The 72,089-nt window shown below is 32.9% G+C and overlaps 5 protein-coding genes across 9 annotated transcripts; 4 read left to right on the top strand and 1 right to left on the bottom strand.

Annotated features, from left to right (window-relative positions):
* Positions 1–1,246: 1,246 nt before the first annotated feature.
* LOC115695775 (diacylglycerol kinase 1) lies at positions 1,247–6,353 on the top strand. Of its 5 annotated transcripts, none has more exons than XM_030622851.2 (13): positions 1,247–1,627; positions 2,192–2,410; positions 2,566–2,688; positions 2,805–2,933; positions 3,186–3,271; positions 3,899–4,022; positions 4,167–4,215; positions 4,522–4,604; positions 4,776–4,843; positions 4,933–5,007; positions 5,337–5,424; positions 5,538–5,654; positions 5,765–6,353. In XM_030622851.2, the coding sequence occupies exons 1-13, from the start codon at positions 1,610–1,612 to the stop codon at positions 6,089–6,091; spliced, it is 1,506 nt and encodes a 501-aa protein (XP_030478711.1). In that variant the 5' UTR covers positions 1,247–1,609; the 3' UTR covers positions 6,092–6,353. The 5 variants fall into 5 exon arrangements, with proteins under 5 accessions (XP_030478711.1, XP_030478713.1, XP_030478710.1 ...); XM_030622853.2 differs by having other exon boundaries at positions 1,248–1,627; positions 2,200–2,410; XM_030622850.2 differs by lacking the exon at positions 1,247–1,627 and adding an exon at positions 1,686–1,889 and having other exon boundaries at positions 2,200–2,410.
* A 21,836-nt stretch (positions 6,354–28,189) lies between these two features.
* LOC115694818 (uncharacterized) lies at positions 28,190–28,952 on the top strand. Its single transcript, XM_030621910.2, has one exon. The coding sequence runs from the start codon at positions 28,375–28,377 to the stop codon at positions 28,651–28,653; it is 279 nt and encodes a 92-aa protein (XP_030477770.1). The 5' UTR covers positions 28,190–28,374; the 3' UTR covers positions 28,654–28,952.
* A 17,466-nt stretch (positions 28,953–46,418) lies between these two features.
* LOC115694961 (uncharacterized) lies at positions 46,419–47,177 on the bottom strand. Its single transcript, XM_030622064.2, has one exon. The coding sequence runs from the start codon at positions 47,050–47,052 to the stop codon at positions 46,792–46,794; it is 261 nt and encodes an 86-aa protein (XP_030477924.1). The 5' UTR covers positions 47,053–47,177; the 3' UTR covers positions 46,419–46,791.
* Positions 47,178–51,850: 4,673 nt separating this feature from the next.
* Positions 51,851–52,411, top strand: LOC115724546 (uncharacterized). Its single transcript, XM_030653847.2, has one exon. It carries the CDS (start codon positions 51,996–51,998, stop codon positions 52,260–52,262), a length of 267 nt encoding a protein of 88 aa, XP_030509707.1. The 5' UTR covers positions 51,851–51,995; the 3' UTR covers positions 52,263–52,411.
* A 17,569-nt stretch (positions 52,412–69,980) lies between these two features.
* LOC115724515 (uncharacterized) lies at positions 69,981–70,502 on the top strand. The gene has a single exon (XM_030653810.2). The coding sequence runs from the start codon at positions 70,064–70,066 to the stop codon at positions 70,418–70,420; it is 357 nt and encodes a 118-aa protein (XP_030509670.1). The 5' UTR covers positions 69,981–70,063; the 3' UTR covers positions 70,421–70,502.
* The last annotated feature ends 1,587 nt before the right edge of the window (positions 70,503–72,089 follow it).

Here is a 72,089-nt window from a genome sequence, read left to right as displayed (position 1 = left end):
AGTGGCAATAGGATTTATATAAAAAAAACTATTTTAAAGTATAAAAATAAAAAAATTCCAATATATATTTAGAAATGATTGATATTACATTGACTTTTATATATGAATTTCAAAATATATAAATACATACATATAAAAACAACTAGATAGATGTTATGTTAATTTTATTTTAGTTTTTAGTTTTTTCAATATCATAATATTAAAATTAATAATATTCAATGTAGTAAAATTTAAAAGCATAATAGTGATTTAAATAAAACAAAAATTATTATTATACATAGTAATTAAAAAAAAATTATTCGTCAAATTTATCTTCGCAATTAATGAAAATGCTCATCTAGGTTAAATTATCAAAACATTCAAATTTAATTTAAAATAATATTTAAAATTTAACTAATTCTAAATATCAAAATTTGAAAATAATTTTAATAAAAAAAATAAATAATATGAACAAATTTATTATTAATTGCAACACTTTAGGTCGATTAATTATATTTAGATTTAAGTAACTACATGGATGCTGACCCTTTACGTGGCAATATCTAATAATATATTATTTATTTATTTATTTTTTTTAAAAAAGTCATCCAATAATTTCTCATAAACTAAGAATTCTATTATATAGCCACATTTTATATAGAATAGATATGGATAATTATTATTTTTTTTAAAAAAAATTCACATATATTCTATTAATATTTATTATATCAGTTCAAACAATATATATCATTTAAAGTTTTCAATAAAATAAAATATGTATCATTAAAAAAAATAATATTCTTCCCCTTCTTCATACCTTAATTTATTATTTTTTTAAACAATTTAATTTTAATTTGATTTGTTCAAATAATATGTATTTTAAAAATTAACCATATAAATTATATATTTATAACAAATAAATTAATTAAAAATTATCATTTATTTAGTTCAAAATAATTAAAAAATTAAGACTCTACAATCATTTTTGTGTGTATTCAGAGAGTTTTTTTAATAGAATAATTACTTGCATATTAAGAGAAAACATTAAATGAAAATACTAAAATTTAAAATTTGATACAATTTAATTATTATCAAATAAAATACAACCCCAAGTTTGTTTCTTAGTTTTATATAATGCCATAAAGATATATTTATTTTTAGTTTTTGCATCCAAATTGTTTTCTCTCCCTTTTTAGTTATTTTTGTAAATTTTAGAATTTTATTTTTGAATGATTTAAAGATATTTCTTTGTATTTAAATTTACTATAACTTTGATGTTTAAAAAAGTAATTTAGTGTTAGTTGAATTTGACGAAAAGAATGCAGGTGTTGTAGTGGTTATGCTATGAGTATGACACCTCTCCAAGCCTCTGCTCAATTAACACAAAAACTAATTTGGTGTGTAGTCGCTTTTTTTTCTTAACTGGTGTTTAGTTGAATTTGAGGTTAGTGAGTTTTACCTAAAAAATCAAATAAAATGAAAGAGTGTATATATATGCGTAGTTATATATTTGAATGTAGTTTCGTAGCTTTGACGCGTTCGAATCCGAGTCGGAGAGATCAACGAAGAATCGCTTCCCTCCCAAACAGTAGTAGCTTCCACTTTTGAATCTCTCTCTTTGGAAGCATCTATGAAGTTTCTCTTTCAGGTAAAGCATCTTTTTTTTTTTTCTCAACGCGTCTCTCTCTTTATTACTGTTTCATTGCTAAGAAAATTATTCAAGAAAAGTAAACGCAACCGCTCTCTCCCTTCCTTCTTTCTTTATAATCCCATTCCTCTCAAAATACCAAGATGACCTTTTTGACCAGAATTTCGGTCAATTCAACCACTCTTTTAAGAGATTTTTCAATAGGTTCTCATTCCGTATCTGCAGAACTTCGGTGTTCACTTCATAATTTTATTTCCAAGAGGTTGTAATCTCTCTCACATATTATACGTGCAATTCAAGAAATAGTGAAATACGTACCCTTTTCACTTTGGATAGTTATACTCTAAGAAGTCATTTTCTTGTGTTTGTGAATTTTTTTTTTCGGATTCGGATAAAAGGTTCTTACTTTTTTCATAAGAAAAATCAAAAGTAGTGTTTTATCCTTTGGGAACACTTTGTTGAGTCACTGATTAGAGAATATGTTCTGAAATTTGATTTGTACATAATTCCATTCGACAGAATACAATAATTTTCTAACTGTTTTTCACCATTTCTATTTTCAAGTGCTGCAGTTGGGAGGTGGTCATGACTCATTTAAGAGCTGATAATAATGTGCTTAAGGACTATTATATTCCAGATTACATTCTTGTGCCGGGATCGGTCATTGGAGATTCTAGACATGTTCCTTGTTGCCCAGTCGTTGTGTTCATAAATACCAAAAGTGGTGGTCAGCTAGGAGGGGAACTCCTTCGTACATATCAAAAACTTCTTAACAAAAATCAGGTACTTTTTTATTATTATTATTATTGATTTCGATTCTGATTCTATATATGTATAACTATTGGCGCTTTAGAATCTTGAAAATCTGTCTTTTGGATTTCCCATGATTCGTTTCTAAATAATTGTCTCTTCTTTTTAAATTTCTCGCTATCTTTCAGGTTTTTGACTTGGGAGAAAAGGCACCTGATAAGGTGTTACACCAGCTATATGTTACTTTGGATGAACTCAAGGGTAGTGGAGATAATTTTGCAGCTGAAATTGAGAAGAGATTAAAGATAATTGTGAGTTTACGTGTTAGGTTGGCACAGACACACGGCTGATTACAAAGATATGATACATTAAGAACTTAATTTTAATCTCGATTTCTTTCTCTTCTTACATAAATTTTTTTCAACAGGTTGCAGGTGGAGATGGTACAGCCAGTTGGCTCCTTGGAGTGGTTTCTGATCTTAAACTTCCTCATCCACCTCCAATTGCTACAGTTCCACTAGGAACTGGAAATAACCTTCCCTTTTCGTTTGGTTGGGTAAGTTTCTAATATTAGAACAGTCAACATGTTTTCTCTTCATTGAACAACAATAACTATATGGATGAATTCTCTCAACAGTTTTACCATGCTGCTCGTTTTATTTGAGTGCAGTGTTTATCAATACAAACTGCCTTGTTTTCTCAGCATTAATATTCTATCTGGGTCTTGCCAGTATTTAAAATCTGTTTAATCTCATTCACTCAATGCTGAATTATTTTTCATGTTATTTGTTTGTCAAATTTTTTACAGGGAAAGAAAAATCCTGGAACAAGCCAAGAATCCGTGGAATCTTTCTTGCAGAAAGTAAAGACAGCGAGGGAAATGAAAATTGACAGGTAATATAATCATGATTTTAACTTAACATTACTCTTGCCCAAACCCTCTTAAACATGTGTAACGGCTTTTTGTATCACTGATCATTAACGAGTCATTAAAAATTGAGCTAAAAGGTCTAATGCACATTGCATCACCAGTGAACACAATAAATTTACAATTTGGACATTTTAGTGATATAATGACTGAGATATGATCTATGTGAACTGTATTCAGCGTTTTCTATTTATTGGTGGGTTAAACTGCTGAATTTGATATGAAACTAAGGATCTGAAAGAGTGTGTTTGGATGTTAAACTAACATCATGGAAAAGTATTTTGGAAATATTTTGAGATGGAATTGCTCCTTATTTGAAGCTGTTAGGTGGGGATTAATGTTATGTTAGTATTCATTTGGCTAATTGTAACTGTAAATCTAAGCTAGCCTCATATATATATATATATATATAAATATTAGCGGGTGAAAAAATTGTTTTGTAACTGAAGAAGCTGTAAGGTGCTGTACGGTTTCCTTTTGTCTTCTTAACTTTAAATAGGAAGCTAACTGTGGTAAATGAAAGGATATCTTGTTATAGTATTTTGGGTTAAATTTTCTCTTGTTTACTTAGTTTCATCTCTTTGCTATTTTAGCTGGCACATTATCATGAGAATGAAGGCTCCAAAGGAAGGAAGTTGTGATCCTATAGCACCTCTTGAACTACCCCACTCTTTGCATGCTTTTAATCGAGTCTCCAAAACAGATGAAATGAATATGGTATGTGGGATTGACTTATTGTTTCATTTTACTGTTTCCTTGTCCTTAGTGTATAAAATAAACCCTTTGCAATTTCCCTTTTGTTTGTGTTATTGAATGTAAAATTGTATGCTTATTGCCAATTGCTCTGTTTTCTGTTCTCAGGAAGGCTACCACACTTACCGTGGAGGATTCTGGAACTATTTCAGTATGGGTAAGAATGAATTATTGACATAAAGTACTTATGTGATGCATTGGACAGTTTACTGAGGAATTAATATTAGTCAGACAATTGAAGTGTAGTAGTAGTGAACTACTAATCTCTACTTTATTTAGAAGCATACATTTCCTTTTGCTATGTGTAATAGATAATAATATTCTAGTAACTGAAATTACAGAAATGATATTGTTGTTTCTAATCCACAATCCCTATATTATACAATTAATTAACAGTACAGAGAAAACGTCACTTCTGCTTTATTTACATAGCTCCCTAACAATTACATGTTGTTCTGTACAGGAATGGATGCTCAAGTATCTTATGCATTTCACTCCGAAAGAAAGTTGCATCCAGAAAAGTTTAAAAATCAATTAATTAATCAGGTACAGCATTATTTCATGTAAACAAATACTGTGGCAAGAAGAATGTGTTGATCAATTTAACAAATTTTTATAAATTACATCACCAGAATTATTTGATTATTATCTATTGGATTTCCTGCAAATAAATTGGAAGGATGCGCTACTGATATTTGTTTTCGTGGACTTGATCAGAGTACTTACTTGAAGCTTGGTTGCACCCAAGGATGGTTTTGTGCTTCGTTGATTCATCCCGCTTCAAGGTTACATCCTTAAACTTGGTCATAGTTCTTAGAATTTAATATCTTTCATCTTGGTAGTCTGTATTGTGACAGCATCTATCTCGTTACAGGAATATAGCACAGCTCACAAAGGTCATGATCATGAAAAAACCAGGTCAATGGGAAGAACTCAGCATACCTAGCTGGTGAGACAGAATCTGTTACCTCCACAAACAAATGATTGTGAAAATGCGCGCACACACATAATATATATGAATCTATTCTCTGTTATGCTATATTAAATGATTGGTTTAATACAGTAATCTATGCCGGTGGTTGATTAAGATAGATCTACAGTTTGATAGGCTCTTTCATTGCTTAAAATTAGTTTTGTAACTATGTCTCATATTTTAATTTATTAATTCCATGCCTCATTGCACAGAGATCTAGAGTCGCATTTTTACTTCTTCCGCATGGATATAATTGAACATTATTTTTTTTTTTAATTATTAATGCTTTTGACTTTGATTTACAGTATCAGGTCTGTTGTTTGCCTCAACTTGCCCAGTTTCTCTGGTGGACTCAATCCATGGGGAAAACCGAAGGGAAACAATCTGCATGATGTTAGTTTTCGCTTCTCAATATTTCCTTGGTATTTTGGTTTTAGTGGCTTGTTTCCAAACTTTAATTTGTCTCACCTACACATGCTAAATGCTGACCAATTAATTTCTTGTAGAGAGACTTGACACCTCCATACGTAGACGATGGCCTTCTTGAGATAGTTGGTTTTAGAAATGCTTGGCATGGCCTGGTTTTGCTAGCTCCTAATGGACATGGCACTCGTCTTGCACAGGTACAATATAATTCTAATACTAATACACATTACAACATCATCTCATTATGATTTTCATATCTATAACCATTATAATTCTAAAAACTCTTAATTTTGATATTGCAATGTAGGCAAGTGGAGTCCGTTTCGAGTTTCATAAGGCAGCAGCCAGCCATACATTCATGAGAATAGACGGCGAGCCATGGAAACAACCTCTTCCAGTTGACGATGACAAAGTTGTTGTGGAAATCTCTCACTTTGGTCAAGTGAGTATGCTTGCAGCAGCATCCTGTCGATCCAAAAGTGTCCATGATCCATCATCAGCATTATATTGTATGAATGATGAAGATGATAGTAATGAAGAAGAAAATACAGAAGGTTCAGAAGAGCGAAGGAAATTCGGTGCAGCAGACACCTTTAAATTACCGGACGATGTTGACATTGCTCAACTCAGTTAAGTTGATGCGGTACACATTCCCGCGGTTCTCAGTTTGCTTTATAGAAATCTTCATTTTCCATCCACTGATTAGGCTTTGAAATTTAAATTCTTACTCATACAACTTCATGATACATTGTATAGTAGCAAATGTAGTGATATAACTTCATGATTCCTTTTTTCACTTTAGCTTATTTAGTATATTTAGCAGATGGCGTGTAAATATAAATATATCTGATTGTATTTAATGGATGTTTCTTATTCATTAGTTCATTTATAATTAACACGTTTGCATATGAAATGGCCTTACGTATATTGCGGTTTGAAAATTGCAAGTGACACTCTCTGTCGAGTTTTTGAGAAACTATAAATATTTGAAGATTCAAGAAAAATCAATAGTGTATTTAGACAATGAGTTTTAGTGATTGCAGTATTAATTAATCTTATACCATGAATCATTAGTTTTGAGCTCTTACCGTCTTAGCCTTTAGACCATCTTTAATGCAATGTTAAATTTTACACAAAAAGAAAAAAAAAAAAATTGTACTATATTTAGTTCACTATTTATAAGAGGAAATTACACATGATATGGGATTTTAATTTTTTTTTTGAAAAATATGGCACTTTTATGTTTGCCCATTTTTTATGGTATTTTTTAATTTTTAAATTGTTTTATTGTATTTCTTATGCCATATGTGTAAACTTAATTTTAAAACCCATATTTAATGTCTAGATGCATTATTAAAAAAGTAAATTATGGCATAAATACTTAAGTTTTATGTTAGGTAGCAGATAAGTACTTAAGTCATATTTTTGGCAGTAAAAATACATTTTGTTACTAGCGTGGAATTTTTGTTATTTACTTTTTATTTTTTATCTAATAATTACAATTCTACAAGAAAAGACCTTTTATCCCGGTTTTTAAGACTTTTTATTCGCTAAAATAAAAATCGGGATGTATGCCAGTGGGATAAAAGATATTTAAAAAACCGGGATAAAAGGGGTATTTTTTATTTCGGGTTTTTCATAAAAATGGGGATAAAAAATACCTTTTCGTCCCGGTTTTAATGAAAAATCGGGATAAAAAATATCCCTTGTATCTCTATTTTTAGAGAAAAGTGTGATAAAAGGGTACTTTTTATCCCACTTTTAATGAAAAAACTGGGATAAAATGTACCAATTTTATCCCACTTTTGATAAAAAAAAATGGGATAAAATGTCACATTAATTTTGATCCCATTTTGCGAATGTATAAGTCTTTTATTTTTTTTTTCTTTTAATTTTATTACATTTCATTTCATTCATTTTTTTTCAATAATAATAAATATAATTTTTATTTTTGTAATTATATAGAGTATGTATAAAAAAAACTTAATTAAAAATGAATGATTACAATCATTTTTAATAACAACAATAATAATTTGTAAGTTCGATTCTAAATAACACATTACATATTATGCATAAATCTCTAAAATACTACACAGTGTCTAAAAAATACAATAAAAGACTACTAATTAATTTTTATATATCAAGGGAAGCAATTGACTTAACCACTGTTGTCGAAGCGGTAAGAGATGATCGTCCTCAAATTATTGGGATAGGCCGCCAAACTGTCAAATTAAAAAAAAAAAATAAAACTAATACGTTATCAGCACGAGCCTCTAACCAAGGTATGATAATATTTTTGTATATGTGTTCTTGAATTGCTTCAAAGTCATGAGCTAACTATATATATATATATGTATATATATACTCATCTCACTAAAACACATTTGAGTTAGCCATTTTTTTTATTCTTTTATTTATTTTGTAATAAATCAATATTTATACAATATATGTCTATGCTTAGATATATCTATATAGATGCCTATATATTATATATGTGTGTTGATTTGTTTATTATCCTATTCTATATTTTAGTTTTTTTTACTGTCTATGTGTTATATTTTGTTGTATTTTTCAAACTTTATGTATATGTCTAATAATCTACACTTTATATTGATATATTTTTTTTTTCATGGCAAACCTTGCAAAATTTGACTTTGTGGCACTTGATATTTCTGGAAGAAACTATTTATCATGGATTCTTCATGTTGAAATCTATTTAGATGCTATGGGTCTTGGAGACACCATCAAAGATCAAAATACTGAAACTAAATAAAATAAGGCCAAGGTTATGATTTTCCTTCGCCATCATCTCCATGAGGGGTTAAAATCTGAATATTTAACAGTAAAAGATCCTATTGGGCTTTGGAAAAATTTGAGAGAAAAACATGACCATAAGAAAACTGTCATATTGCCAAAGGCTAAGAATGATTGGTTGCACCTGAGGTTGCAAGATTTTAAATTAGTAAGTGATTATAACTCTGCAATGTTTAATATCATTTCTAAATTAATGTTGTGTGGAGAAAATAGAAGCAAATTTTGCCTATCAAGATTATGGTTTTCTCAAAGAGTCTTGGATATTACGCACTTGAATGTTGCAGATTATTTTTAATGAAGATCCCATTAGTGATAACATGAATATCGATAATGGAGATGTCAATGTTCACAATTAATCACTTTTCTTGGTTATGTTTTTTTTAATATTATTTATTTACTTTAAGGTGTTTATTTTATTTGGTATGTTTATGTAATGAACTTTTATTATTTAAGTATTTATATTTTGAGCTTATTATGTTTTTTTTGTTGGTTAATGAGGTAATGGACATTTGTCATCGTATACATGATTCTACATATAATGGTGAAGATATGTGTTTGGTGGATAGCGCATCCACTCATACAATACTTAGAAGTGTTAAATATTTTTCAAACTTATCAAGAATGAAGGCAAATGTTAATACAATATCATGCACTACAAATTTAATTGAAGGTTCTGGAAGAGCCATTATATTGATGCCTAGAGGAACAAAAATTATTATAGATGATGCCTTATTATCTACCAAATCAAAAAGGAATCTGTTGAGTTTCAAAGATATACATCGTAATGGATATCATATTGAGACAATAGATGAAAATAATTTTGAGTATCTTTGCATTACGTCTATTGTTTTAAGAAAAAAGTGCATATTAGAAAAATTACCTAGTTTGTCTTCAGGTTTGTACGTTACACGTATAAGTACAATAGAAACTCATGTTATTATGAGCGAGAAGTTCACAAACCAGAAAAATTCATTTGTTATTAATTTGGCATAAACGGTTAGGCCATATCGGTTCAATCATGATGCGTAGAATAATAGAGAACTCACATGGTCATCCATTGAAGAACTAGAAGATTCTATTACCCAGTGAGTTCTCATGTGCTGCTTGTTCTCAAGGAAAGTTAATCATTAAGCCCTCACCGGTAAAGGTTGGAATTGAATCCCCTGGATTTCTTGAACGAACTCAGGGCGACAGATGTGGCCCTATTTGCCCACCATGTGGACCATTCAAATATTTTATGGTATTCATAGATGCATCAACTAGATGGTCACATGTTTGCTTATTATCTACTCTTAATGTAGCATTTGCAAGATTGCTTGCTCAAATAATCTGATTACGAGCACAATTCCCAGACTATGCAATCAAGACAATCAGCCTTGATAATGCTGGTGAATTTACTGTTGGGTTTTATGCCCTAAATAAAACTCATTTCAATATAATCAGATTTACTTATTAATATTGATCAAAAATAACATTTGATGTTGCATGGTTCACATGATTTATTTCATGATTATATGTACATAATGTATAAATTCATCTGAAACCCTTTTCACATACTTGATCCTGTTTATTGTGTCGTCAACACATTGGAAAGTAAACATGACTATGTGAATAAAGTTTCCTAGATTTATCAGACATAGGGTTTTACTGATATGATAATCTACAACAGAGTTTACTTGCATTTGGAGAAATGCTATGTTCTTTCCAGAGCATTGGTTAAAGTAAAGCTCAGGTTGGATGCATGGAGTATGCATCGGAAGGGACCGATATTGAACTTTGACTTAGATTTATTAAACGTACCGTAATATCTATTCAAGTCAATATCGCCTAGTTGATCCTAGATCAAATGATCTTAATCCTGTTATGATTAGGCTCAATCTTGAAAGGCTATTCGTGTTCTTTGATTTGTTAGTTAAGCCTACTTTTAGGTCAGGGTGATACGTACATTTTGGGAACACGGTAGTGCAATTGAGTGGGAGCGCTAGCATAAACATGGAATCTATAGCTTCTATCTGGCGAATAGTAAGCAAAGGATGATCTCCTTCGAGCTTGACCAAACGAACATAAATGGTGGAGTACTCATTTCACATAAGCTGAAATATCATTTATACGGGGTCAAGTGTTTTAAGGATAAAATACATTGTAGGGTGTAACGGTAATTTAATCCCTTTACAGTGTAGATCATTCATATAGAGGATCAGTGATCACATTAGGATTATAACAATGGATAACTAATGATGTGTCTATATGGTGGAACATATAGAGCATTCTATATACTGAGAGTGAAATTCTAAGTTCTATGCGTGGATTCAACGAAGAATTAATAAGTTAGTGAATTTTAGTGCTAAATTCTTGATCTACTTATTGGAAGCTCGGTTATATAGACCCATGGTCCCCGCACTAGTTGAGATAATATTGCTTGTAAGACTCATGTAATTGGTTTTGATTAATCAATTATAATTCTCAAATTAGACTATGTCTATTTGTGAATTTTTCACTAAGTAAGGGCGAAATTGTAAAGAAAGAGTTTTTAGGGGCATATTTGTTAATTATGATACTCTGTATGGTTCAATTAATAAATATGATAAATGACAATATTATTTAATAATTATTTATAGTTATTAAATTGTTAGAATTGACATTTAAATGGTTGAATTAGAAAATTGGCATTTTTGAGAAAATCAGATCCAGAAAAGATAAAACTGCAAAATTACAAAAAGTGAGGCCCAAATCCACTAAGCATGGCCAGCCACTTTTGTAGGCAATTTAAACTGATATTTTCATTATTTTAATGCCAAATAATTCAAACCTAACCCTAGTGGAATGCTATAAATAGATAGTGAAGGCTTCAGGAAAATTACACACTTTTTCCTGACACTTTCTGAATCAGAAAAACCTGAGCCTTCTCTCTCCCTATCTTTGGCTGACCCTTCTCTTTCTCTTTCCCTCTTCAATTTCAAAAATCTTAGTGTGAGAGTAGTGCCCACACACATCAAGTGATACCTCAATCATAGTGAGGAAGATCGTGAAGAAAGACATTCAGCAAAAGGAGTTTCAGCATCAAAGATTCAGAGAAAGAGATCCAGGTTCAGATATTGATAATGCTCTGCTACAGAAAGGAATCAAGGGCTAGATATCTGAACGGAAGGAGTCATTATGTTCCGCTGCACCCAATGTAAGGTTTCCTAAACTTTATATGTGTTTATTTCATCGTTTTAGAAAGTTCATATTTAGGGTGTTAATAAACATACTTGTTAGTAGATCTAAGATCCTGGTAAACTAAATTCCAACATTTACATCACAGGCTTTTAAAGATTATTGTATGTCAATAGGGATAAATATAGAATATCCTGTTGCTCATGTACATATTTAAAATGGTCTAGCGGAATCATTTATTAAGCGCCTCCAGCTAATCACAAGACCATTACTTATGAGAACAAAACTCCCAATTATAGCTTGGGGAATGCTATTTTATATGCTGCAGCACTTGTACGCATTAGGCCAACATCATATCACAAATTCTCTCCATTACAATTGGCTTTTGGTCAGGAGCCAAATAATTCCCATCTATGAGTCTTTGGTTGTATAGTATATGTTTCGATATCTCCACCACAACGAACAAAGATGGGTCCTCAAAGGAGGCTGGGAATATATGTTGGGTATGAATCTCCATCTATTATTAAATATCTCGAACCCACAACTTACGATATATTTACAGCACGTTTTGCTGATTCTCATTTTGATGAGACAAGTTTCCTAGCTTTAGGGGGAGGGGAAAAGAAATAGGTGGAAAAAGAAATTATATGGAATGCACAATCATTATCTCAATTTGATCCTTGTACAAATCAATGTGAACTTGAAGTTCAAAGAATAATTTATTTGCAAAATATTACAAATTAATTACCAAATGCATTCACTGACCCAAAGAAAATTACAAAATCACATATTCCAGCTGAAAATGCTCCGATTCGAATTGAAGTCCCAGAAGGACAATTAACTAATGATTCTAAAGCACGTTTGAAACGTGGTAGACCAGTCAGTTCCAAAGATAAAAATCCTCGAAAAAGAAAGGGAGCAAATAATCAAGATGAGCCTAATGAAGAGGTTGAAAATTTCGAGGAAGATGTTGACATAAACAAATCTTTTGAAGAGATTCAGGTGCCTGAAAATATTAGAAATAATGAGATCTGAATAAATTATGTCAATACAGGAAAAGAATGGAACCGACTCGAAGTAATTTTCGTTAATATTTTTTCTTATAATGTAGCACTTGAAATTGTAAATGAAAACGAGAATCTTTAACCTAAATCTATCAAATAATGTCAAAATGGAAAAGATTGGCTAAAATGGAAAGAAACAATTGAAGCAGAATTGAATTCACTTGCTAAACGCAAAGTATTTGGACCTATAGTCCAAACACCTGAAGGTGTGAAACCCGTTGGATACAAATGGCTATGTTTACGTAAAAGAAATGAGAAAAATAAAGTTGTTAGATACAAAGCAAGACTTGTGGCACAAGGTTTTTCTCAAAGGCCAGGTATTGATTATGAGGAGACATATTCTCCTGTAGTGGATGCAATAATATTAAGATATTTGGTTAGCCTGGCTGTCAGTGAAAAACTTGATATACGATTAATGGATGTAGTCACAGCTTATTTATATGGATCACTAAATAGTGATATTTACATGAAGATCCCTGAAGGATTTAAGATGTCTGATGCATATAATTCAAGCAATCGAGAAATGTGCTCAATTAAATTACAAAGATCATTGTATGGATTAAAACAATCAGGACGCATGTGGTACAATCGACTTAGTGAATATTTATTGAAAGAAGGATATAAAAATGATCCTATTCGCCCATGTGTTTTTATAAAAAGTTCATGTCATGAGTTTGTTATCATTGCTGTTTATGTTGATGATTTGAATATTATTGGATTTCGTGAAAAACTTTCAGAAGCTGTGGAATATCTAAAGAAAGAGTTTGAAATGAAAGATTTAAGAAAAACAAAATTTTGTCTTAGTCTACAAATTGAGCATTTAAAATGTGAAATTTTTATTCATCAGAAAAGATTTTGAGACGATTTTATATGGATAAATCACACCCATTGAGTAGCCCAATGGTAGTTAGATCACTTAATGTGGAAAAAGATCATTTTTGACCTAGAGAAGAACATGAAGAGCTCCTTGGTCCAGAAGTACCATATCTTAGTGCAATAGGAACATTGATGTATCTTGCTAATTGTACAAGACCTGATATAGCTTTCTCTGTCAATTTGTTAGCAAGATTTAGTTCTGCTCCAACATATAGACATTGGAAAGGGATTAAGCACATACTCCGCTATCTTCAAGGTACCATTGATAAATGATTGTTCTATTCTAATAATTGTGGGTGACCACTTATTGGCTACGTAGATGCAGGATATTTATCTGATCCACATAAAGCTAGATCTCAAACTGGCTATTTGTTCACTTGCGGTGACACTGCTATATCCTGGTGATCAACAAAGAGAACTCTGGTGGCTACTTCCTCAAATCATGCTGAGATACTTGCAATTCATGAGGCAAGTCAAGAATATGTTTGGTTAAGATCAATGACACAAAATATTCGAGGAACATGTGGATTAACATCTAATCAAGAAGTACCAACAATTCTCTATGAAGATAATGCTGCTTGCATCGCTCAACTTAAAGGAGGGTACATTAAAGGAGATAGAAATAAACATATTTCATCAAAATTCTTCTTTACACACAATCTTCAAGAAAATGGTGATATCGATGTTCAACAAATTTGATCAAGTGATAATCTTGCAGACTTATTCACAAAGTCATTACCAACATCAACTTTTGAGAAGATGGTTCACAAGATTAGAATGCGTCGATTAAAGGATCTTTATGAATGCCAAAATGAGGGGGAGTAATTTCATACTGCACTCTTTTTTCCTTGATCGAGTTTTGTCACACTGGATTTTCTCGGCGAGGTTTTTAATGAGGCAGCTATTATGGACATCCAAGGGGGAGTGTTATAAATATTAATAATTATGTGAATGTCCAAATTTTTTATTTATTACCATTAATTGTAATCAACATTCCCTTTTTCTTAGTAAAATAATTTTTTACAAGTAGAGTATTGTCTGCCCTTTATGTTGCTCTGTGGCACTTAGTATTTTCTATAAGCAGTTAGTGTCAGTTTTCCTCCTACTTTGAGTATAACCTCCCCTGCGCCTCCCTGTTTTCTCTCAGACCACCACTCCTCTCCCCCCCCCCCCCAATTCTCTGGTTTGTTCCCTATTTCAGTATACTTTTTATCATCTTTCTTGCCTTTCTCCATGGATTCTTTCCACCCAGACTTCTCTCGTGCTCTATCTGTCAGAGAAAGAAAATTTTTTAATCTATCAAATATTGCAATACCCCCTCAACGACCAGTATCTCACTGTGTCCTTTGTAGAGTCTTCTCTAAAAGAGGCTTCAATCCAAAACAGCTGACCAATCTAATCTCTACACAATGGAAATGTAGATTTGAAGTTTCTGTATCCTCTTATGAATAAGATTCCTTCATGATTACGTTTGGATGCGAAGGATATTTAAGAAGGGTTCTTTCTAAGGAACCTTGGCATTTACATAATCAACATTTGATTTTATGCCCACCAAGTACTCTGCAGAATGTCCCTTTCAATTCTTACACCATCACCCCCTTTTGGATGCAAGTCTATCGTCTACCCTTTTTAAGCAAATCGGAATCCTTGGCTAAGGTGATAGGTAATTTGATTGGTTCCTTCCTAGAGGTTTATGATGATTCTCTTAATCAAGGATGGGGACCTTTTCTTTGAATTCAGGTAGGTATTGATGTTTCGAAGCCATTGTTGCATGGATAAACTGTCACTTTTTCGTGGATGGAAGATGAATTATGGCTGGAGTATCGTTATGAAAGGCTTCCTAATTTTTGTTATGAATGTGGAATCATTGGACATGTTTTTGATAAATGCCCTTCTTTCTTGGAAAAGATTGATGAAGGAAGAGATCGGATCTCCCTTATGGTCCCTGGTTGGAAGGATCTCCTCTTCCTAAGTCAAGTTATGACAGGTATAGACAAGATTTCTCCAAGTCTGGACCCTGGCCTTTTATCACGCAACTTGCTCGTAATACTATTGCTTTAATCATTGCTCATCCTAGGCCCTTTCCTGCTTTACCATCCCACACTTCTAGCCGCGAGAAGGGAAAATCCATTGCAAAAGATCCAATTGACTATCCTTCCAATCATAGTCATGATCAAACACTTAGTATTTTCAAACACTCCCAGGATATTGCCACTACATCTACCCCCTCCAATGATGACAAGCATTGTACCAAAGACATTGTATCTTTTTCAAGCACCACGCATGTCCCTGAAGTGATATTACAACCTACTGCTGCTACAAGTTCAATGACCAACTCCCACATTCCACATTCAAACAGTTCGACATCGGCATCAATTAACTCCTCCATTAGACTTTCGGTGGCCACTCCTCCAGCATATACACATATTCACTCATCTACTGTAAATTCCGCATCTCCTTCTCGGAATTATTCAATATCCAAAACCTCTACCACTACACCTTTCATTCCCCAAAATAATGCAGCAACCAAAGACTCAAATTCTGATTTGGATAATAGCCAGGCTTCGGCTAGTGACAATAGGATGGCCTCCTTGTTTCCAAACGACAACTAGTTACCTCCGGCGATAATGTTCGCAATGTTCTGAAACGATGTCGTACTAGAATGTCTCCATTGGATGATATTGCCAACTCTAATCTGCACCAGCAATCGGATCCCACCTTTGAGATGTCTTATCTTTCACTGTTGGCTGATGGTAATGGTGCTCCTTTGGCGAAGGCTGATTCTCAGCCTTGCCAATCACCATGAATGTTGTATCCTGGAATGCTCGCGGCTTGAGCAATCCGAGAGCATTCCGTCAATTACGTTTGCTCATCTCGCAACATAAACCTGATGTTATCTTTATTATGGAAACTAAGCTTAGTTAAGGTTCTATTTCTAAATTTCGCAATGCTTTTAAATTTCCTAATGGTATAGAAGTTCCTAGGATAGGTTTAAGTGGTGGTTTGCTTTTTCTTTAGAAATCTAATGTAAGTGTAACTGTTATCAATTATGGACAAAACTTTATTGATTGTTATATGGCCTTTGATGATGGCCCTTCTTTTCATTTTTTGGGATTTTATGGTTCTCCTATTGTTTCTTAAGGGAAATTCACATGGGAACTGTTGACCAAACTCAAAGACTCGGCACCCCTATTGCCATGGTTACTCATGGGGGACTTTAATGAAATCATCTCTCACTCGAATAAACTTGGAGGTCACTTAAAGAATGAAGCTCAAATTGATTATTTTAGGAATACAATTGACATGTGTGGATTACAAGAACTGGTTTTTGATGGTGAAAGGTTCACTTGGCATTACAAGAACACCAATATAACAAATGTGAAGGAAAGATTGGACTATGGCTTTATCAATTCAGAATGGTTAAACACTTTCAATGTTCAAACAGTTACTCATTTGGATTTCTTCCAATCAGATCACAGAGCCCTTTTGGTTCCAATTACATCTCTGCTGTCAAATTCAAACCAAAAATTTAAGTCTCGATTCTGCTTTGAAAAGCTTTGATTATATGAAGATGCTTGTACATAAATTATTCCTAAGAATTGGAATGCTGCTTCAGTCTATCCAATTACACAAGTTCTGTAAAATTTGTCAGAATGCTCTCATCAATTACAAGCTTGGCACAGGCAGAAATTCGGTGATCTTCCGAAAAAAAAATTAAAATAAGCCAACAGAAAGTAGAAGCTCTTCACAACTCATCCGATGTTAGTCGCTCGCACTTTGAAGAACTTAAGACAAGTGAGAACATACTTGATGAACTTTTAGCTCAAGAAGAAGATTACTGGCATCAACGTGCCCGTGTTTCTTGGTTAAAATCTGGTGATTCGAACACCAAATTCTTCCATCAACGAGCCAACAGCAGGCATCACAGCAACATAATCACTTCTCTTCAAGATGATCAAGGTGTACTGCAAAAAACACATTCAGAAATTGGGCACATTATTGAGAGTTACTTTCAGAATATCTTTACAACAACAGGCATTGATTCAAATGCTCTACACCAGGTTCTACATACGGTTCCAAGAACTATCACAGCAAAAATCAACTAGCTTTTTACCTTGCCGTATACTGAAGAGGATGTTTTTGCTGCACTTTCCTCCATGAGTGATGATAGTAGTCCCGGGTTAGACGATATGTCAGTAATGTTTTGCATTAATTACTGGCATATAGTTAGTGAATTAGTGTCTAAAACAGTGTTGAAAGTACTCAATGAGGGGGGGACCCTACATGCTTTAACCAAACTTTGATCACCCTAATTCCTAAAGTCAAAAATCCTACTACTATGTCCCAATTAAGACCTATTAGCCTCTGCAACGTGCTTTATAAACTGGTTTCCAAAGCCATTGTGATCTGATTGAAGCCTTTTCTCTCTTTGGTAATTTCAGAATCTCAGAGTGCTTTTCTTCAATCACGACTTATTACGGACAATGTCTTGGTTGCTTTTGAGCTTCTCCATTCATTAAAGCATTTAAAAAGGGGTAAAGAAGGTTATGCTGCCATGAAGCTTGATATGAGTAAAGCCTTTAATAGGGTGGAATGGCATTTTATTCAGAATATTATGACTACTATGGGTTTTGCTTCTTTAATTGTGGATCTCATTCTTCGATGCATCAGCAGCGTCACTTACTCCTTTTCAGCCAATGGCTCTACTCAAGGTCATGTTATTCCAATCAGTGGTATTCGACAAGGTGATCCGTTGTCTCCCTTTCTCTTTATAATCTGTGTAGAAGGTCTTTCAAGATTATTTCAGGGTGAAGAAAATGGTGGCAACCTTCAAGGTCTTCGAATAGCTCGCGAAGCTCCTATGGTATCTCATTTACTTTTTGTCGATGATAGCCTTGTTCTTTGTAGAGCAAATAAAAGGCCAGCAATGGTGATCAAGCGTTCCTTGGATTATTACTGCCGTGCATCAGGTCAATGCCTTAATCCAGAGAAGTTAGTACTCTCCTTCTCGCCTAATACACTACCAGCCATCCAATCCAACTTTCAACAGATTTTACAAATGGCAATACAGCCTTGTCATGAAAGATATTTGGGTCTTTCCTCCTATTCGGGTAGGGATAAGAAGGTATTATTTGGTGAAATCAAAGACAAGTTATGGAATCTCCTCTCATCTTGGCAAGAAAAGTTATTTTCAATTGGTGGCAAGGAAGTCTTACTCAAAGAGGTTGAGCAAGCTATACCAACTTATGCCATGAGTTGTTTTTCAGCTTTCCAAATCTCTTATTAACCAAATAGAGGTTATATGCAACAACTTCTGGGGGGGATCTAACTCATCGTCTTCAGGCATTAATTGAAAAACTTGGAAAGCTCTCACTCATTCGAAAGTTGAAGGAGGGTTGGGTTCTAAGAGTTTTGTCCATTTCGACCAGGCCCTTTTGCCAAAGCAAGCATGGCTAATCTTTTCCAATCCAAATTCACTCATCCACCGAATACTCAAGCCAAGATACTTCAAGCATTCCTCTTTCCTTGATGCCGATTTAGGTTCATACCCTTCCTTAACTTGGAGAGGCATTGTTTGGGGTAAAGAATTGCTTTCAAAAGGACTTCGATGGAAGGTTGGTAATGGTGAAAAAAATTTTTGTGCATCTGACCCTTAGCTGCCAGGTATTACTTCTTTTCAACCTCTACAATTCACAGGTCAAGATACCACAATGAAAGTATGAGATCTCATCTTAAATTGTCAACAATGGGATCATGACTTAATTGACAGCCTGTTTCTTCCTTCAGATGTTGCTAAGATTCAAAGGATTCCATTAACTTTAACTAAACATCATGATACTTTGACATGGCATCATGAAGCTACTGGTGTTTATACAGTTAAATCTGGTTATTCACTAGCAACAAAACTTGAAGAACAACAACCTACAACTAGCGGAATACAAGCTCAATAATGGTTGAAAAAATTTTGGGGATTGAAAATTCCTTCAAAAATTTGTATCTTCTTGTGGCGAGCCATTCACGATTGCCTTCCTGTAGCGAACATTCTTCACACTTGGCATATATCAGATTTTGGTTTATGCTCTTTATGCAATAGAGCAAATGAGACAACATTCCATGCTTTATTTTACTGTAAGCGTGCCAAACGAGTGTGGCATTGTTCGGACTTTGAAATAAAGCTGTCATCTCTCAGCACATGAACCTGAAGGAACTATTTCTTCATATATCCACTGAATGGTCCTCCTTAAAAATTGAGCAGTTTGCAACAATCCTTTGGAGCATTTGGACTAAAAGAAATAAAGAGAGACATGGTACCAAACCAAAACCACATGATGTCTTTCTATATTATGCTCTCTCTTTTATAGAAGATTACCATGCTGCCAACACCAACAAACCTGCTGCTTCTTCTGCACCAGCAGCAGTCTCTCGGGTTGTTGACTGGATGAATCCTCCTTCGGGCCACCTCAAATTGAACACAGATGTAGCCATCGACACAATGAATCGAATTTTAGGTTTTGGAGAATATCTAAGGAATAGTTCTAGACAAATTATTGCTACCATGTCCACTCCTTTTTGTGGATGCTTCACACTGTTGGGTTTTATGCCCTAAATAAAACTCATTTCAATATAATCAAATATACTTATTAATATAGATCAGAAATAATATTTAATGTTGCATGGTTCACATGATTTATTTCATGATTATATGTACATAATGTATGAATTCATCTGAAACCCTTTTCACATACTTGATCCTGTTTATTGTGCTGTCAACACATTGGAAAGTAAACATGACTATGTGAATGAAGTTTCCTAGATTTATCAGACACACGGTTTTACTGATATGATAATCTACAATAGAGTTTACTTGCTATGTTCTTTCCAGAGCATTGGTTAAAGTAAAGCTCAGTTGGATGCATGGAGTATGTATCGGAAGGGACCGATATTGAACTTTGACTTAGATTTATTAAACTTACCGTAATATCTATTCAAGTCAATATCGCCTAGTTGATCCTAGATCAAATGTTCTTAATCCTGTTATGATTAGGCTCAATCTAGAAAGGCTATTCGTGTTCTTTGATTTGTTAGTTAAGCCTACTTTTAGGTCAGGGTGATACGTACATTTTGGAAACACGGTAGTGCAATTGAGTGGGAGCGCTAACATAAACATGGAATCTATAGCTTCTATCTGGCGAATAGTAAGCAAAGGATGATCTCCTTCGAGCTTGACCAAACGAACATAAATGGTGGAGTACTCATTTCACATAAGCTGAAATATCATTTATACGGGGTCAAGTATTTTAAGGATAAAATACATAGTAGGGTGTTACGGTAATCTAATCCCTTTACAGTGTAGATCATTCATATAGAGGATCGTTGATCAAATTAGGATTATAACAATGGATAACTAATGATGTGTCTATATGGTGGAACATATAGAGCATTCTATGTAACTGAGAGTGCAATTCTAAGTTCTATGCGTGGATTCAACGAAGAATTAATAAGTTAGTGAATTTTAGTAATAAATTCTTGATATACTTATTGGAAGCTCGGTTATATAGACCCATGGTCCCCGCACTAGTTGAGATAATATTTCTTGTAAGACTCATATAATTGGTTTTGATTAATCAATTATAATTCTCAAATTAGACTATGTCTATTTGTGAATTTTTCACTAAGTAAGGGCGAAATTGTAAAGAAAGAGTTTTAGGGGCATATTTGTTAATTATGATACTTTGTATGGTTCAATTAATTAATATGATAAACGACAATATTATTTAGTAATTATTTATAGTTATTAAATAGTTAGAATTGGCATTTAAATGGTTGAATTAGAAAATTGACGTTTTTGAGAAAATCAGATACAGAAAAGCTAAAACTGTAAAATTGCAAAAGTGAGGCCCAAATCCACATGTATAGGGCCGACCACTTTTGTAGGCAATTTAAACTGACATTTTCATTATTTTAATGCCAAGTAATTCAAACCTAACCCTAGTGGAATGCTATAAATAGATAGTGAAGGCTTCAGGAAAATTACACTTCTGATTCAGAAAAACCTGAGCCTTCTCTCTCCCTATCTGCCCGACCACTCCCTCTCTCTTTCTTCCCTCTTGAATTTCGAAATTCTTAGTGTAAGAGTAGTGCCCACACACAACAAGCAATACCTCAATCATAGTGAGGAAGATCGTGAAGAAAGATCATCAGCAAATGAGTTTCAGCATCAAAGATTCAGAGAAAGATATCCTTCTCTGCTTTAGAAAGGAATCGAGGGCTAGATATCTGAACGGAAGGAGTCATTATATTCCGCTGCACCCAATGTAAGGTTTCCTAAACTTTATACGTGTTTATTTCATCGTTTTAGAAAATTCATATTTAGGGTGTTAATCAACATATTGTGAGTAGATCTAAGATCCTGGTAAATTAAATTTCTAGCAATGGTTAAAACCATTAAGGTAAGTGGTTAAAGATCTTGCAAACTGATAGGGGTGGAGAAATAGTTAGTAGATATCCAGTTCAAAGATCATTAATTTGATTTTTGAATTATATCCAAACTTACCTCCCCAAAAATTTCGAGTTGCATGTTGATGATTAGTTACTAGTCGTTGCCTAATTCCTTCTATGGTAATACAATTTCAGAATGATGTAATGGTTGTATACTTAATGTAAATCATTACTAGATTCATGGATGACCTAATCAAAATCATAAGAAAAGCTAGAACTATTAACCATGGTTTGTTAGCTATTCTAAGTGATTAGGGGTGGTCCATTCCATAGTCAATAGATAAGAAAGTATTTGTTCAAACAAATACTACTTTTCTAAGATAATGACTAAGTCTGAAAATAAAGTAGCAAATAAAGGAGATATTTTCTTGATTCCAAAAGTGTTCTATCATTTTATTTGACATATGATGATCCCACTGCCTCTGTTGTCTTGTCACAACCAAAGAAGTTAATACCATTTAGTTTTCTTAGACATACACTACTAGAAAAACGGGTTTTAGTGACACACATTGAGTAACTCTAAAACTATTTAGTGACACTTCAACGCGCGTCACTAATGAGGGTGACTGGAAAGACAGTTTTTAGTGACACTTCACACGTGTTACTGAACCTTTTTACATTCACATTTTGCGCGTCACTATAGGCGTACAGAGTCAAATTTTGTCAGACTAAAAAGGTAATAGCCACACACATGAAGTGTCACTATATCCTTTTTTTTTTTTTTTTTTAATTTTTTTATTAATGTTAATATGCTTTTATAAATAAAAAAATTAATATTATTTGTTTAAAATTCAGATTATATATTATAAATTTATAAAAAATAATTATATTAATAATACAATTTAATTAATTATATATTTATCAATTATAAATTAATATATTTTAATTTAAGTTATAAAATTATTAATAAACCAATATACATATATATTATTTAATTTTATTCTATTTTAATTTAATTTTATATTATTAATAAATTAATAATATATTATTTTTTATATGTAATTCTAATTTTATATGATTAATAATATATAAATTTTATATAATAAATTAATAATATATTATTTTTCAAAGAGCAATTAACAGAGTATTTCAACTACTAAATAAAATTATAAAATACACACATTATACTTTACATTAACATTATACTTCATATCAAAATGTACATGACATTAATTTTAACCAAAAAAACAAATAAATTAGAGTTAATGCAAATCTAAACAAATCATAACATGTTTAGAACCAAAAAAACCTAAAAAGCTAAAAACAAATCAACCATAAATTTGGAACCACCACCTTCGGCCATTAATCCAAACTACCATCCTGGCGAAAACCCCAAATTCCCACAGTCCACCTACACAGCAAAAACGAGAGAGAAACAGAGAGACAAAAAAAATCAAATAATCATACATATATATAATATGTACGAGTCTTTCTTCAATGAATTAAGATGGTAGAGTAGATGGATCAAACCCATGTTTGACGCTGACAAGCCTGCCCCAAATCACCGGAGCATCGCCATCTACCTGAGCAGGAGCTTGGTGTGGTGCACTGAGAAGAGGCCGAGATTGGGGCTTTGTTCTGGGCACCAAGACGTCGAACTGAGAGGAGATATTGGGGCTTCGAGGACTGAGGAGGGAGAGGCGGGCTTCGATTGAGAGAAAGAAGAGGAAGGCTTCGAACTGTTGTTGGTTGTCGGAGAAGAGGAGCAGTAGCTCCGATTGAGATGAGAGAAAGAAAGGGAGAGGCAGGCTTCGAATCTGAGAGAAAGAGAGAGGCGTAGTCGACTGAGAGAAAGAGAGAGAGAGGCTTCAATCGAAGAGAGAGAGAGAGTGTGTGAGGCGTCGACTGAGAGAAAGAGAGAGAGAGAGGCTTCAATCGAAGAGAGAGAGAGAGAGAGAGAGTGAGGCGAGAATGAGCGGCATAATATTAGGGTTTTTCTTTTACTGAAGAGAGAGAGGCAGCAATACTGCCTTATTTTAGTTTTTTTTTTTTATTTTACTGTTTTGTTTTTTTAAAAAAAATAAACTCTCTTTTTATTATTTTTAAATTATTTTTTATTTACTATAATAGTTGTACTTTTTTTAAAAAAAATAGTTGTACTTTTTATTAAAAAAAAATTAAAATTATGATATAGTGACGCGCTAAATGAGTCAGGACATATATACCCAGTGACGCCTAGCGTGTCACTATAGACCAATATTTTTTAAATTAACAAAAATTAAATAATTTTGGATTTTACTTTATAGTGACACTTCATACTTTTAGTGACGCACAATACATGAGACTTACCCAAATATTTAGAGTCTCATTGTGCATGTCACTAAAAATTACTCCTAACTTTTTAGTGACACGCATTTCTGTGCATGTCACTAAATAGTGTCACTAAAAGTCCAAATTGTAGTAGTGATAATTCACGGTACCTTGTCGTAGTGGGAGAGTTTCTAGGAACTCACCTTCTTATGACTTGGGAGACACTAGTGATTAAAATTCATTGTGAGTTTAAACATGTAATGGATTGTCAAGATAAGAAACTAAGAAGAAAGCCAAAAGAACTATGGTTTAATCCATTCACATGGAATAACCTAAAGTTTTCTATTACAAGGACATAAAAGGAAATTTTCGTTTATAAGTCCATTCAATGGACTTAACAAAACTTCCTGTTCCTAGTATTATAGGTTTGAGTTTATCTAAACCTATGGCTTGTGGTATACCTGGTAATTACTTACACTAATGCAAGCAACTTACTTTAGTGAGATGCTGAAGCATTTTCTTTCTAATGGCAATCTATAGAAGCTTCACAACTTCTTAAACGTAGATTTTATTTATCTAAGGAAAAGTCTCAACTATTCCAGAAAAGATAAAGCCATGAAAGAATTTCTTAAATCAACAGTGAGAGGTCTTAGATAGGCTTTTGTATGCCTTAGACCAGACACCTGCTGTTGAGTGGGAGTAATGAGTAGGTATCAGATTAATCCAGGAGAAGAACATTGGAACACAATCAAGTAAATCCTAAGATTAAGAAGAGGAACTATATGTTAGTCTATAAGAGTGTGTTTAAAACTCTTAGACTACACCACATCAGATTTCGAAATTTGCCTTTGTGCTAGAAAATCTTTCTGATAAGATGGTGGTTACTCTGGGGGTGGAATAGTGATTTTGGAGAAGTGTAAAAACCTATCTGAAGTCTCTAGGTCTACCAGAAAGGGACTGAATGTTAAAGTTACAGGAAAGGTACTTATTCAACCTAAGGAAAGTTCTATACATTTTTGGCACCATTCCAAATTGCCTAAACTACTAGTGTTATTTCTCTATTAACCAATAGTAGTTGCCAAAAGTATAGAATCCAGTATCCCATAAGAGTAGACATATAGAGAGGAATTTCACATTATCAATAATTTTGTGATTAAGGAAGAGTAATGGTGGAGAAAAGGTTGTGTTTAATTCAACCTTTCGGATCCTATTATGAGGAGTTTACTACTACTACACTTGATTTGTATATCGAGGTGTTGAGATTATTTGAAACACACTTTTTGTTTTATATTAGTGCAAGTGGGAGTTTGTTGGGTTTTATGCCCTAAATAAAACTCATTTCAATATAATCAGATTTACTTATTAATATAGATCAGAAATAACATTTAATGTTGCATGGTTCACATGATTTATTTCATAATTATATGTACATAATGTATGAATTCATCTGAAACCCTTTTCACATACTTGATCCTGTTTATTGTGCTGTCAACACATTGGAAAGTAAACATGACTATGTGAATGAAGTTTCCTAGATTTATCAGACACAGAGTTTTACTGATATGATAATCTACAACAGAGTTTACTTGCTATGTTTTTTCCAGAGCATTGGTTAAAGTAAAGCTCAGTTGGATGCATGGAGTATGCATCGGAAGGGACCGATATTGAACTTTGACTTAGATTTATTAAACTTACCGTAATATCTATTCAAGTCAATATCGCCTATTTGATCCTAGATCAAATGTTCTTAATCCTGTTATGATTAGGCTCAATCTTGAAAGGCTATTCGTGTTCTTTGATTTGTTAGTTAAGCCTACTTTTAGGTCAGGGTGATACGTACATTTTGGAAACACGGTAGTGCAATTGAGTGGGAGCGCTAACATAAACATGGAATCTATAGCTTCTATCTGGCGAATAGTAAGCAAAGGATGATCTCCTTTGAGCTTGACCAAACGAACATAAATGGTGGAGTACTCATTTCACATAAGCTGAAATATCATTTTTACGGGGTCAAGTGTTTTAAGGATAAAATACATAGTAGGGTGTTACGGTAATCTAATCCCTTTACAGTGTAGATCATTTATATAGAGGATCGTTGATCAAATTAGGATTATAACAATGGATAACTAATGATGTGTCTATATGGTGGAACATATAGAGCATTCTATATAACTGAGAGTGCAATTCTAAGTTCTATGCGTGGATTAAACGAAGAATTAATAAGTTAGTGAATTTCAGTAATAAATTCTTGATCTACTTATTGGAAGCTCGGTTATATAGACCCATGGTCCCCGCACTAGTTGAGATAATATTGCTTGTAAGTCTCATATAATTGGTTTTGATTAATCAATTAGAATTCTCAAATTAGACTATGTCTATTTGTGAATATTTCACTAAGTAAGGGCGAAATTGTAAAGAAAGAGTTTTAGGGGCATATTTGTTAATTATGATACTTTGTATGGTTCAATTAATTAATATGATAAACGACAATATTATTTAATAATTATTTATAGTTATTAAATAGTTAGAATTGGCATTTAAATGGTTGAATTAGAAAATTGGCGTTTTTGAGAAAATCAAATGCAGAAAAGCTAAAACTGCAAAATTGCAAAAGTGAGGCCCAAATCCACATGTATAGGGCCGGCCACTTTTGTAGGCAATTTAAACTGTCATTTTCTTTATTTTAATGCTAAATAATTCAAACCTAACCCTAGTGGAATGCTATATATAGATAGTGAAGGCTTCAGAAAAATTACACTTCTGATTCAGAAAAACCTGAGCCTTCTCTCTCCCTATCTGGCCGACCACTCCCTCTCTCTTTCTTCCCTCTTGAATTTCGAAATTCTTAGTGATTAGAGTAGTGCCCACACACAGCAAGCAATACCTCAATCATAGTGAGGAAGATCGTGAAGAAAGATCATCAGCAAAGGAGTTTCAGCATCAAAGATTCAGAGAAAGAGATCCAGGTTTAGATATTGATAATGCTCTGCTTTAGAAAGGAATCGAGGGCTAGATATCTGAACGGAATGAGTCATTATATTCCGCTACACCCAATGTAAGGTTTCCTAAACTTTATACGTGTTTATTTTATCGTTTTAGAAAGTTCATATTTAGGGTGTTAATCAACATACTTGTGAGTAGATCTAAGATCCTGGTAAAATAATTTCCAACACACACCAGATATTACAGAAGCTTTAGCTCTGATGCATAGTCTTCAATGGATTAAAGACTTACAACTGCCAGTACACTACATCGAAACAAATTCGCTTATGGTGGTTAAAGGTTTAAATTCGTCTAAAGAGCTTGTTTCTGATTTTCATTGTTTGTTGAATAACATTTCTCTTTTAGTTTCCAATTTCCCTGAAGCACAGATCTCACATGTTAATAGATCTGCTAATAATGCTGCGCATTTGTTGGCACAATTTACTCTCTCGGTGGATACTAAATGTTCATGGGTGGAGGAAATACCTCCTCCTCTATTACCTATTGTATTTTAACTCTTGTACTTTTAATATAATAGCATTTTCTTAAAAAAAGAAAATATTTCCTTTTTCTTAGTTTCTCTTTTTCTTAATTTCTTAATATTCAATTCTTGTATGTGTATAAATAAAAAATCACCCGTTGAAATAAAACACTAAAAAAATTGTCATCTCTTCTTTATTTTCTTTCTCTAAATTATAATATATTATATAATAAAAATGGTATAATAGTGTATTATTAGAACAAAACAAACAAAGTTGTCAAAAAAAAAAAAAACAATAAATGCTGGAAAAGCTAGCATACGAAAAGATACCCTTTCATGCAAAGCAACGCGTGTACCTTATAACAAGTGTCGGTGTGTTACGAAGTGACCTAGCACACCGCAACTACTACCACTGCATTATCAATTTGTTTTCTTGTTCGACACATCACAACATTAGCCATGGTGTTCGATATTGTATGTAGTATTAGTTTAGCATATAATACGATGGTAAATTCCAAAAACCATTCGCTTTCTTTAATTATTATATTAAATTAATTCATTATTAATGCACACCGTCCACTATAGTTAGATTCTACCTATAGTTTTCTTCTACAAGCTAGAGTACTACATGTTTATAAGAAAACCCACCCCAATAGCTAAACTTAATATATAGCTCATTATTAACCTCTAGAATACTAGGACAAGATCCTAACATATAGCGGCCGGTTTGGTTGGTTTCTAACTTGGATGATAATTAATTGTAAATTGTAATTAAGATTAAGAGAGAATAATATTATGGGTTCAGCTACTAGATCAGCTTGGGTTGTGGCAGCAAGTATTGGAGCAGTAGTTGAGGCATTGAAAGACCAATTGGGAGTTTGTAGATGGAACTTTGTTATAAGATCATTCCATAGCCAGGCGAAGACCAATATAAGATCATTCTCTCAGGCCAACAAACTCTCTCCTCACTCTTCTCTTGCTCTCTCCCAATTCTTAAGTACTAAATCAGATGACACTTTGAAACAGTCTGAAGATTCCATGCGAAAAGTCATGTACTTCAACTGTTGGGGCTAGCTACTTATTAATTTCTACTTAAAACCATAATTATTAAATAGTATGTTCATGTAACCATGTTGAGCCCCAAAAGCCTCTTCTTACATGATGTTGAATTGTTGACATATCAATCCCATATGTTTCTTATATGTTTATGACGTGTTTGCCTATATAAATATAAATATATTATTTTAAAAGAAAATATAAATATATCTTTATCTATATTAAAAAAGATTATATAACAGAATTTTATTTAGCATTCTCATGTTTTTCTATTCTATCAAATTTTAATAGAATACATTTTTGTTTATTTGACAGAATTTTCATATAGTTAACTTTGAAATAAATTACTTTTGATCCATAACGGTAACCTTAATATGAATTCAGCTATTTAGAAACATAAATTCCTTTAAACCTATAACATTTTTGTTGATATGCGATTGCGATTGGAGATGACTCCTACGCGAAAGGACTATCGTATTCTTAATCTTGGATTTCGTCAATCTTCCAATTGAGATTTTGTTTGTTCACTGGATATTTCTCAATTAATTTCAGTTTTTGGATGGAGATACCGCTCTCCAATCGATTTTCTTTATTGATTCTCTTTACACCAAGAGTAGTCTTGATAAGGTGATCTCTTAGAGTCGAGCACTTTCGAGTCATAGAAGGTTAACTTTGGAGGGATCCTTAGCCTTGCGTGAGTTAGAAAATTTCGGGATGGAAGTTTAAAATTTAATAACTTGAATCTAATTCATTATATTTCAATATTCTGCACCGACATATGTAACAACCTAATGCATGGATGCGTGAGCTAAAATTGTACGAACTTGCAATTTAGAAGCCAATCTTACTACTACAACAATTGTTTTTTGCTTCAATTTTTATTAGGCATGGCAAAAAGATCCATTCATTCGGATCGGATCAGTGATCCGATCCGACAGATCATTACTGATCCGAAACATTCGGATAGTTATTGGATCTTGGATCAGATCCGACCTGCCCCGCTTAATTTTTTTTACGGATCGGATCTGACCCGATCCGTTTTAAATATATATATTTTTTTTTAAAAAAAAAAAAAGGATTTTTACTTTTTAATATATTTTTTTAAGGTGTAAGGCTAGTGAAATACCACCATTAGACATATATGATCTGCCCATAGACCACACTATATATTATTATTTTAATTAATTACTCTCTCAATTTAATTCTTATATATATGCGTACATATATATATAAATAAAAATATATATGCATACTGGCCATTCTATATTTTAATTATTTGATTATAATAATTATTATTATTTGCAAAATTCCCTACCTTCTTCGAAAATCTTAAATATAAGGTTATAATAAGAAAGTAAAGTAACAAATATTATACACAATAGATGGATTTATATATAAGCACTGTTAAATATATTAATTTGTACAATAATTTACACTTTTATATTATATCACTTTTATATATGTATGCAACAATAATTTAAATTTAATATAAACATATTATTAATTATTAAGAATAATATTTAATTTTTTTTATCAAATAAAAATATTAATTAATTAAATATTATAATAATGAGTAATTAATACTATTATTTGACTCTTAAATATTTAATTATTTAAGAGGCATTTGCTAATTTTTTATTTTTTTTTTTAATTTTTTAATCATAAAAGTAAAATTAATTTTTTGTTTTTAAAATATATGTGTTCTATAACCATTTTTGTTTTTTTTTTTAATTTTAAAAATTGATAAGGAAAATATCACTACAAAAAATCTTATTTTTAATCACAACAAAATTTCTGACTAAAAGTAAAAAAATTGTAACTAATTATAAATCATCATTCTTATGTTGTGACTAAAATAGGTCCATCACTAAAAGTATTAATTACAAAAATTACAATTTGTTGTGACTCAGTATAAAAAATCTTACTTTTATTATTAACATATTTATTTTTTTGTAGGAGCCGTACACAGTAAATCTTGAAGACTAGAAGAACAGCATATAAAAAGTTTATAGTTAATTTCATGTATTTTTTTAGAGGAGATTTATTTCATGTAATCATCATACTACATTATTATTGATGATTATATTAGTGGAATTTCTAAAATTTGGTAAATTAATTTTTCAATAGTAATATTACATTTTTATGTGATAAGAATTTGATATATTTTTTTTTATTGATTTTGACAAATAAAATAAAAATATATAAGGAAAAAAATAATACATTATTAGTTCTTAAACAAATAAATTTTGGGAAAAAAATATAAATTTAGATATAAAATATATTTTTTTTATTTTAAAAAAAAAAAGTTGGGTCGGATCAGATCCGATTCGTATAAGGCGAGTCGGATCAGATCTGATCCGAGTATCTTATCCAGCGGGGCGGGGCGGGACAGATCCGTATATGATCTGGATCAGGTCGGATCAGATCCGACCCGCCCCATTGACATTGTTAATTTTTAAGTGACATGTAAACGATTTGAATCGGTTTGGGTAACTGACGTAATAACCGTAAACACAAATAATCTTATTTTTGGCTTCACTTTTTAATCGATGCTAATTTTTTTTATTTCATTTAATTAATAACTGACGCAAACTAAAAAAAAAAAAGTAAATCTAATCGAAGATGGTTTCAGATCTGAGATGGTTTGATGCACTACCCCGAACTCATCATCCCAGAAATCAGTCGTGGGCCACCACCCCAAACCTAAAAAAAATACCAGATCTAGTTGTGACAAAGAGAGAGAGAAAGAGAGAGATCAAAAACACCTTATGTGTGCCACGGCTCTGCCATGGTCTGGTGTGTGCTGCAACAACGACACCACCACCCCAAACCTAAAAAGAAAAAAAGAAATCAAACAAATATTTTCGAAATAAATGAGGAATGAGAGAGAGAGAGAGAGAGAAAGAGACCCCTCATTTTTCTCATGGAGATGAAAATGGTGGCAGGGTGAGGACCGAGAGAAGAGGGTCGAAGAGCGGGTGGTTCAAAACCATTGAGAGAATGAGGAGGGGCGGTGTTAATGGAGGTTTTTGATTTTTAAAGGGAGAGAGAAGAGTGGAGGAGGGGTGGCGTTAATGGAGGTTTTTGAAGAGAGCGAGAGAGAGATTCTCTCTTGGTTTCGGAATGGTGAAAAATGAGAGATGAATGTAATAAATAGGATTTGTTAAATTTAAAGGATATAGCTTCAGTTATTATTAGACACTAACATTGTTAGCATCAGTCATGAACCGACACTAACAATGTAAGCGTATAATAATAACCGACACATAATATAAAATTTTTTAAAAAAATAATTTTTTGGCGTCAGTTTTCAAATTCACTTCGAAATAGCCAAGCAAAATATTACTCTTCTACGTCAGTTGATAACATTAGCAAAAGTTCCACCTTTATTTTTTGCATCAATCATTGTTGTTGACCCGTAGCATTGACCGACGCAAAAACTATTTTTTGTAGTAGTGCATGGGCACCTAAGGTGTAACCCAGCGCTCACGTTGACATTCTTATATTAGGTTTCAGATTTTGGGACCGTCTTAGTGCAAAGTGGTTAAAATTTACATCGAGACATCAACTAGACATATCACAAACATGTTTGAGGCATCAAAATCAGATTCACAGCAAATTGATTTTTGAGAACTCAGCGCCCCGAGCACCCAGTGCCCAGGTTGACAATTTATCAATTTGGGCCCCTTCCAAGTGTCCGATCAAAGATCTAACTTTTGCATTGAATCCGTCTTCATCAAAAGTGGAGAAATATGTCTTTTTGAAAGAAAAAACAACAAATTCTTGGCACAGATAATAGGGCCCAGCACCCAAGTTGACACTTGTGGTTGGTCTTACACCGAGGCTGACACCTGGGGCTGGCCCTGCACCCAAGTTAACAATTTGCCAACTTGGGGCACAAAAAGTGGAGTTTTTTAGGAATTATTTCGAGCATCATCTATGTCTTCATAAAATATTGAGATTCAACTATTTTCAGGGACCAAACAAAATTTTTGAAGGGGCAAAACTGGCACCCAGCCCTCAGGTTGACACCTAGAGTTGGGCCCACCGCCCAGGTACACATTCTGTCAACCTTGGTTGTTTCTAATCTAGTTCTATTAAAAAGTGTTTCAAACATTTTCACCGTCATCAAAAATAATGAAGAATCAAGTAAACTCGAGGAGAAAAACACAAACTCGAGTCCCTAGAAATAGGGCCCAGCGCCCAGGTTGAGAATCAACATGGGATGCTACCTTCAATTGCTCAAATGTTAAATCTGATGCAGCAATTGAATTGGGCATGCTCAGAAATAGGGTAGGAGACCCCGTTCTCAAGTTCATAAGCCTTAGAATTATCAGAATTAGAATCCTGAAAGCTCGGCATAAAGGGCCTAGCGCCCAAGTCAGCATATGGCCTGGTTTGTTGGTTCTAGTATCCAAATATCATGTCATTTCGACCATCCATTTAGTTTTTCACAAGTGCATTGATACATGAAGTTAGAACAATCAAATTGAAAACTTTAATTTTTTTGGAAAATTAACTCTCTAAAATCAGAAGTTTCGAGTCTTTTGTTTCCGTAGACAACAACATCTCCCAAAATTAGTGATCGATTTGCTAGAACATATAAATGGACTAAGTGGCGTCAAACTATCACTTAGGAATCTCAAAGGATACCCCTTTGACATTCCTACACTTATACAATGTCCAAATTGACATCGGATGTCAACCACGGCACTGGAATGTCAACCTAGGCGCTGGATGTCAACTTGGGCGTTGGGACGTGAAGTAGCTTTAGGAAAATAGCCACAATTCACTCAATTTTTATTTGATTGACGTGATTCGACTTGTATTTTGAAGCTATTTATGCGCTCTATAAAGTCTTGTCTCACATTATAGATATAATTATGAAGATAAAATTCACCCCAAGGAAGTTACAAAAATAAGCTCCAGGTAACCCACAGTGGGACCCGTCGGGCACCAAAAATTGGCCATCACCAGGAGAAGCTAATTTTCACTGTTAGATCATCATCAATAGTGGAAGATAAATTATTTGTATTTTTCTCTTATTTTTGTGGGCCTCCTTCACCTATAAAAGGGGAGCTCCCTTAGCTTATTTTTCACTTTCAGAAAATTATCCACAAGGTCACAGCTTCTCTCTCTAGACTTTCTCTCTCTGGAGTTTGGATTTTTTGATACTTAGCCTATTGTTGAAATTATCATCTCGAGAGAAATAAAAAATCAAAGTAGACGTAGCCCCATTACTATCGAATATAAGGGGTAAACTACTATAAATTTTGTGTCTCAATAAATTATTTACTTAAACTTATTAGTCATCTTGCCAATCTACCGAGTTGATGTTAGCCAGTTTTACAGCGTCAATATTTTGGTGCTTTCATTGAGAGCCACAATTTGAGTTTCTCATCTACAGTTTGACTTCCTCTATTGAGAACTTTGTTCTGCAAGGAATTCATAAGTTCAAGCAAGCAATCAACCATGAACATGCAAAGCAACATACCACTCCTCGTACCCACGCCATTACTTAGCAAGTAGCAAGCACTGAAATTCCCCGTAAAGAAGTGGATTACGAGCGAAAGTCTAAAAGGACTGAGACTCAGAAACGTGGATCCATAGGATCTCCGCCTGACACGGAAAAATCACCTGTTAAGAAAACGAGCTACGAGCGAGCATCCAAAAGGACTCAAACTCGAGATCGTAGGCTTATAGGTCTACCACACGTAGGTTATAGGACCAACCGCAATTTTGTTCAAATCAATTCAAATAATGTGGGAAACCGATCTCCTCCATCGGATTCTCTTCACAATCCTCATGACTCAAAACCACCATGTGACCCCGCAAAGGGAACGGGACATGGAGTCAGACTTAGGGGAAGACCCTGGAAGCGCTACTATAAAAGTGAAGAGTATGAGTTTCGAAGGCTGAAGATCAATGAACTACTCCACACTCGGAAATACTTTCGTGATGAACAACGTGCTTGATGTAGGTACTTCACTTGAGGTACTGACGGTCGACAGTACGAATACTTCCCATGGGTTCATGGAGACATGTTGAGCCTGAACAATTGGTCCAACTCCCTCCACACATGATAATATGAGGAAGACTATTTTGAAGAGAATAGTCGGTAAAGTACTGTAAGCAGTTGCTCACGAAGCAAACATATAAAAGACGACACTATCGTCATACGGGATAGATTCCCATAGTTTCCATCAAGGCAACATGAGCAGGCAACAACCATATGGCCGAGGTTGATCAATGCCTTTGATCGACTTGGAGGACAAAAGAGCCTACATAACTACATTAGCAAGAAGCGGCCAACTGATACACACATCACCATAGTGTTTAGGGCTGAATTTGACTACTCAAAGGCAAACATAGTACGAATTAGATCGAGAGCGGTGTTCTCCTCTCTAAGATTGAATCAATTCTTTGGGGATCCCCTCAAAGTTCAGAAATCCATACACTGGCAAAGAAGACCTTCTCTCCCACATACACAGCTTAAAAGTACAAATTAACCTGCAAGACATTTGAGACAATTCTCGTTGTCGAATCTTTCCAGCCACAATATTAGAAACAGCACAATAGTGGTATCTTTAGCTCTCCCCGAGATCTATTGATTCTTGGGAGATGCTCAAGAAAGCATTTTATGACCAATTCTCTCCATCAAGGCACAGACTAATCAAGCCCAATGATTTGGTCTACATCAAGCAACAAGAAGACAAACCTCTAAAGGATTACCTTCAATAATTCTTATAGGCCACCATGTAGATGAAGATACTGAGTGAAGACGCCAAGGTCAAGGCAATGATAGCTGGACTAATAGTAATGAGTCCATTCTCGAAAGACTTGAAGCTCAAATTAGTATACACCATTCAAGAGCTTCTAGACAGAGCTGACAGTTTCATTAAGCTCGAAGAAGCCGGCAAGAAGGTCAACGGAGTCGCTCAACCAGGAGCAACCAATTACACTACTTATTTATTTCCTGAGTCTTGAACTCAAATTGACAAGGAAGGTGAAGAAGAATCAACAACTAATGCCTCTACTGAAATAGACTCTTCTTCTATTTCCCAAGAAGAACTCGAGTAGGTAGATAGTAATGATGACTCCCCTACTATTTCTGAAGAAGATCTCAAGCAAAAAGAAGTGATGAAGAATCTCCCCCTACTTCCCATGATGACTCAAGAAAGGGGCAGTGACAAAGATTCTCCTTCTATTTCTAAAAATTATCAAGAATAGGGGAATAGTAGTGAAGATGTGTCTTATAAGTCTTCCAAAGATAGTGGCTAAGAAATCGACATTGAAGTTTCCCAACGAGAGAGGGGGGGACCTTATATCATCACATAAGCATTTGAACCTGGGACAAATAAGTTGGAGATTGCTATGACTACCACATGAATCCAGTACTGGTACCAAGGTACTGGAACAGGGAGCATTTGAGATGAGAATAAAGCAACTGTTCTCTAGATGTTTGCTTCATAGTGAGATTCACTTTACCTTGTGCAAGTGAATCAATCACCTCTCAAACCGAAAAGATGCGATGAAGTAATCTTTTGGTTTGGAGGTCTATCGCTAAGGTATGGCCCCTACTATTATTCGAATAGGGTATGAGTGCATTGGGATCACTTTACCGAAGCTTTGATGAAAAACGGAGATCTAAAATTACTATTTCTTTTTCTTTCAAATTAGCTCACAGTGATGTAATTGAATTTAATATCTAATGAATAAGAGCATTGAGTAAAGCTTTTTGGTACTTCATTGTTATTAATCAATTGAAGCTCACACACCTGATGACGCTCTCAAACACTGAACAAAGCTTGTAGAGTTGCTTTTGAGGTAACTATGATTACTTTGTTAGTGAGTTAAACACTTCCAACCCATGAAACTCTAGACAAGTGGACCAGTGCTCACATATGTAACAACTCTCGGAGACCCAACATGATTTGGTATGGCAAGTGGCCAATAAAGGAATTTCTTCGATCACTTGGGGCAAAATAAGACATAGTAAATGGGAGCTATGCACATAACATGAGCATTCAAAAAAATCATGGTACATGAGAGCCATGTATGTCACACACACCTTGGTATACGAGAGCTAGGGGTTGTACTGACATTTCAGACACATGCGTTAGTATTCCTATGGTTTAACAAAATGTTGACGTTATCACTAGTAACTGAGTTTCTTAATCATAAAAATTATAGCACGAGTGCCGGTAAGTTCATTAATTTGAATAAATGCACAAATAGACTATTTGCACAACAGAGTTAAGCATTGTTATGATTTAAGCGCTTGAGGTCTCACAAGAATATAACGATCGAGTTTATAAACCTAAAATGCAAGTGCAAGTGTTCCTCCTCAGATCACAAGAATCAAAAAGAAAAGAATATCATCATCAATTACTGAAAGCTCTCTGGAAGCAGGACGCTGTATCCAGGAGAGAATTTCTAATTGATCAAAGAAAAACTTTTGGGAATGGGACATTGCCCCGGTTTCGGTATTCTTTTAGTAGCTAAACTCATCCTAAGTATGGGATGATATACTTAGCATAAGTTTAATCAAACATTTATTTTTTCTTGTTCCTCTCTTGGAGTCTTTTCTTTAACAGGGGTCTATGAGTTGAAATCATCAAACTAGATTCTCAGCCAACCTGTGATTTTTCCCCTATATAGAAGATCTGGCAAGTTTTTCTGCACTACTCATCAACAGTGATTCATCTCACTTATGATCATAAAGTGAGATCATGCTTCACCACCAAGCACACAAAAAATATTCCACTATACCTCAACAGTGGTTTATCTCACTCACAACAGATATCTTCAACATAGAAACTTCAAACTTTTTCACCCCAGTCACAAAGAGATATACGTTGGGGAGCAAGAGCAGTCAAGCTCAGACAGTAACAACAAAATTTCAAACATCGTGCAAACAAAGGTGACAGTTAATAATTAAGCATCACCAACTGTTCTAATCAAAACATACCCTGAAAAGAATGGGTCACTCCTTAAGAGATCTAAGCCATGTAAGCAGCTCATGTATGGTTTCCGGTGAGTCGACATTACTCCCTGTGGTATAGAATTAAATCGCCACTCACAGTTGAAACTGTCCCATGGCAAACATCACTATGAATACCTTCATAGTGATCGACACCAAGTCTCTTTTGAAGGCCAACACCGAACGACCTCATTGCCATCTCACTTATCTACCATCTGTCTGTCAAGTTCTCGACAGCGGCTGGTATCGAGCTTCTCCTTGGCAACCAAAGAGTAGAATTTGAATGTTAAAATACATCGTTGACATTTGCCCGAGAAACCTCCTTGAGACCTCCTTTGCTATCAAGACAGTTAAGGAGACAAAGAAGGCCTCTTCCCATTGTGAATACAATAGAAGGGACGATAAAGACCTCTAAGGTTAAGACCAAGGATGAAATGGAGATCGCACTTACAATCACTCTTAAGTGCAGCTGAGATGGGGAAGACCACCCCCATCTTCGGCATATTAATATAGGAATTGCTCAAATCCTCACTTGACCAAAGAACAGCCAGTGACTGTTACAACACATCATTGGCAGTCATCACGAAGACCTCCTCTGCTCTAAAGCTGAGGAGATGATGAAGACCTCCTCCACTTTGAAGCCAAGGAAATTTTCGTGTATAAGTTTATTCAATGGACTTAACAAGACTTCCTGTTCCTACTATTATAGGTTTGAGTTAATCTAAACCTATGGCTTGTGGTACACCTGGTAATTACTTACTCTAATGCAAGCAACTTACTTTAGTAAGATGCTGAAGCATATTCTTTCTAATGGCAATCTATAGAAGCTTCTCGACTTCTAGGCATAGATTTTATTTATCTAAGGAAAAGTCTCAACTATTCCAGAAAAGATAAAGCCATGAAAGAATTCCTTAAATCAACAGTGAGAGGTCTCAGATATGCTTTAGTATGACTTAGACCAGACACCTGCTGTTGAGTGGGAGTAATGAGTAGGTATCAGATTAATCCAGGAAAGGAACATTGGAAGACAATCAAGTAAATCTTAAGATTAAGAAGAGGAACTATATGTTAGTCGATAAGGGTGTGTTTAAAACTCTTAGAATACACCACATCAGATTTTGAGACTTGCCTTTGTGCTAGAAAGTCCGCTGATAAGATGGTGATTACTCGGGGGTGGAGTAGTGATTTTGGAGAAGTGTAAAAACCTATCTGAAGTCTCTTAGTCTACCAGAGAGAGACTGAATGTTAAAGTTACAGGAAAGGTACTTATTCAGTCTAAGGAAAGTTCTATACATTTGTGGCACAGTTCCAACTTGTCTTAACTACTAGTGTTATTTCCTGATTAACCAAAAAGTAGTTTCCAAAAGTATAGAATCCAGCATCCCAAGAGAGTAGACATATAGAGAGGAATTTCACAATATCAAGGATTTTGTGATTAAGGAAGAGTAATGGTGGATAAAAGGTTGTGTTTAATTCAACCTGTCAGATCCTATTACAAGGAGTATACTACTACTACACTTGGTTTGTATATCAAGGTGTTGAGATTATTTTAAATGCACTTTTTGTTTTATATTAGTGCAAGTGGGAGTTTGTTGGGTTTTATGCCCTAAATAAAACTCATTTCAATATAATCAGATTTACTTATTAATAAAGCTCAAAAATAACATTTTATGTTGCATGGTTCACATGATTTATTTCATGATTATATATATAATGTATGAATTCTATTTAAGTCCAGAACATATGAATTTGTTAATGATTATAGTGTTGTCAGCACAGTGGAATATAATCTTAATTATATGTTCGAAAGTTTATTCTCTGATTTTTCAGTTCACTTGATTTAGACTGACATGATAATCAACGATAGGTATTCTTACACCTTGGATAAGTGTTATGTCCTTTCCAGGGCATTGGCAAAGTTTACCAGTATCGGATGTATGGTGTATACATCAGAAGGGACCGATATTGAACTTTGATTAGATATATTAAAATTTACCGTAATATCTATTCAATTCAATATCCCCCGTTGATCCTAGATCAAATGATCTTAATCTTGATATGATTAGGTTCGATCTCAAGAGTACTATACATGTTCTTTGATTTGTTAGTTAAGCCTACTTTTGGGTCAGGGTGATACGTACATTTTGGGAACATGATAGTATCATTGAGTGGGAGCGCTAATATAAATATGGAATCTATAACTTCTATAGGAATTTAGAAGTGAAACGATGATATCCTTCGAGCTTGGCTAAACAGAGATAAATGGTGGAGATCTCATTTCACTTCGCTAAAATATCATTTATACAGAGCTAAGTGTTTTAAGGATAAAATACATTGAAGGTGTAACGGTAATTTAGTGCCTATTCAATGTAGATTATCTATTAGAGGGTCATTGATCAAATTAGGATTATAACAATGGATAACTAATAGCGTATCTATATCGTGGAACATATAGAGCGTTCTATATGACTGAGAGTGCAATTCAAAGTTCTAAGTGTGGATTCTATAAGGAATTAATAAGTTAGGGAATTTACTTGGTAAATTCGGTTCGACTTATTAGAAGCTCGGTTTATATAGGCCCATGGTCCCCATACTAGTTGAGACCATACTGCTTGTAAGACTCAGTTAATTGATTTTGATTAATCAATTATAATTCTATAATTAGACTATGTCTAGTTTATGAATTTTCAGTATGTTATGGATTGATTGTAAAGAAATAGTGTTTTGGGGTTTATTTGTTAATTAAGAGACTTTATGGAGTCTAATTAATAAATATTATAAATGACAATTTTATTTGATAGTTATTTTAATTATTAAATACATAGTTTGGCATTTATAAGGTTGAATTGAAAAATATGGTATTATTGAAAAGAAGAATAAGCGGTTGAAATAAAGTGGCAAAATTGTAACTAGAGAGTGGTCCACTTATTGTATACGGACAAGATGTATTTTTGCCCAATATTTTATTCTTTTTTAATCCATTTAATTCAACCCCAACCCTATTGAAGAATAGTATAAAAGGAAGGTTGTGGTCTCATTATCCAACTAATGCCTCAAAAGCTAAAACCTAGATGAGACCTCTTCCTTCTTCTTTCTTCTTCAATTCGAAACACTAAGCCATTCTTCACACTAAATAATTTCAGCCATTAGTGATAGAGTAGTGCCCACACACATTAAGTGGTATCTCAATCATAGTGTGTAAGACTGTAGGAGATTCCAATCAACAAGAAGGAGATTCAGCATCAAAGGAAGGAGAGAAAGATATCCAGGTTCAGATCTTGATTATGTTCTGAATGGAAGGAGTCATTATATTCTGCTGCACCTAATGTAAGGTTTCGTAAACTTTATATGTGTTTATTTCATTGTTTTAGAATTCATATTAGGATGTTAATGAAACATACATGGTAGTAAATCTAGATCCTGGTAAAATATTTCCAACAATAACCGACACTAATTAATACTTTTTTGCGTCAGTTTAGAAGTGATGCCCCAATGTTTCCTTGTACTATTCACCTCGGTCAATGCAATGAACAGTAGCGTTGACCAACGTGAATAGTGCTTTTTGTAGTAGTGTCGGAGACCGTCTATGTGAAAAGTGGTCAAATTTTTCATTAGCACATCAACTAGACATACCATAGACATGTTCAAGGCATCATAATCAGATTAAGAGCAAGTTGAACTTTTAGCACCTGGGGCCTTGAGGCCCTAAGCACGCAACGCCCAGGTTGACAATTTGTCAATCTAGGCGCCTTCCAAGTGTCCAATTGAAGATCCTAGTTTTGCATTGAATCCGTATTCATCAAAAATGGGGAAATAGGTCCTTCTAGAGGAAAAACAACAATTCCTGAGCACAAATAAGAAGACTTAGTGTCTTGGTTGACACCTAGGGCTGGCTCTATACCCAAATTGACAATTTGACAACCTAGGCCACAAAAAGTGGAGTTTATTAAGAATTCTTTCAAGCATTATCTTCGTCTTTAGAAAATATTACGATTCAACTATTTCTGGTGACAAAACAAAATTTTTGAAGGGGCAAAACTAGGACCTAGTGCCCAGGTTGAAACATAGGGCTAGGCCCAGCGCCCAGGTTTACATTTTGTCAACCTAGGCTGTTTCCAATCAAGTTCAACAAACACTACTACAAAATTGTGCTTTAGAGACAGTTTTTAAGGGGTTTTGAAGTCGGTTTTGGCAAAATTCGCTACCGACGCTGTTCCAGGTGACGCTGTAGGGTTCATAACAACCGACGCCATAGGGTCCCTATGGGGTCGGTTTTTTCATAATAACCGACGCCATAGGTACCCTTTTGGCGTCGGTTGTTATGAAAAAACCGACGGCATAAGTACCCTTCGGCGTCGGTTGTTATGAAAAAACTGACGCCATAGGGTCTTGGTATTTACTAGCTTTACAATTTCATCTTTCAGCATAATTTATATATATTATTTAATTATTAATATAATTAAATTAAGTATAAATTATATATAATAAGCATAAATAAAAATTAAATTGAAAAATTAAATAAATACACATTTACATTAATCTAAGTGTTTGTACATTAGTTATCTTTTTATTAATATTTTATATTTGACATTATCTGTTTGTATTTTTGTAGTATATTAGTATATTTTTTATAATTTTTTTAAGTTATGTTTTGTATAATAATTAATATATAAATAATAAATAATGTGTAATATTTTTTAATTTTTTATGTAATTTCATATTTTTATATATTTAAAATTTTCAAGACCAATAAAATAAAACAATAATTTAAGGACCAAAATAAATAGAAAAAATTAGAGAAAGGGCTAAACTTTGCATGAAATTTTTTGAAAGCTTTGAACATTAATAACTTTTGATCCGATTATTTATTTGAGGCGATTTTTTTTTTTTTTGAACTTGGGTATTTTTCGCGTTCTACGCATCCCAAACAGCCTATGGCGGTTTGGCCAACTATTTTGTCCAAAAAACGATCTTTTGTATACTAAAATCATGTTATGCACCCCTTTCACCTAACTTTTTGTGTTTTATTTTGCTATTTTACTTAAAATAAACTAATAAAATTCTAATGTTAAGTATTAGAATCAATGTTAAATAAAATTCTTTTATATCTCTTCTAATATTTAAATAAAATCATTGTAGTTAATTTATATAAAGATTGTGTTTTGGTATATTGGTAAAGACTTATCAATTTATCTTTTTGGTCACAAGTTCAAATCTCATTAGACCATTTTTTGTATTTCTTTTTTTTAGCCTACTATATCTATCATATGTATTACATCAATATTATTCTAAAATTACTCTAAGTATTTAAGAATTATCTAAATATATAAAAAAATATTCTTATAAAAGTAAGTTAAAGAAAGCATACCTTATACTAAAAATTATGTACTTGACTTCCGATAAAGTGACTTCCGATAAAATTCTAACAACCAAGTTTAAGAGAAAAAAAAATATATTATCCTAATTCTACCGAAATTTCGGCAGCATAATGATTATAATTGAACATTTCCAAAAAATTAAAACCTATTAATAACAACAAAATACAATTCAAAACAATATAAAATAATCACAACAACTTTTAGCAATATAAAAGTTTACCACCCATCCGACTGCAGTACATGTATTCACAGAACCTACTTCACTACGGATGAATATTTAAGATATTCAAACTTTACTAAGCATTCATATTAATTTATAATAAAAGTTAGTAAATGTATAGCTCGAGCTACCTTGAAACCGATCAACACCAAATAAGTTAGATCCTTGTAAATTGAACCTACAGCATTCATATTAATTTACTAAGCATTCATATTAATTTATATTTCTTTATTTAGCTACTTACTACTTATATAATTTATGAGTAACTAGTTAGTAATAAAAATACATGAATATGAATAAAAATTAGTAAATTGCTAATAGTTGTAACTAACTATTTACTAGCTACTAAAAAAATAAAAACACATGAATAAAATTAAAAATAGAAAAAAAAAATTAATACAAAATATAGTTAATTTCTAAACTTTTATTTTAATACTCTACTATCTCATTCTCATCACAATATTTAATTAACAAAACTATTAATTTAAAATACTCAATATATACATGTACAATATATAAAATACTCTCCTATATCACATTTCTCATTCACAATATATATACACAAAATACACATTCAATACAACACAAAATACATACATATATACTCTCTTATATCACATCTCTCATTCACAATATATATACACACAATACATATTTAATACAACACAAAATACATACATATATACTCTCCTATATCACATTTCTCATTCACAATATATATATACACAGGGCCGGCCCTAGGCATAGGCGGGCTAGGCCCGTGCCTAGGGCCCACACTTTCCGGGGGCCTAAAATAAAAAAAATTATTAGGCTTTTATTTAAGTAAAATTTAAGTGTATTATAAGCAACAAATATTTATAGCTTAGTTGGTTGATGTGGATGGAATGATGTCTGAGGTCATCGGTTCAAATGCCATAACACTCTTTTTTTATATTTTTTTTATATATTTTTGAGGGCCCCAAAATTTAATTTGTCTTGGGCCAATATATTTTCAGGGTCGGCCCTATATATACACACAATACATATTCAATACAACATAATACATATTTAATAATATAGAAAAACCCTAAAAAATTTATAAAATAAAAAATAAAGCAATGTACATTACTAAAATTAGTAGAAATTAGATTTATACCTTAATAGACGTTGAGATACAATGTTTTTTCCACTAAAAGCGGTGGTCGGAGGTATAACCACCACAACCACTACCTCTACCTTCGGTTTAGCCTAAAAAATGAGGAAAAATGTGATCTTTTCAGGTATATAGTTTTAGGTATGAAAAATAGAGGATTTAGAAACAAAAATGAGCTAAAATGGTGAAAAAATGGTGAAATGGGGGCTATTTTCCGTGGTGGTTGGTAGAGAGGGTTTGGGGTTTCTCTGATTTGGAAATTTCTGGGTTGGCTGATCGAATGAGGAAGACGAAGTGATGTGCTAGGGTTATAAACCCTTTTGGCGTCTGTTATTTAGAAATAACCGACGCCAAAAGTGGCGTCCAAATTCCCTTCCAAAAATTCTCAACCCTATGGCGTCGGTTATTAATTATTATGCTGAAAAAAGCGCCTCTAAAGGCTAGTTTTGTAGTAGTGAAAAAGTGTTTTGGGCATTATCATCGTCATTAAAAATAATGAATATTCGAGTAAACTCAGGGAGAAAACCACAAAACCGAGTTCCTGGAATTAGGGCCCAGCACCAAGGTTGACCTGGTGTTGGGCCATCGCCTAGGTTGTCAATCAACTTGGGATGCTGCCTTTGATTGCTCAAAAGTCAAATCTGATGCGACCGTTAAATCTAGCATGGTCGAAAACAGGGAAAGAGACCCTATCCTCAAGTTTAGAAGCCTTGGAAGTATAAAAAATAGAATCCCAAAAGCTCAGTTTAAAGGGCCCATTGCCTAGGTCAACAAATAGCTTTGTTCGTTAGGTTCTGTTTATCCGAATCTGATGTTATTTTGACCAACAATCTAGTTTTTCACAAGTGCAATAATCCATGAATTTAGAATAATCAAATTCATAACTTCAATTTTTTCACAAATTGACTCACTCAGAAATCGTAAGTTTTGAGTCTTCCGTTTCAGTAAAACAGTAACATCTTTAAGAACTGGTGAACAATTTTGCCAGAACATATAAATGAACTAAGTGGTGTTAAACTATCACTTGGGCATCTCAAAGAACACCCCTTGGACGTTTCTACACTTATAGAACATCCAGATTGACGTCATATGTCAACTTGGGCACGGGAATGTCAACCTAGGCGCTTGGACTTGAATTGCCTTTAGTAAAACGGCCATAACTCACTCAATTTTTATCTGATTGACGTGATTCAACTTGTATTTTGAAGCTACTTAAGCGCTCTATCATGTCTTCTCTCACACTTCATACATAATTCTAACGATATCGTTGTCAAAATTTACCCAAAGGGAGTTATGAAAATAAGCTCCGTGTAATCTGCAGTGGGACTCATCGGTCACCAAAAATTGGCCATCATCACCAGAAGCTAATTTTTATCGTTAAATCATCATCAACAGTAGAACACAAATTATTTTTATTTTACTCCTGTTTTTGTGAGCCTCCTTCACCTATAAATGGAGAGCTCCCTTAGCTCATTTTTTACATTCAAAAAACTACCCACAATATGAGAGCTTATCTCTCTAGACATCTCTCTCTAGATTTTAGAGTGTTTGATAATTAGTCTATTGTTGTAATTACAACTCGAAGTAGATGCAACCCTATTATTATAAATTTTGTCTCTCTAAATTATTACTTAAACTTATCAATCATCTCACAAATCTAGCGAATTAATGTTAACCACTTTTTAGCATCTACAAATTCTTACTGCTTCAAAAAAAAAATAAAAAACAATTAAAGGATAGACGGAAAGAAAGGGAATAGAGGAAGAGGGCTTGTATGGACCCATTACATGGGTGTGGTGTGAAAGGAGCTGAGGAAATGGATTATTCAAAACTATTTAAATTTATTTGAAAACAAAAATTATGTCTCAATATTTGAATTTCTTTATTTGAAATCAAAATTTATGTCTTACAGAAAAGCCAAAATTATATGTAAACAAGAGTATTTTTTTTTTTTTCTGGTTTGCAAAATTCTAATATGCCGTTGGTGTAGTTTGTTGGTCTAGTTTGTAAGGAGCTTGACGGTAGCACAATCATACAATTTATTATCACCGTGATTGAAATGCACAAGCATTTAAAAAAAATGCGTACAAGTAAATCATTTATTTATTTTGTATAATAAAGTAACAAACAAGTTGGGAAACTCGTATTTTTAGAAGAAAAAAGAAAAAACACATCTCTCTTATTCCATTATTTTATTTATTTATTACCGTCATGCTTGCTTTCATCGAACATGGCTCATCCCTTGCTTTTAGTTATCTCTATTTTTTTTTTTCTCCTGAACATCCACGAGAGAAAACTTCTATTTTTTCGTTATCTCTATTTGCTTACGGAAAACTTTGATGCGCCAAACTCAAAACCATAAGCATCCATAGAACTTATATATATTTCACTATAAAAATTGGAAGTATATATTATTAAAAAGATGAGCATAAAAATAGGAGTCTCAATTATTGGGACCCCAACAACTCAAATACATGACAGTTCTAAGAGAATCCTCAGATTGCTTCAATTTCTCATCTTTGGAGATGTTATTAGAATACTGAGCTGGAATCTTCTTGGCCTGAGAATATGATCTGAGATTTGCCTTTGTGTGTTGCTGAATTGACCTTAAAACAGAATTCCATCTACAAACGCCTTGGTCCTTCAAAGCTTCAACTACTCCAATACTTGTTGCCACTGCCCAAGCCTTGCTTGTTGAACTCATATTTTTCCTCTTGAATAAAATTCTCTGGTCAAATTGGAAGTGGGAAAGTTATGTTGTGCTGGATGCAATTGTGATTGTGTTGAGTTTAGTTTAGTTTAGGAAAGTTTATGTGGTTATATAGAGGAGTAGTATGTGAGGGAGTTATTGGGATTGAAGAAAGAGGAGCAAACCTAGAGACCACTTCACCACCTGTAGTTTGGAAGAAATCTGTGGTTTTGGGTGCAAAAACCATTTGCTTAGCTCATTACTACTTCCGTATTTAAATAAAATGCAAAGTGAGTGTACCTACAAATGAGGTGGACCCTTATATTATTTTAAGAGTTATTTATTATAATAAAAATATATATCATAACATTTATAGAAGAATGAAAAAATGCTTTATTTTGTCGTTTTGTGAATTTCTTTTAGTGATTATTTTAATTTTTTTAATAATCATTTTCCTTTTAATTTATTTACAGTTTTTTTTTTATAACTAATTTAGTTATGCTTAATGCAACAAGATGTAAAATTTGTATTAAATTTTAGATAAAAATTAAATTTATATTATATAGTCTACTAAGAAAAAATGTTTTATTTTGTCGTTTTTTGAGATTTCTTCTTAAATACGTGGCAGTCCAGGAGAAACCATGTGGCAATGGAACCCATGTTACATGACGCATCACCTTAATTACTCTTGGAGTCTACTATTTTCAAGGAGTACTAACACGTTATTAATCTCCGAAGGGTCCACTTGCTCCGTGAGCAACTCTCACCCCTTTCGCTCCACGAGTGAAGTACATACGGAGATTCAATCGAGAGTACTAACAAAAGATGACATGTCACTCAAGGATCGAGATACTATACATGCATCTAATGCGTCATGAGAAAGAGCGTTAGACACCTATTCCGTCAAACGTGTTTAAGGGTTTAAACCCATTATTCCTTGATTTCACGAACTTCTATACATTAATCATAAAGAAGGGATATATAACATCCCACCAAACTCCTATTGGTAGCCTAAAATCCATCATAAAGTAGGCAATTATGCCCTAAGTCGGAGTTGGGAAATTGTGCGAAGTATGGTGTACCAAACACAACAATAGTGGCCTTTTACAACTATCGTAAGGGTTAGTCAAGCCCGTTAACTTGGCTCGATATTGAAACTCAAAACTAGGTCCATAGCTTTGAAGACCAAGGACATAGGTGGTTACCTCTACCCAACTTTGTAAGAATCAAGAGTTTGCAAATTCTTACCCTTAAACTCTTTACTTTACAAGTTTGATTATTTGCTATACATTATTGCTTGTCATATTACTTGCATTTATTTGATTAAGTGTTTAATTGTATAGTTTTGTGCTAAAAGTTTTAATTTACCGAAACTAGCTTAAATTTCTAATTTACTCCTCTCTTGAAAACATATCTTGGGCTAACAAAATCTTCCATAGTTTTTAAACGTTAGCTACACTATAGTCGATGATTTAAAAGCATTGGCTATAGTATAGCCAATGTTTGTAATCCGTCAAAGATTCTATTTTAAAAGTGTAAAGTTTCAATTTAGTAAGTACTGTTTTAAATCGTTGCCTATACTCAACGACTTTTATTAAAGATGATCTTTTAAAAAAGTAATTTCTAACTAGAATTAATTACTGTAATAATAATATCTAATATGTCATCTAAATTTTAAAATTTTAATTATTATAAAATTGTAAATAGTATTTATGGTGTGTTTATATGAAAAATAAAATTGTAGATCTGTTGTACTAAAAGATTATTACAATTATTTTTCTATTTTTATTTTCATTATTATGTTTTTTCTCCAATCTCATCATGAGCTTTATGTAAAAGGGTACATATTTTTTCTTCAAATACTTAACATCTTGGCCTGTTCATTCTTAACACGGCCTTCTATTTCCATCATGACCTCCACTTAATCTCACAATTAACACCAACTCTTGACAAATTTTATATTGGTAGTTTTGGAATTGGCGTTCTGATCATTTGGTTCGTCATTATATTTTCTTAATTATGTTACTTTAATAAGGGTTTTTGGATTAGCTGTTTTTGTTAAAATTTATATTTGAAAATATATATGTATTATATACATTATAAGAGCTTTTACACCATATATTCAATTTTCAACTTTTTTATATTTTTATTGTAGGGTAGAATTTTTTTTTAAAATACTGTATAAATTTTATACTATATATTGTGTTAAGCTTTTCCTGTTGTTCCAAGATTATTTTTTAATTTTTTTATTGTTATTTTAATTATTCTGTTTTATTGTTTTACCATTATTTTATTAAAAGACAATACTTTTACATAAAATCTAGTACTTTTTTTTGTAAAAATCTTCACATTGTGTATTTGTGGCTGTCTATAGCTATTAGCCTATTAGGACAAAAAATTGTTGTTTAGCTTCGTTACATCACTTTATCTTCTGAGGTGGTAAATGTAATTAATATGTATACTTATTTTTTAAATATATTTTTATCATACATATATTATAATTATATTAATTATTATCTACCTATATCAATTCTAATAATAAAACTTAATTAAAATAAAATCCTATTTATATTATTAATCATAATATTGAACTTTTAATAGGTATTATTCATGCATGAATGGATAATATTAAAAAAAAATTAAATTTTTATGTTTAATTATTTTATTTGATTAAAAAAATATCTCATTTCACACTATATATAGGTTGGGGATATTCTATCAGTTGAAAAAAAAATAATAAAAAAAGTTTTTTGGTAAAAAATAAGATTAAAAACACTTGAATTTAAGTTACATCTGTTATATCTAGATATATTTTTAATATAGTGTGAAAAAAGGTATTTTTTGATATATTTTTTAATTAAATAACTAAATTAATTATAGAATTTTAAATTTTACTTTTATTATTCATCGTATTATTCGTCTTAAATTTAATAATTTAATATTTATAGTTTAAATGTTTAGTAACTATAATAACATTCATTGAGATGTGTTATATATAAATATAAATATATATATATATATATATATATATATATTATAAGGGTAACCTAATAGAGGGTTTTTTTTTACTAACATTACACAAGGGGTACAAAAAATCTTATGTTTTGCAAAAGTTATCGATTGGACCCTCTATTTTGTTAAATGACAAAATGGACCCTGTATTTTGTAAAATGGTAAAAATAGGACCCTGAATTGATTTTTTGTTAAAATAAAATTTAATAATAATCTGATCTAAAAGTGTTATGACAAGACTGTTTACATATTTTATATATGTTCGTATTTTTAAGTTGGTTATATTTAAAAAAAAAAAGTTGTCAAATATTAAGTTAAGGGTCCTATTTGTACCATTTTAGAAAATATAGGGTCCATTTTGTCATTTCACAAAATAGAGGGTCCAATTGGTAACTTTCGTAAAACAGAGGGTCCAAAATAGTATTTACCCTCCTTTATATAAGCCTTTTTTCTTAATTTCATTCTTTTTAAAAATAATTTGCAATCAATTCAAAAAATAAAACAGTTTATATTTTTTTTGGCTAATTAGTAATTTTTCTCCTGAACTTTGACATGTACTAAATCGTGCCCCCTGAACTTTTTTGGCTGTTAAAAATTCCCCTGAACTATTGAGATTGTTAAATTTAAGGACTTTTGTCTAATTTCATTCAATTTTACTGTTTTAGTGATTGTTTATGTACTAAACCATGCTCCTTAGACTTTGGTATCTATCAAATTATGCCCCTCAAACTTTGATATGTACTAAATCATGCCCCTTGAACTTTCATCCATGGTAGAATTTTTTTACTAAAATTAGACAAAAGTCCTTAAATTTATCAATCTCAATAATTTGAGAGAAATTTTTAGCAGCCAAAAAAGTTCAGGAGACATGATTTAGTACATGTCAAAGTTCGGAAGAAAAAATTACTAATTAGGCTTTATTTTTTTACAAAAACTGAACAACACTGCTTAATTTCCTAATTTTTTCATAAAAAGAATTCCAATGATAAAGTTCCTTCTGAAAGCTAATTAATGGGATGCTTTATTTATTTATACCTAAAAAACTTATGAATATATCTCCTTTCAATAAATTTTACTATACATAATATATATATATATTAATTATATTAGTATTTTTTTTTTAATTTTCTTCTTCTAATTTATATTCTTTTTTTTTTTTTTTGAAAATTCTAATTTATATTCTTAAAAATATATCACTATTAAATAAAAATAAATTATACTTTAAGTATTATAACAAAAAAATAACAATAAAAAATTCTATAAAATTTTATTAAATAAATTATACAAAATTTTAAAAAAAATTACCAAAATAAAATTAAAATAATATAAAATAATGTAAGAAAAAAGTTTTTAAAAAATATTAAGAATAATTTTTAAAAATGATTTTAAATTTAAACTTTTATATATTTTAAAATATATTTATTATTTTATAGTGTAAATAAATTTCTCCTAATTAAGACCACAAAAGAAAAAAAGTTAATTAATTCATTTACTAGTTTGATACGAAGAAAAGAAAAGTAATTTTAATAGGTCCAATTCTAGCGACTAAAACTTGTCCCGGCCTCTCCACGTGGTACGTTGTGGCCTAATACCATCCCAAGCAAAACAAATTACACTATTATTTACTAGTATTGCTATTAGTTATTAGTTATTAGGGTAGCATTATTTATTTATTTAATTAATTAATTAAAATAATATAAACAGCACATGGTTTATCCCAAACCATTGGTTTCTACTTTTCTACCTCTAATTCCTGTGGTTTTTCACTCACACCATTTCAAAAGCTGACAGACACCACCTTACATATATAAACCAAAACCCACCTCATTAGTCTACCAAACACATCAATTTTAGCACCTCCATCAGAAATTATTATCATCTCTCAACAAAAGAAATCCCTTTTTTGCTGTTGTTTTTGAATCAAAGAAGAAGAAAGTTATTGAAAAATGAGTGCAGCTTGCAGAGCTTGGATTGTGGCGACGAGTATTGGAGCTGTTGAGGCATTGAAAGACCAAGGAGTATGCAGGTGGAACCATGCATTGAGATCTTTGCAACAACATGTTCATAACAATGTTAGGTCCTATTCTCAAGCCAAGAGGCTCTCTTCTAATTCTGTCTCTCTGGTTTCAAACCAAATCAAACGCTCAAGAGAGGAGAAGATAACCAAAGTCATGGAGTTAAGCTCATGGGGTCCTAGCACTATAAGGTTTTAATATTAGTTTGTTATCATTTCATTATTAGTAGTATTAGACCCTTATTTTTATGCAGCTTTCCTTGAGATAATGCAAGATCTAATTAGTGCGATCTGGTGTAACATTTTGTTTATTTTTATATATACGATTGAGAGATAATTTGATTCTGACTTAGTTATGTTCTTTCTTCAATTTCCAATACCATTTCAAGTGCCATAAGTTCTTCGTAGATTCACACAGCAAAGGGTGATTTCTTTCCATTGTTACTCATGGGATTTAAAAGTGTAAACTTTTTTTTTTTACTGAAAGAACTGCATGTTCATTAAACTAAAAGAGAAAGATAGGAATCACGAGAGGATTTCCCTCCCTTGAAAAATAACAGCTTCTTGGCTAGAAAGTCTAGTACTCCGAGCTAATCCGCAAAAGAGTTAAAACTACCCTTAATAAAGAAAAAACTACAAGAATAAAAAAGTTTAACTAATTAACTAAATCTAAGATTGAAAGATAAACATGAAAGAACCCCACCCAGGAAGGCATTTGTTTTGAGACAAGGCTTAAACCACTACTAAATAATCTGAGTAGATAACTACACCATCACAAGAAATTTGATGTGCCCAAGGGAGAGCTAAAAGAATAGCTCGAGCTTCAGCTTCCAGTGCCGAAGTAGCAGCATTTTGTTGTATGTTATATGCCCAATATTCATCTTCATTGTTGATCATAAGTAAAGAGGGAAAATTTGGCAACTGAGCTGCGGGGCTGATCTGAAGGAGCTGCCAGAGCCTCAAAATCCTTGAACAAAGCAGAGATTTTGGCAGAGCAGAGTGGCAAGTGGGGCTTGAAACCATAAATTCTGACTTGATTTCTCTGCTGTCAGACTTCCATATCACAACCAATGTACAGAAGCACACAATGCTTTTCGGTCTCCTTAGAGTATAACGAAAATAGAGAAAAAAAGAGAAAAGAAAGTTAGAAAACTTTATTACTTATTCGATATTTTAAATGGTAAAGAGTGCACAATATATAGACAATGAAGGAGCTGACTTAGTTATGGAAATAACTAACTTGGCTAACACACTTAACTAACTCGAGTAACAGCCAAATAAGAAACTTAGGGCTTGTTTGGTACGCCGTATTGTAATGTATTGTATTGTGTTGGATTGTGTTTTATTGTATTGTATTAGTATTATTTAATACAATACAATGTTTGGCATTGACTTGTATTAATTGATTGTGTAAAGTTATAATATATTTTTAATACACTCGATCCCAACACCAACTACAGATCTCGGGTTCGGGTCCGGGTCCGAGGTCCGGGGTCTAGGGTCCGGGTCGGGTCCGGGGTGTGGGTCCTAGTCCGGGGCTCGGGCTCGGGGCCGGGTCTGGGGTCCGGGTCCGGGTTCGGGTCGGAGAATGGTGTTGACCCTAAATCCTTTGTAAATATTATAATACAAGCTAATACGGACTATTTGTTATGTATTAAATAATATAACATACATTGTATTAAAAAATTTGGTCGTAATAATTAATACAATACATTGCTTTATCCAAACATAGTGTTATTTACTATTTAATACAATACGACTCTTATACGGCGTACCAAACGAGTCCTTAATCCAACAATCCAACTAATTATACCGATTAAGTCTAATAGCCGTCTAATAGCCCCCCTCAAGATGGAGTGTATATGTTAGAGACACTTATCTTGAATACAATATCGTTAAAAGGGTGGAGTAATGCTTTAGTGAAGATATCTGCTAAGTTGTGTTGGAATGAGACATGAAGCAATTTGAGAGTGCCTTGTTGAACTTTCTTGTGAATGAAGTGGAAATCGATCTCAAAGTATTTGGTGCGTTCATGATATACAAGATTCTCACTAATGTGGATTGCTATAGTGCTGTCACAATATAGGTACGGAGGTTTGTTGTGATAGATGCCAAAATCAATAAGGAGAGCAAGGAGTAATTTCAGATGTTGCATTTGGCATGGCACGGTACTCGGCTTCAGCCGAGGAACGAGAGACAACTTGTTCTTTCTTTGACTTCCAAGAGATAAGGGACTAATTAAGGAACACACAATAACTAGATATAGAGCGCCTAGTGTCTTGACAAGCCCCCCAATTGGCATCAGCAAAGAAGGATAATTGAACATTTGATGGAGACAAGCTTCTCTTTGTATATGCTAACAATTTTGGTAACGAGTTGGAAGAGCAGAACATGCCTTATCCTGGAGTCCTTTTAAGGTATTGGAGAATACGAAATGCTGCTTGAAGATGCGGTACCCGATGACTAATGAAGAATTGGTTGAGATGATTAACATTTAACAACATATAGATATCAGGTCTTGTATGTTGGATATTATTTTACCAGGATCTTAGATCTACTCACAAGTATGTTTATTAACATCCTAAATAAAAACTTTTTAAAACGATAAATTAAACACATATAAAGTTTAAGAAACCTTACATTGGGTGCAGCAGAATTAAATGACTCCTTCCGTTCAGATCTCTAACCCTTGTATCCTTTCTGTAGCAGAGTATTATCAAGATCTGAACCTGGATCTCTTTCTCTGAATCCTTGATGTTGAATCTCCTTTGCTGATGATCTTTCTTCACGATCTTCCTCACTATGATTGAAGTATTGCTTGCTGTGTGTGGGCACTACTCTAATCACTAGTGTAAGTTCGAAATATGAAGGAAGAAGAGAGAGAGAGAGTGGCGGCTAGAGAAGAGAGAGGAGGCTCAGGTTTTTCTGATGTGAAGTGTAATTTTCCTGAAGCCTTCACTATCTATTTATAGCATTCCACTAGGGTTAGGTTTGAATTATTTGGCATTAAAATAATGAAAATATCAACTTAAAAAGCCTACAAAGGTGGCCGGCCATGGCTTAGTGGATTGGGCCTTGCTTTTTGCAATTTTGCAATTTTAACACTTTTTGTATCTGATTTTCTCAAAAATGCTAATTTCCTAATTCAACCATTTAAATGCCAATTCTAACTATTTAATAACTATAAATAATTATTAAATAATATTGTCATTTATCATATTTATTAATTGAACCATACAAAGTATCATAATTAACAAATATGCCCGTATTAACTCTTTCTTTACAATTTCGCCCTTACTTAGTGAAAATTTCACAAATAGACATAGTCTAATTTGTGAATTATAATTGATTAATCAAAACCAATTACATGAGTCTTACAAACAATATTATCTCAACTAGTGCGGGGACCATGGGTCTATATAACCAAGCTTCCAACAAGTAGATCAAGAATTTAGCACTAAAATTCACTAACTTATTAATTCTTCGTTGAATCCACGCATAGAACTTAGAATTGCACTCTCAGTATATAGAATGCTCTATATGTTCCACCATATAGACACATCATTAGTTATCCATTGTTATAATCCTAATGTGATCAATGATCCTCTATATGAATGATCTACACTGTAAAGGGATTAGATTACCGTAACACCCTACTATGTATTTTATCCTTAAAACACTTGACCCCGTATAAATGATATTTCAGCTTATGTGAAATGAGATCTCCACCATTTATTTTTATTTGGTCAAGCTCGAAGAAGATCATCCTTTGCTTACTATTCGCCAGATAGAAGCTATAGATTCCATGTTTATGCTAGCGCTCCCACTCAATTGCACTACTGTGTTCCCAAAAAGTACGTATCACCCTGACCTAAAAGTAGGCTTAATTAACAATTCAAGGAACACGAATAGCCTCTCAAGATTGAGCCTAATCATAACAGGATTAAGATCATTTGATCTAGGATCAACTTGGCGATATTGACTTGAATAGATTTTACGGTAAGTTTAATTAAATCTAAGTCAAAGTTCAATATCGGTCCCTTCCGATGCATACTCCATGCATCCAACCTGAGCTTTACTTTAACCAATGTTCTGGAAAGAACATAGTATTTCTCCAAATACAAGTAAACTCTTGTTGTAGATTATCATATCAGTAAAACCCTGTGTCTGATAAATCTAGGAAACTTTATTCACATAGTCATGTTTACTTCCCAATGTGATGACAGCACAATAAACATGATCAAGTATGTGAAAAGGGTTTAAGATGAATTTATAAATCAAATATACAAGCAATTGATAAAGTGAACCAAAACATACACAAATGAATGAAAAATACTTCTGTTTCTTTATTGATGTTGAATAAAATAGATTACATTGAAATGGAGTTTTATTTAGGGCATAAAACCTAAAAAACTCCCACTTGCACTAATATAAAACTAATTAGTACATATCAATTAATCTTAAATTCTGACGGTGCTTTTCAAAGGCTGTCACAGCCAGGACTTTGGTAAATGGATCAGCTAGGTTGTCCTCTGTGTCAAATTTCTCAACTAGTACATCCCCTCTTGCCACGTATTCTATGATAATGTGATACTTCCTTTCAATGTGTTTGCTTCTCTTGTGGCTTCGAGGTTCTTTACTGTTTGCTATTGCTCCATTGTTATCACAGAGTAGTACCAGAGGCTTTTCCATTCCAGGAACAACACCTATGCTGGTGAAGAACTTTCTTAGCCAGACAAGTTCTTTAGCAGCTTCGGCTGCTGCTATGTATTTAGCTTCCATAGTTGAGTCCGATATCGCGGTTTGTTTAACACTTCTCCAAACCACTACTCCACCCCCAAGAGTAAACACCATCCCAGATGTAGATTTCCTGTCTTCAAGACTTGCCTGGAAATCTGAATCAGTGTAGCGTATGGGATTTAAAGCACCACCCTTGTAGACTAACACAAGATTCCTTGTACTCTTTAAGTATTTCAGACTATACTTAACTGCATTCCAATGTTCTTGTCCTGGATTAGACTGATACCTGCTCACGATTCCAACAGCATAACAGATGTCAGGTCTAGTGCATAACATTGCATACATTAGACTTCCAACTGCAGAGGCATAGGGAATATTCGCCATGTCCTCTATCTCTTGAGGATCAGTCGGTGACTGTTCCTTAGATAGACGAATACCATATCTAGAATGCATGTTTGCCCCATTGGCATTGTTCATGAAGAATCTCTCTAAGACTTTGTCTATGTAGGTTGTTTGAGAGAGAGCAAGAGATCTGTTCTTCCGGTTTCTGATAATCTGAATACCAAGAACATAGGCTGCTTCACCCAAATCTTTCATATCGAATTGAGTGTTGAGCCATTCCTTGATGTGAGTCATTTTCTTGACATTGTTTCCAATGATCAAAATGTCATCAACATAAAGGACCAGGAATAGTACTATTTGGTCTTCCTTGAGTTGGTAAACACAAGGTTCATCTTCATTCTGAAGAAAGCCGTAGGTCTTGATGATTTCATCAAACCTTTTGTTCCATGAGCGAGAAGCTTGCTTAAGTCCATAGATAGACCTATTTAATTTGCAAACTTTCTTTTCCTGCCCAGGAAGAACATAACCTTCTTGTTGCTCCATATAGATGGTTTCTTCAAGTACCCCATTAAGGAAGGCAGTCTTGACATCCATTTGCCAGATTTCATAATCGAAAGCAGCAGCTATGGAGAGAAGAATTCAGATGGATTTGAGCATGGCAACAGGACTAAAAGTTTCCTCATAGTCCACGCCTTCTCTTTGGGTATAACCCTTGGCTACAAGTCTAGCTTTAAAAGTTTCGACTTCGCCTCCAACTCCTCTTTTCTTCTTGTAAACCCACTTGCATCCTGTCAGATGATAGTCGTCAAGTGCGTTTACATATTCCCAGACTTTGTTCTTTTTCATGGAATCCATTTCTGAATCCATGCCGGCTGACCATCGTTTCCGTTGCGGACTAGCCATTGCCTGTTTATAGGTTAATGGATTGTCATCAATACCAGCACCTACGACCATATTGATTTCACCATCCAAGCCATAACGAGCAGGTTTTGTTGAAACCCTCCCACTACGACGAGGTACGGTTGTCTTCTGAACAGAAACTTTAGTAGTAGATTTCTCAGTTTGTTCAACTGAGGGAGTGGGATTGTCCTCTTCACGTGTGGAAGAGAACGAAACATTGAAAGGACTTATATCTGAAAGCATTTCCTCCAACACTACTTTACTTTTTGATTTGAAATTCTTAATATAGTCATCTTCAAGGAAAGTGGCATTTGTAGAAACAAACACTTTATCATCCTTGCGACTATAAAATAGTCCACCCCTAGTCTCTTTAGAATTACCGACAAACATGCAAACTTCAGTTCGTGATTCAAGTTTTCCGTCTTTCTTTCTTAAGACATGAGCAGGGCACCCCCAGATTTTGTAATGGCGTAAACTAGGTGTACGACCATTCCAAAGTTCTAAGGGTGTCTTAGGGATTGATTTAGATGGAACAACATTTAAAATGTCGGTTGCCATCTGAATTGCATATCCCCAGAAGGACGTAGGTAGAGTTGAAAAACTAAGCATAGACCTAACCATTTCCAAAAGCGTGCGATTCCGTCTTTCTGCAACTCCATTTTGCTATGGAGTGCTAGGGGCGGTTAATTGGGATTCAATTCCAAGTTCAATTAAATGATCTTTGAACTGCATATCCATATATTCTCCACCCCTATCAGTTCGCAAGATATTTAATGTTTTACCCAATTGGTTTTGAGCCAATGCGTGAAATTCTTGAAACTTTGCAAATGTTTCAGATTTCTTATGCATAAGGTAAAGATGTCCATATCTAGAGTAATCGTCAATGAAAGTGACAAAGTACTCATAACCACCTCGGGCTTTGACATTCAAAGGTCCGCGGACATCGGAATGTACTAACCCTAGGGGTTGTTTGGCACGCTCTCCCTTTGCAGAGAAAGAACGTTTAGTCATTTTTCCTTCCAAGCAGGACTCGCATACTGGCAATTCACCTAAGACGACATTTTTCAATGGACCGTCTTTGGTTAGCCTATTGAGTCTATCAAAGCCTATATGACCTAAACGTAAATGCCATAGATATGTTTCATTATCATCATCGATCTTTTGCCTTTTGTGGTTTCTAGGTTTAGCTACTTTAAAAAGTTTGTTATGTAGGGCAAATGGTGTTTCTGGTCTAAGAACATAAAGCCCCGGTTCCATGGATGCAACACAAATCTGAATGTCATTTCGAGAAATGGTAGAACCAGAATCCGAAAAATCTAATTTGTATTGTTGCAATTGTAAGCATGAAACAGAAACCAAGTTTCTACTGAAATTTGGAATGTATAAGACATTGTCTAATTCCAAAATTCTGTTTTGAAACTTGAGTTTGGCTTTTCCTCTAGCTCTAACCGAAACCATTTCGCCATTACCAACTTTAAGTTTCAACTCCCCGGCTTTCAAATAATTCCAATTCTCAAGCAATTGCAATGAACAACTTACATGGTTTGTAGACCCAGAATCAAGAATCTAAATGGATTTATCATTCTCTAACACACATGATTCGAAGACTAAAGCATTACTGCTTATTCGTTTGTTAATTGTTGTTCTTGCTAGTTCATTTTGTTGTGAAGTATAACTTGAGGAAGTGGAATCACTTTCTCTTATCTTCTCAACTAAGCTTGAAATAGTAGGATTTATGGAGTTATGAACTATTTGCTCTTCAGAGTGAACAATTCCCAGCTTACCTGCTTTCTGGAATTTAAAGTCCATCATGAGCATATGTGAAGTATTACTCTAACAAGGAGTTTATAACTTCAAGTTCAATTGCTAAGATATTAACTAGGAGTGGAATGAGAAGGGGATTATAGACACTACAACACATCAATAAAACAGAAGTAAGGTTTTGGTTCAAAATTCATACACAAGTTCAGAAAATAACAAGTAATGACATATGTTATAGAAATACTAAATCTAACATAGTTTATTTTCCAAGGTTTCCAACATAATGAAATACAGTGTTCCGGTAGGCGAGAGTCAAAGATAACATTAGTTGAATAGAGTTGTCAGCTCATCTAAAATTAAACATTTTAGCAACCTTTTATTCGATCAAAATGAGAATCCAACGTTGTCCCGGTAGGCGAGAGTCAAGGTTATTCTCATTTTATGAGCTTCCACCATTGTTTCATGTTTTATGAGTTTATCTCTAAGTAGTCACCGTAGGGGAGAGTCTAAATAGAGACGAAAACTCACAAAACACTTATCAAATGAAATCTTACGGTGGTAAAAGTGTTCAACGAATAACCATCCATAGGGGGACGAAGTCTAGCGTCTCGAGGTTATATTGAAAAAGTTTAACTATTGTAAGACCAACAATGGAGATCGAATATCTTTTGATTAAAAGCTCATTATTTAAAAATATATATATAAATGTATTTTGTATAATCATAATATTCGATATTATAATAATGAAAAATTACAAATTAAAGTTGGTTTAAATAAAAAATCAACTTTAATTAATTTTCAATTATTATTTAATTTGAAAAATAAATTCAAATAAATATCGAACAAGTTCCATAATATTATAATGAAAAATTACAAATCAAAGTTGATTTAAATAAAAAATCAACTTTACTTAATTTTCAATTATTAATTAAATTCGAAAAATAAATTCGAATAATAAATGGAACAAGTTCCATAAAATAATAATGAAAAATTACAAATCAAAGTTGGTTTAAATAAAAAATCAACTTTAATTAATTTTCAATTATTATTTAAATTCGAATATTTAAATGGAACAAATTTGAAAAATATCTCGCTTAAGTTATTTTAGAAGAATCTAAAAAAAAAATCAACTGAAATATCTTTGAAATCAGATTTAATTAAATTTAAAATTAAGTTGTGACCACTTAATTTGAAGATATTCCATTTTAAGTTAATACTCGAAAAGATATTAACCTAAAAAATATCTAAAATATTTCATTTTAAGTTAATATTCGAAAAGATATTAACTTAAAAAATATCTAAAGAATCTTAATAACCAATGCCTAAAATTCATCAACTTAATTTTGAAAATTTTTAAATCCAAACGATATTCAGATTTAAGTTGGTTAGTTGTAGATAACTAAATATCAACTTAAATAGGAATATTTAATGAAAATTTTAAATTAAGCTTCAGAAAGAATCTAGATGGTTATAATTCTATATTTAATTAAATACAAGAAAATACATATAGTTTAGCTTAGAATATAAAATTCTTTAAACTATGATTTTCTAAATTAATTTCAAAATAAATGAAATTAATTATGTTGCTAATCAATTTTAATTAGGTTAAACTAGTGTAATTAACCTAGTACAATCATTCAAATTAGGCAAATGGGCCTTCACAATTGGGGTGGTTCATGTGAGGGGGTGCTGGGTTCAGTATGTCGTACCCACTACTATGGCTCCCAACTCTCACACAAGGCCCAAAAGAGAGGAATTTAACCTTAATAAGAACAACTGTTATTAATTGAATAGGCCCAAAAACTAAATGGGCCTAAATAAATTCTATCAAAAACTATGATAATTTATTTTAGCAACAACAACCTATATGCATCTATAATCAAATAAAACACATAGGCTCACACATGCACACTTTGGATGGGTCCAATCATGTTGCTAGGTCATACACAGATGAAAGAAGTTTGTAAATATACCTGTTACAAATTATTATCTTGACCAAGCGAGCCATCAGATCATTAGATCTGGCAAAAAGTAACCATGGCTATTTGCAATCAAGTAATAATAGGTTTTGAAAACTTACACACAAGCTAAAAAACATACTCCTCCAACAAGGTTGGTTGGATAGTTGGATGTAGGATTTATTTAATTTTAAATTAAATAATTAATTTAGAAAATAAATAATTAAATAAAATAAATTTTTCGAAAATTTAAAAAAAATTTGAAAAATAAAAAAAGTTTCGAAATTTAATTAAATATTTAAATTTAAAATTAAACCTACAATTTTTGAAAAATTAGGTTTCAACCAACCTAAATATCATTTCAAAAATTTTGCTAACTACTTTTAAATTTTAAATGTTATTTTATAAATAAAAATTAAATAAAAAATTAGAAAAGATAGATGAATATCTTTTCCAAATTTTAAATGTAATTTAAATAAATAAAATAACAAAGTTTTAAAAAATAGCAAAATATCTTATATCATTTAAAAATTACATGATTATAGTTATCTTATTTTAAATTTAAAATAAGATAAGATATAATCAAATTTTAAAATAAGATAGATTTTTAAGCAAAAAGATAGATACTAATTATATTCAAATTCAAATTACACTAATATCTTGAATTAAATTTAAAAAATATTAAATTAATTCAAAATGATAATTAGAATTGAATTAGGAATAGTAATAGTATAAATACAGAACTACACAAAAAATCGGAAGTTAATTCCATGAAAAAGCATGAAAAAACGAAGAAAAACGAAAAAATTGTGAGCTGTACAGACAGTTTTCGCGATCGCAGGAAAATTTCAGCACAGCCCCGATTTTTTCAAATCTTCAAAAATTCATAACTAATTCAAATTAAATCGAAATTGAGTTCAGTAAAAGTATAACTTGCTTAATTTTTTCCATACTATCCAATAAAAATAATTCCAGAAACAGAATCGCAATTATTTTTCACGAAAATTCACAAACATCAATCAATCATCAAATAACACTCAATACAACATGATACCATCCAAAAACAAACAAACAATCGTTTTAAAGTCCAAATTTCTTGCAAGTAAATCAATTACCATGGCTCTGAGGCCAGTTGTTGGATATTATTTTACCAGGATCTTAGATCTACTCACAAGTATGTTTATTAACATCCTAAATAAGAACTTTCTAAAACGATAAATTAAACACATATAAAGTTTAAGAAACCTTACATTGGGTGCAGCGGAATTAAATGACTCCTTCCGTTCAGATCTCTAACCCTTGTATCCTTTCTGTAGCAGAGTATTATCAAGATCTGAACCTGGATCTCTTTCTCTGAATCCTTGATGCTGAATCTCCTTTGCTGATGATCTTTCTTCACGATCTTCCTCACTATGATTGAGGTATTGCTTGCTGTGTGTGGGCACTACTGTAATCACTAGTGTAAGTTCGAAATATGAAGGAAGAAGAGAGAGAGAGAGTGGCGGCTAGAGAAGAGAGAGGAGGCTCAGGTTTTTCTGATGTGAAGTGTAATTTTCCTGAAGCCTTCACTATCTATTTATAGCATTCCACTAGGGTTAGGTTTGAATTATTTGGCATTAAAATAATGAAAATATCAACTTAAAAAGCCTACAAAGGTGGCCGGCCATGGCTTAGTGGATTGGGCCTTGCTTTTTGTAATTTTGCAATTTTAACACCTTTTGTATCTGATTTTCTCATATTTATTAATTGAACCATACAAAGTATCATAATTTAAAAAATATGCCCGTATTAACTCTTTCTTTACAATTTCGCCCTTACTTAGTGAAAATTTCACAAATAGACATAGTCTAATTTGTGAATTATAATTGATTAATCAAAACCAATTACATGAGTCTTACAAACAATATTATCTCAACTAGTGCGGGGACCATGGGTCTATATAACCGAGCTTCCAATAGGTAGATCAAGAATTTAGCACTAAAATTCACTAACTTATTAATTCTTCGTTGAATCCACGCATAGAACTTAGAATTGCACTCTCAGTATATAGAATGCTCTATATGTTCCACCATATAGACACATTATTAGTTATCCATTGTTATAATCCTAATGTGATCAATGATCCTCTATATGAATGATCTACACTGTAAAGGGATTAGATTACCGTAACACCCTACTATGTATTTTATCCTTAAAACACTTGACCCCGTATAAATGATATTTCAGCTTATGTGAAATGAGATCTCCACCATTTATTTTTCGTTTGGTCAAGCTCGAAGGAGATCATCCTTTGCTTACTATTCGCCAGATAGAAGCTATAGATTCCATGTTTATGCTAGCGCTCCCACTCAATTGCACTACCGTGTTCCCAAAAAGTATGTATCACCCTGACCTAAAAGTAGGCTTAACTAACAATTCAAGGAACACGAATAGCCTCTCAAGATTGAGCCTAATCATAACAGGATTAAGATCATTTGATCTAGGATCAACTTGGCGATATTGACTTGAATAGATTTTACGGTAAGTTTAATTAAATCTAAGTCAAAGTTCAATATCGGTCCCTTCCAATGCATACTCCATGCATCCAACCTGAGCTTTACTTTATCCAATGTTCTGGAAAGAACATAGTATTTCTCCGAATACAAGTAAACTCTTGTTGTAGATTATCATATCAGTAAAACCCTGTGTCTGATAAATCTAGGAAACTTTATTCACATAGTCATGTTTACTTTCTAATGTGATTACAACACAATAAACATGATCAAGTATGTGAAAAGGGTTTAAGATGAATTTATAAATCAAATAGACAAGCAATTGATAAAGTGAACCAAAACATACACAAATGAATGAAAAATACTTCTGTTTCTTTATTGATGTTGAATAAAATAGATTACATTGAAATGGAGTTTTATTTAGGGCATAAAACCTAACATTGTAATGGTCAGACATATGAGTTTTCCAATCAAGCTTCTATAAGATGTGGGATCTAAAATCAGTTTTCATTTGTGTTTGCTTAGTTTAAGATTGGGTTCCAAAGGTGTGGAAGCTCGTTTGCCTCCCATATAACCAGTATCACTAAGCAACTGTAAGGTAAATGGTCCTGAGAAAGGGAAATACCTTATTTTGTTTTGCCTATTTCAAGGCCTAGAAAAAAATGAAGAGAACCAATGTCTTTATGTTTAAATTTTTTATCAAGGAATTGTTTTAAGTGTATAATGGCAGAGTTATTGTTACTGGCCACAATAATATCTCGACATAAACTAAAATACCCAAATAAATGGTTGGTGTTCTTTTTATGAACAATGAGTTATGGGAGAAGGACTAATGGAAGCCTTTAGCATATAAAGTGGTACTGAGTTTATCATACCACTGTCCGGAGGCCTGTATATATGCTCTTTTTTTTTTTTTTTTTTTTGTAAACTAAGTTTGGTGGAGCTTTATAGCCTGGGAGAATTTTCATATACACTTCCTCATGAAGATCCCCTTGGAAGAATGCATCATTTATGTCAAGTTGGTGGACTTTATAGTTATACATTGCAGCTAGTGCAAGCAAGATTTTTATTGTATTGAATTAAGCTACAAGAGCATATGTTTGTGAATAATCTATGCCGCGTCTTTGGTTGTATCCTTTGGCCATTAAAGGGGCTTTAAATCACTCTGCCTCCCCATTTTGTTTGTATTTGACTTTGTACACCCATTTACATCGAATGACTTTGTGCCGTAGTGGTAATCATGTTTTGTTTTTTCTCAAGGGCCTTAGTTTCATTGTCTATGGCCACTAACCAATGTTTGAATTGAGAAGCTTCAGCATATGATTGAGGTTCTACTTGAGAGAAAGCTACTTATCAAAATTAGGAAATCAATTTAGTGTAGGATATGAAGTGTAACACCTTACTAGGTTAGGCGTGTTATCGGGATTTAAAGTTATCTGTGCAATCCATTGCTAATCAATAGATTTGTTAGAAAACATGTTTAATTAAAATTTACTTATTTAACCTTTTATTTAAAATAAAATAAACTTTAAATAAATTGGGATCTCGTATTTAAGAAGTTACAACTGTTTACAAAACATAAAGCTACAAAAGTTGTCACCTAGTGACTGTCAAAATAAAGCTTGTTGGCCTGAAGACCGAACGCTCTAGGTTTAACCGTCCTGATATGTGCAATCTTCATCTACTCGCACTTACTGCTGCCCAGCCTTAACTTTTCCCTTACCTACACATATAAACAATAACTGTGAGTTGGCAGAATCAGTAAGAAAAGTATAATTATATCATAACTTAAACCGGATCATAACTAGGCGCCCATACACTCAATCATAATACTATCATGCATCCCACGCATACTGAGTCTAAAACATTCGTACGATAGTACTATTGACCATATCGACCTATAATTGGTACTCTACTCGTACCGATGTGATAGCGTTAATTAGTACTTATGCCAAACATACATTCATCAGTATCTAATATAACTCTATGTAGATTGATACTGCAATTTCAATATGTTATCTAACAGGTATTATAAACATGCACGCTAAACATGTAATCACGTATGCATATCATTATACTAATCTTACCTCGATTCTGAATTCAGGCGTGCCGATTAACCTAAGTGTAACCGCTGCTCGACGATTTATAGGCCCCTATGTCACAACATACTTAAAACTGATAAGTGATATGCTAAATCACTTTTTGGGGACTTAGACTCAAAACTAAAAATTTTCCTATCGATAAATAGCATGACAAAGCCCTAAATATCGAGGAAACACGAGAAAAGCAACTAAATAGAGAAACTGACTGAAAAACGGTAAGTCGTTTCTATAAAAATGACGTGCCATTTTTTCTGGGTTTTTCACCAATAAATGGCAGGCCGTTTCTTCAAAAACGACCTGTCGTTTTTCACTGTAGAAAAATAAAGACTCTTATAACCACTCCAAATCAACCCCAAACTTTACCACAAGCTCTAAAATATCTAGTTGAGTCACAACAAAGATAAATCAAGCAATAAAAACAGGTCTAGGCCCCTGAAACAAAATTCATCATTAACGACCTAAGTTTGAGCTCAAAATCTCAAACTTAGCTCAAACTCAACTACAACCATCAAAACAGCCACCAAACAACCTAATAAATTCAAACATAACTTCAAAAAAACACTCTGAGCATCCTAAAAACATACAACAACTAAACTCCAGAAATTGCATGGAAAAACCTAATCCCAAAACTTGAAATTCAAAGAGATGAAGAAGAGGAAGCTTACCTTGAGCTTAATCTTCTAAAATCTATGAATTTTCCTAGCTAAACCCCTTGAATTTGATGAGAAAATCTAATCCCCTTTTGCTCTAGAAGGTGGCCGAACAAGAGAGAGAGGAAAGGGTAAATGACTTATTTATGCTTACTTCACCATGAAGTAAACTACAAACGTAGAGGTAAAATGGTCTAAAAACCAAAAATTCCAAACATTCCCAACATTCCAAACATTCTCTCTCTCTCTCTCTCTCTCTCTCTCTCTCTCTCTCTCTCTCTCATCTTGCACGCCGACATCTCTCAATTCTGAAGTTATCGAACCTAAAATTGGCCTATAAGACAGGCTACACACTTTACTTAGGAATTAATTGGTGTTATTTAGTGTGAATCATAGCGGGATATTGAAGAGCTATGCCACAACCCATGTTCCATCATATGCAAGAAGTTTCATCCTACAAAAATTCTCTCCAACACTTCTCTCCAATTTCATGAGTTCCCAGTCGAGAGGTGACATCCTTTGTCACTCCTCTCCAATTTGGTATATTTATAGCCGAGAATGATCAATTTCAATAACAAGCCCAATGTTTGTCGGATATTTTCCTAGGAATAAGAGTGATTTTTGTAGATATTTATTTAGTTTTACTTTTTTGTTCATCATTGGGAATAAGATACGAGATTGGAAAGTGAGACATCCCGACATGTCGGGCATCACTAACAAACCCTAAGCTTATATAAAGATAGTGATGGGTAGTTATAGGGGAGGGATCGCCTACTTCCCTACTAAGAACACCTCATCCATTTGTTCATCTTTTTCCTAAGTTCTTCATACAGATACGACACTAAGCTTCCATTGCTCAAACACTATTGATATACATAGTTACCAATAACAAGAGACCATTTTCTTTTCTTGCTCCCATTAGTTTATTGTTCCCAAGAACATTACAACCATCATCCTTATCAGATATGTGAATGTTGGGACTCCCAAGAGCCTTGTGTTCATAAGTCTCGATACAAATTTCACCAAAAAATCCCTTTTTATATTATTATCCACACACTCTTGAGAACATAACTCTAGTGTGTCAGACCCAATTAATAAAAACAAAATAGACGTAGCTCCATTACCATCACAACATGGGGGTTAACTACTACCAATTCCTGGTGTCTTTTTTATTTATTGCAGTTTTATTTAGTCATATCAATTCTTCCTAGTCCTCTTATTTTTTTACGATCTTCTTAGATCTATTAACCAAAAACCCCATCAACAATAGGAGGCTCTAATGGCCTTTGTTATATGCTCAGATACCCTAAGTTTTTCTTGGGACCATTTTCAATTTATAGACTGATTATAGAATCAGTTTTGGGTATTTATAATTTGGTCCCTCATTAAATTATTAATTTATGGTATCTACACATTATTTCTAATATTTCCATCATAAATTAATATTCTTTTAGACCCAAAATAGAAGAGAGAAATGTTAATGGGCACCTTAAGGGGTGCCAAGTACTTTAAGATGTAGTATACTGCTATTGGTGCAATTCACTAACGGGTGCCATAATTTTTTGTTTTTTTTTTTGCTGAAAACCAAACTTTCATTAAACCAAAACAAAGAGTTTGGTGAGCACATGGGGACTCACCTCCCAAAAATGTAACAAACCATTGCATTTACAACGCATCATATGAATATAGTGTTGGACACTTTAAGCAGGGCCGACCCCAAAATACAGTGGGTCATGCGGCATAAATACCTAATGTTTTAGCTTTTATACACTTAAATACCTAATGTTTATTTTTGGAGGCAAAAATACCTATTGTTACGATTCTCTTACACCGTTACTACTATTTCCGTTAACTCATAAATATAGACACGTGGAGGGTTCAGATGCATTACATTTATTTTTAATTTATTTTAAAACTTAATATTCTTAATATCAGAAACTAAATACTACTTGTTCAAAAAAAAAAAAAAAAAAAAACAGTTCTCATAACAATTTTCACAAGATATTGGCGCTTCAATTCGATAATTATGTTTCTTATACTGCACTGGTTCACTCAACTATGGTAATTTAGTATTGCATCTCTCTCTCTCTCTCTCTCTCTCTCTCTCTCTCTCTCTCTCTCTCTCTCTCTCTCTCTCTCTCTCTCTCTCTCTCTCTCTCTCTCTTTTTAAAACAAGTAGTATTTACTTTTTGATATTAAGAATATTAAATTTTAAAATAAAATAAATAAATGTAATGCAATGCATTTGAGCCATTTACGTGCCTATATTTATGATAAGTTAACGGAAGTGGTAGTAACGGTGTAAGAGAATTGTAACATTAGGTATTTTTGCCTCCAAAAATAAATATTAGGTATTTAAGTGTATAAAATCTGAAATATTAAGCATTTATGCCGCAATTTACCCATATATTTGTGATTTTAATGAAATAGATTAAAATATTATTATTATAGAATCATAACAACACGCAGCACTTTAAAATTTATAATTTATCAAATACTCAGCTTACCATTTTTCTACTGTTATGCTACAGCAGCACAATCAGCTGTTTTTCCTTAGAGCACAACTTTATTAAACTGACCTATATATTCTATAATGGTGACACGTATAAAATGTAAACTTGAGACTTTACATACAGTCGTTTCCTAAGATCCTACATAAGCATTGTCCAATATTTTATGCCTAAAGAAAAGGACAAAATGAAAACTAGGTTCGTGGAAGTAACATACGCACATCTCATCCATTTAACATGTATGTAATCAATTATATGGGCTGCTTTTTCTATAAGCAAGTGGTTTTTTTTTTCTCTTTCACTGTAAATATACAAAATAGTCATTGGTCTTTACTCTTTAGTCGCAGTCCTAATAATTTTGGCCAGCTTTTAAAGCATGAGATATTATTAGCAAATGGTATTTTGCACCCACAACAAGAGGTTTTTCCAAAACTGCTGGGAAAACAATATTTAATTTTACGTTTTTTCGTTTCAAGTCTTATTCCTTTACCAAAAGCCAACTCACTCACAAACCTTATCCATATCCCCCTATATAATAACAGCATATGTACTTCTTCATAATTCAAACGCAACTCAACCAACAAAACAAGCAACTAAGAACTTTCCCACTTCTACAAAGAAATATTTCAAAGAAACCAATGAGTTCAACAAGCAGAGCTTGGATTGCAGCAGCATGTATAGGAGTAGTTGAAGCTTTGAAAGACCAAGGTGTTTGCAGATGGAATTCTACTTTGAGATCAATACAACACCACACAAAAGCCAATCTCAGATCCTATTCTCACGCCAAGAAGATCCCAACTTCTCAGTATTTGTCTAATAACTTTAGAAATGACAAGTTGAAGCAATCTGAGGAATCACTTAGAACAGTCATGTATTTAAGCTGTTGGGGTCCCAACAATTGAGGCCCTTTTGTGTCTTCTCTTCTTTTCCTTTTTGTAAATTCTCTAAAATTTTTAGTGAAATACATATACATGGATTAAATCACTGGATTTACTTTCAATATGGAAGTTTACGGATCATGGATTGAAAATCAGGGTATGGTAGAGAGATGTGCACAATTATTAAGGGGTCAAGAATGAGACACATCACTAATCCATGAAATTGGCGTTCTCAATCACTAGCATATCTAATTAAGCAACAATATTGTTGATGTTACAATCCAAGGCAGTGGAGCTTGATAAAAATGAGACATACCACTAATCTGATAACATTTTTTTTTTTTGAAAGTTCAATCTTGGTAAGAAGAGACAATTACATTGCATGTATGCCAGCAAAAGAAATAAGAGAATTCTTATTCCCAATAGCACAAACTCCCATAATTAAGAGCATATTTGGCTAAACAATGAGTAAGCCAGTCGGCCTCCCTAAAAACAAATTGAAAATTAAACTTTTAATGTTCAAAATGACGCTAAGCTTTCAACGTTCAAAATGATGTTATCTAATGGGCTGTGTTTTTTTTTTTTTTTTTTCATTACTTAAATATTGTTCTCACTTTTAAAAACTAAAAAAAAAAAAGTTAAAACTAATAGGAATCATTTGGCAAAATTTTTTAAAAATTGAATTTTTAAAAATTAAAAAATACAAAATATCAAAATATAGTTTTCAGTTTTTTAAAATAATTTTTTTTGTCTAACATATTATATTTTACATTTTTGCTTACATACCCAGACCTTGGACTCGGATCTGGGACCCCAATTCCGACTCGGACCATGACTCACACTCGGACCCCGACTCGAACTTGGACCCAGACCTAGACCCTAGACCCGGACCCCGAAATTAGCACGTAGTTTGGGTTGGGGTCTGAGTCTGGGTCTAGGTTCAGGTCGGGGTCCAGGCTCGGGTCTACATCCAGGGTCTGGTCCGGAGTTTGATGGGTACATTTATGGTATGGTGTAGAATATGAATTTTTTTTAGTAAAAAAAAATCTAAAAATAGTTTTAAAAAACTTAAGTCAAATACCATTAAATTTTTAAAATGATAAAACTATTTCCTTTTTTCATTTTTGAAAACACAATTCTGAAAACTAAAAACTAAAAACTTAATCAAACAACCTCTAAGTCTCCACAGTAGATGGTTTTTCCCAAAGCTAAAGGGATAGCATTCACATAGTTTGATTCAATAACTACGTTTTTCAAATCAAGTTGCAAAATGAGCAATACGAGTGTTCACAGATTGATTTGGTCTAGATTTTTAATTTTTTTTCAAGCCAAACCTGCATAACGGTTTTTTAAAAATTCAAAATCAAACAAGACCAATTAAATGATCAAACCAAACGAAACCAATTTACTCAAAAACATATTGGTTTGGTTCAAAACCATAATTTGTATTTTGTAGTTGCTCCAAATTTTTTTAACAATAAATTTTCATTTTTTCGATAACTTTTCTACTTTTAGTTAGTTTATAATTATTGCGGAAGAAATTAAAGTGTATTTTGTTATTGAATGAGTGAAATTACAATAGGGAGAGAAGGCTTATATAGCCACTGATACAAAGACTGAAAAGGAAAAACCAGAAAAACAGGAAACAGTTATGAAGTATAACTGAAATAACAGACTCAACAGTAAACGGAAT

This window comes from Cannabis sativa, chromosome 6 (genome assembly GCF_029168945.1).
Source record: "Cannabis sativa cultivar Pink pepper isolate KNU-18-1 chromosome 6, ASM2916894v1, whole genome shotgun sequence".
In the NCBI taxonomy this organism is placed as follows: Eukaryota; Viridiplantae; Streptophyta; class Magnoliopsida; order Rosales; family Cannabaceae; genus Cannabis; species Cannabis sativa.
Note: the sequence above shows the minus strand (reverse complement) of the source record. Positions and strands in the feature narration are given on the sequence as shown.

Excerpts from the sequence above, each read along its gene's own strand:
- LOC115695775 (XM_030622850.2), top strand. The coding sequence starts at position 1,771 with ATGACCTTTTTGACCAGAATTTCGGTCAATTCAACCACTCTTTTAAGA. Across the intron at positions 4,023-4,166 it reads AAACAGATGAAATGAATATG|GAAGGCTACCACACTTACCG; the intron begins GTATGTGGGATT and ends TTCTGTTCTCAG. Across the intron at positions 4,844-4,932 it reads TTGATTCATCCCGCTTCAAG|GAATATAGCACAGCTCACAA; the intron begins GTTACATCCTTA and ends ATCTCGTTACAG.
- LOC115724515 (XM_030653810.2), top strand. The coding sequence starts at position 70,064 with ATGTACTTCTTCATAATTCAAACGCAACTCAACCAACAAAACAAGCAA.
- LOC115724546 (XM_030653847.2), top strand. The coding sequence starts at position 51,996 with ATGAGTGCAGCTTGCAGAGCTTGGATTGTGGCGACGAGTATTGGAGCT.
- LOC115694961 (XM_030622064.2), bottom strand. The coding sequence starts at position 47,052 with ATGAGTTCAACAAGCAAGGCTTGGGCAGTGGCAACAAGTATTGGAGTA.
- LOC115694818 (XM_030621910.2), top strand. The coding sequence starts at position 28,375 with ATGGGTTCAGCTACTAGATCAGCTTGGGTTGTGGCAGCAAGTATTGGA.